At 45.2% G+C, this 72,089-nt stretch overlaps 2 protein-coding genes across 10 annotated transcripts in view; one reads left to right on the top strand and one right to left on the bottom strand.

Annotated features, from left to right (window-relative positions):
* Positions 1-6,218, bottom strand: part of LOC147242115 (homeodomain-interacting protein kinase 2-like) — a 6,814-nt gene extending 596 nt beyond the window's left edge. The window contains exons 1-10 of one of the 2 annotated variants that reach the window (XR_015111006.1): positions 6,067-6,218; positions 5,673-5,857; positions 5,388-5,579; positions 5,112-5,299; positions 4,733-4,853; positions 4,514-4,630; positions 4,335-4,397; positions 4,080-4,252; positions 3,256-3,973; positions 1-3,174 (exon numbers count right to left, since the gene is read on the bottom strand). The exon at positions 1-3,174 is cut by the window's left edge and continues 596 nt beyond it. Coding sequence is in view for 1 of the 2 variants with exons in the window: in XM_086191991.1 (XP_086048117.1) it covers positions 3,751-3,973; positions 4,080-4,252; positions 4,335-4,397; positions 4,514-4,630; positions 4,733-4,853; positions 5,112-5,299; positions 5,388-5,579; positions 5,673-5,857; positions 6,067-6,181 (1,377 nt within the window). In the remaining variant the exon portion in view is untranslated. Of the gene's footprint in view, positions 3,974-4,079; positions 4,253-4,334; positions 4,398-4,513; positions 4,631-4,732; positions 4,854-5,111; positions 5,300-5,387; positions 5,580-5,672; positions 5,858-6,066 lie in introns of both variants that reach the window. The other variant, XM_086191991.1, reaches the window with a different exon arrangement.
* A 17,843-nt stretch (positions 6,219-24,061) lies between these two features.
* LOC147242114 (homeodomain-interacting protein kinase 2-like) lies at positions 24,062-58,373 on the top strand. 8 transcript variants are annotated; one of them, XR_015111022.1, is made up of 22 exons: positions 24,062-24,583; positions 24,742-24,835; positions 26,364-26,551; positions 27,459-27,518; positions 27,740-27,811; positions 39,653-39,724; positions 40,048-40,145; positions 40,272-40,324; positions 40,454-42,547; positions 42,716-42,856; positions 43,740-43,784; positions 43,948-43,998; positions 44,411-44,458; positions 45,178-45,358; positions 55,595-55,786; positions 55,875-56,062; positions 56,321-56,441; positions 56,544-56,660; positions 56,777-56,839; positions 56,922-57,094; positions 57,201-57,917; positions 57,999-58,373. XR_015111022.1 is itself a non-coding variant. In XM_086192024.1 (21 exons), exons 14-21 carry the CDS (start codon positions 45,326-45,328, stop codon positions 57,322-57,324), a joined length of 1,011 nt encoding a protein of 336 aa, XP_086048150.1. In that variant the 5' UTR covers positions 24,062-24,583; positions 24,742-24,835; positions 26,364-26,551; positions 27,459-27,518; positions 27,740-27,811; positions 39,653-39,724; positions 40,048-40,145; positions 40,272-40,324; positions 40,454-42,547; positions 42,716-42,856; positions 43,740-43,784; positions 43,948-43,998; positions 44,411-44,458; positions 45,178-45,325; the 3' UTR covers positions 57,325-58,015. The 8 variants fall into 8 exon arrangements, 1 of the variants encoding a protein (XP_086048150.1); XR_015111023.1 differs by having other exon boundaries at positions 39,842-40,145; XR_015111025.1 differs by lacking the exon at positions 24,742-24,835.
* Positions 58,374-72,089: the final 13,716 nt, after the last annotated feature.

The raw sequence follows: 72,089 nt of genomic DNA, 5'->3' as shown, positions 1-72,089 counted from the left end.
CTTTTGTTTCAGCTGGGTGGTGGAGGGAGTCTCCTCAACCAGGGAGCTGGGGGCTGAGGGGGGCTCCTGGGGAGCAGTGGGGTGGTGGTGGGGCGGGGGGTCCTGTGGAGCAGTGGGGCTCCTGGGGAGCAGTGGGGTGAGGGGGGTGTCCTGTGGGGTGAGGGGGTCAAGGGGTTTTTTCTGCTTTAATCTGACTCTCCACGACCCGCTTGTCTGCCTTTTTCTTCTCCAGCTGGTTCATTGTCTTGTACAGGTTGTCGATGTCGGCCTGTTGCTCTCTGCTGTCGTTTTGCAGACGCTTGTTAATCTCATGTAGATTTTCCAACTGGGATTCAAGGTTGAAAGTATTGCTCTGTGAGTGATTCACTCGATCCAGGCAATAATATATATATATGCTCCTGTGGAGCAGTGGGGTGAGGGGAGCTCCTGGGGAGCAGTGGGTTGAAGGGGGTGTCCTGTGGGGTGACGGGGTAAAGGGGAGCAGTGGGGTGAGTTGGGCTCCTGGGGAGCAGTGGGGTGAGGGGGGTGTCCTGTGGGGCTCCTGGGGAGCAGTGGGGTGAGGGGGGTGTCCTGTGGGGTGAGGGGGGTGTCCTGTGGGGTGAGGGGGTCAAGGGAAGCAGTTGGGCTCCTGGGGCTCCTGGGGGGTGAGGGGGTCAAGGGGAGCAGTGGGCTGAGGGGGTCCTGGGGAGCTATGAGGTGATGGGGTCTGGGTGATGATTTTCTCAGGCTGCTTCATGCCAGTGTGCTGACCGGTCACAGCAGTCTGACTTTCTGTGCCTGTGTGTCAGGGACAGCCTGGCTTTGGGGTGTGGAGGGCACGGGAGTGGATGAGCTTGCACTGAAGCCTGTGTGGAGTACCAGGGGCAGGAGAGGTGATAGCCCTGATAGGGAATCCTGCATGGAGTACCAGGGGCACTGGGTTAGTTCCCTCAACCACTGGGAGCCTCTGGCCAGAGGGACTCCTCTGCCACACAATGGTCGTGTCCTGCACCCCCAGGTGTGACAGCAGGGCGTGGAACCGAAGCTTATCCTCATAGGGAAGCCTGCGTGGAGTACCGGGGGCACTGGTGGGGGGTCCCCTGGCTGAGGGGAGCTCTGAGGAGGGCTTGGGAACAGGCATGGTAACTGGTCAGTCGCCCGAGAGGCATTTGAACTGTTTTTTGTTCCTGGCAGAAATCCCTTTCTCTAAAAAAAAAAAAAAAAAACACTTTCTCTGGTGAGTCCAACTGACTCGTCAGCTCCGATGACAAATTGTCAATGACCTTGTGCATCTGCTGACCTCTGGTGGCCGCCTCAAGAGACATATTTTTGAGCTGCCCTGCCAAGGAGTCAAGCTCATGACTCACTTTCCCTTCCAACACCTGTTTTTCTGCTGGGATTCAAGGTCAAGGGCTCCATCCACCGTCGATTCTTTTCCCCTCCCATTAGGGTAACCTGTCTGTAGCAATGGACTTCAGAGAACGTTAGCAACCTCTGTGCACTGCGCCTCAGCGTGTGCTGACTCCACTCTGTGATTTTGGCCAACCACTTTGAGGCTGAGTTGCTGTTGTTCCCAGTTGCTTCCACTCGGTGATAAAACCAGTAACAGTTGAGCGGGGAATATTTAGAACGCCTGAATTCACTGAGCTCATGAGAGCATGGAAGTAGGCAGGAAGGTGGAGCAGATCCAGGATCCGTGGGGACGGACGTCTGCTTTGACCTGTGTATTCAGGAACCTTTGTAAATACGCCCGTCTGTTCCGAGGATGGCAACCTTTCCGTGTCTTTGGTGAACAGTCCCATTTTTCATTTTTCTAGACTGTATGGGCTGAGGCGAGGGTTCCATCTTCTTCTTGGCAGGCTGCTTCATGCCAGCGTGCTGACCGGTCACAGCACTCTTGATTTTGGGTGCCTTTGTGTCAGGGACGGCCTGGCTTTGATTGGGCTTTGGGGTGTGGAGGGCACGGGAGTGAATGAACTTGCACTGGGGGGGGGGGGGGGTCTACTGGCTGAGGGGAGCTCTGAGGGGGGCTTGGGAACAGGCATGGCAACTGGTCGGTCGCATGAAAGGCATTTCAGTTGTTTCTTGATCCCAGCGGCAACCACTTTCTCTGGTGCTTCCTGAGCCTGCAGCTTCTTCTGGATTGTCTTCCAACGATCCTCCTGCTGCTTCTTCACAGAGTCCAACTGACTCGTCAGCTCCGATGACAAATTGTCAATGACCTTGTGCATCTGCTGATCTCTGGTGGCAGCCTCAAGAGACACGTTTTTGAGCTGCTCTGCCAAGGAGTCAAGCTCATGACTCACTTTCCCTTCCAGCGCCTGTTTTTCTGCTTTAATCTGACTCTCCACGACCCGCTTGTCTGCCTTTTTCTTCTCCAGCTGGTTCATTGTCTTGTACAGGTTGTCGATGTCGGCCTGTTGCTCTCTGCTGTCGTTTTGCAGACGCTTGTTAGTCTCATGTAGATTTTCCCACTGGGATTCAAGGTTGAAAATGTTGCTCTTTGAGTGATTCGCTTGACCCACGTCCTCATCTTGATGGTGTTGCTGTCTCATTTTTTCTTCACTTAAAGCAATTTCAGCCATCAGCTGCTTTTCCAGTTCCTCCACAGAGTTGCAGAGGTTATTTATTTGTTCTGGAAGCTCTTTATAGGCTTTGGCTGAAGAAACTGCCTCAGACTTTTCCATGTGTTCACGGTCATGAATGAGCTCTCTGAGGTGTTCCAGCTGAGCCCGGTCCACCTTTCCCTCCTCCAGGGCTGCAACACGAACTTGCAGACTCTCGATCCCTTTTTCCAAGTTGAGTATGGCCGACTCTACAGCAGTCTGCCGGTCAGAGCAACTCAGTGGAATTAAAAAAATAATGAACATGATCAATTTTCCATTAAAAAACAAAAAAGGTGGAGAGAACATGAACACAAGTGTTGGCAGAGAGGCGCCACTACTTTGACACAAAGTTGTTTGATTGAGCTCAGTGGTTTCTGCCTCTCTGCCAAAAGGCTCAGTGTCTCCGCACTGGAACGAACTCCTGAGGATCTTCTTTGGCCAGCTACCAGGACAAGGGCTGGACAGGGTCTCTCACGCTCTGGTGGGACTCCCGCATCTCACTGCTGATGTCATGATCCCGCCAGTTACGCTGATCCTTATTCAGGCGGCCCCACAGAGCTTTGGCCCCTGGATGGTCCAAAGCCACAGGCTACAAAGAAAATACAATGTTTCAAGTTACAACCATAACATTTGGTCACCCAGATTTCAGTAAAAAAGATTTGGACTTTACCTTTGTGTTCTTACACGGGGTATTGATGTGTGTCCTCAGGGGAGGGGCACTGTCTCTGTCCTCTGAGAATGTCTGCTGTGCCAGGGAGGCTCATTAGCATGAGGGACATGGCCTCCAAAGGCTCCTCCTTGTTTTTGGCCTTCCTGCGGCCCCTGGAACGGTGCACTGGTGGGTGTCCTTTGGGGGAAGGTCAATGTCTCCGTCCTCTCTGAACAAGGACAGTTGCGCCAACTAGGTCCATTTGCATGAGGGCCACGGCCCCCAGTGGCTCTCCCTCATTTTTGGCTTTCCTGCAGCCCCTGGCAAGGTGCATAGGTGTGTCCTCAATGTTGCTTCCATGAGGGGGCATGCACGTACAGTGTATCTGGCAATGAAGTTGACATTAACTTTGACCTTGTATTCTCCATGAGCCACACACCAGGCTGATGAGGGCGCTAATGACATTCTGGCCAAGCCCTCAGGTGATCCCCCAACTAGTTAAATACCTGGCTTTCCTCACCTTCCTTTAGAACGGAAGAAGCCTCTCGGATAAGTGGGGAAACGTCTTCTACACCAGTGAAAGAAGAACTTTTGCCTACACCAGATTTTGTGTGTCAACAGAACAGCATGTCTGCATATTTTGCCGAAGAAAGATTTGACTCTTTGCAACAGCCCCTTCTTGGGCTCAGCGGGGGCATCCCCCTGGCTCATCCGCATTTTCTCTAGACTGTCTTTCGTACTGGAAAAAAACAAAAAACATGACGATGAATGACTCTGTCAGTCATTGAATTCACCTGTTCAGGTGTCTGCTCAACTCTACTGATACCAGAAACTCAGGTACTTACTACTGGCCCCCGTCTGGTTTCACCATCAGATGGACCATTTTTATAAATGGATGATGGAGAGCCTCCTGAGGTGTGATCCTCTTGTCTGGGTCCAATTCCAGGAGAGCCTTCAGGAGGTCGATGAAGGCAGCTCGATCCTCCAACTCCGCTTTGTTGTCTGTCTCTGAGGGGAACTGAGTTTGCAAAGATTGTGTTTGTCAGCATCCTTCTATCAGCAGGAGAGCAAACTTGTATTAATGCAAATGGACCACTTACTGTCATCAGCGCGTCCAGGTACTGGAGTAGCCCTTTCCAGTTTGTAGTCCCTAAAGTGTAATCCTACATGGTCGACAGCAACAAAACACGTTAGATACTTTCTCCTAAAGGTTTGAATCATTTCAAATAGTTCCTGCCTAAATGAACACATCTGGAAAGGACAGAAGAAGTTCAAATACCTTCAACCTCCATTTCGGTTGTAAGTGTTCACAGTACTCAAAGTACATCTGGGTGTGTTTCCCGGCGTTGAGTAGGTGGTCAGGTGGCTGGCCAAAGACGTCCACCATGGACCTGATCTGGAGAGAGAAATTTGTATCAGCCAATGTCCTACTTTACCTCCCTAAATGACTTGGGATATGTTTTCTGCAGTGGGATGTCATGAGGTCTTCGCTACTTACAATCTGGAACTTGTCCCTTGGAAACAGGCGACGGGCGGTGAACAGTTGAAACAACAGGCAGCCGAGAGACCACATATCTATGGCCTCGGACACAGGGAGTCCCAAAAGGACTTCAGGGGCACTGTTGGTAAAGAACAAGTTGAGGGCATTGTTTATTGTGTTTTGGGTTGTGTATTGCCTGCTACTATTTTTATGTTGGTTTATTGCCTGTTTGCACCGTGAAATTTCATCTGTGCTGTATGTCATGCACGTACAGTACACTTGACAGTAAAGTCGACTTTGACTTTTCACAAAGTCAGCATGTGTGTGGAACATTGGAACAACTTTTAATGGATTGTGAAGAGCATGTGACAAGAGGGGCCTTGCAGAGGGATCTTACCGTATTGCCAAGGGCTGGATGATCTGACCGTGTTTGCTATTAGCCTCGCTCGTAAAGAAGGACAGGCCAAAGTCAATGATCTTGACTTTGAAGGGTGTCTTTTCATGGTCCACTAACATGACGTTGTCCAGTTTTAAGTCAGAATGAATTATTCCCATTGACTTTAGTGTGTCTAAAGCTGTCAGGAGCTGCAGGAAAAAGGAGGAAACGTATGAGACCAAGGTGAAGGTCGGTATAATTCCTGGACCAGTCAATAGAAAAGCTTGACATTCTTACCTGCTGTGCTATCGGTCGTATCTCATGAAGGTTTAGTGGCTGGAAGTTTCTGTCTTCTAACAATTCATATAGGTTCCTATCCAGCCTCTCAGATGATAGATAGGCGTTTTCTCCAACTTCAAAATGCTCAATGTCCTTGACCAAATTTGTCCTGTCCTGGTCAAGGACACTCATTGCCTTTGCCATGGTTATCTAGAGAGAGGAGCAAAAAATGACATTGTTGAGAGACGCAGGGTCGTACAACCTATTTGTCTCATCATCATCAAGAGGGCTCGGATTGCTTACCTCTCTTGAAGCCAGCGACTTGTGTTTAAAAAGCTTTAGCGCCACCCTTTGTTCTGGTGCCAATGTTACACTTTTAAAAACGTGAGCGTAGGACCCTTCACCCATGAGGCCCAGAAGAAAGTACCTCCTGGTGGGGCTGTCAACAAAATCTTTTCCTCTCAGATTTTTGAATGATGGCGTCGGCTCTGTGAGGAAAGGAAAACATGAGTTTGAGGAACAATGCCACAGTTTCCAAACATTTGGTCTTCTGTCTGTAGTGAGGGGCGGGGCCATGAATTGTGTGAAGATGACCGACAGCATCAAAGCTCTCTCAAAGCTTTGATGGGTTGTGACATCGCACAACCTCCTCAACCACCCTTCATGTCCCATGATGACAATGACACGATTTACTTACCATCCATCTCTCTGTTTGTCTCAGGCAGCTTTCCTCCATTGTTGGTCATAACTCTGGTGTGTCGTGAGATATTTGGACGCACCACGTTCCAAATTCTGGATGAAATCCTGAACATCTTTGGTTTAGGTAGCTGTGTTGTTGATGTTGATGTTGTTGTGACAAGCCTTTAATTCTCATCTTAATTCGTTACTCTTATATTGACTCAGTCATCCTGATCACTGAACTTTGTCATCTGTGTCACATCATCAATGAATCTGCTGACAGAATCAGTGATGTCACAGAGAACTCACACACACACACACACACACACACACACACACACACACACAACACACACACACACACACACACACTGACGTGCAAACAGAAGGTCTTTGTGCAGAAGCTGAGCAGCTTTTAGGGTGAAACCATAAAGGCCAGTTCTGATCAGTGATTGACAACATGACAACATGACATGACAGCTTTAAAATGTTGCAGATGAACATGGAGCAGTGTGAACCATTACCTGGGGGCTCAAAACTCAAACTACTACGACTGAAACGCTCTCACATACACACACACTACTGAAACGCTCTCACATACACACACACACTACTGAAACGCTCTCACATACACACACACACACTACTGAAACGCTCTCTCATACACAAACACAAACTACTGAAACGCTCTCACATACACACACACACTACTGAAACGCTCTCTCTCATACACACACACAAACTACTGAAACGCTGTCACATACACACACACACTACTGAAACGCTCTCACATACACACACACTACTGAAACGCTCTCACATACACACACACATTACTGAAACGCTCTCACATACACACACACACACAACTGAAACGCTCTCACATACACACACACTACTGAAACGCTCTGAAATATACACACACACTACTGAAACGTTCTAACATACACACACACACACAACTGAAACGCTCTCACATACACACACACACACAACTGAAACGCTCTCAAATACACACACACACGACTGAAACGCTCTAAAATATAGACACACACTACTGAAACGCTCTCTCATACACACACACACACTACTGAAACGCTCTCACATACACACACACACTACTGAAACGCTCTCACATAAACACACACACACAACTGAAACGCTCTCTCACATACACACACACACAATTGAAACGCTCTCATATACACACACACACTCCTTAAATTCTCTCTCACAAACACACACACTATAAAAATGCTCTCAAATACACACAAACACTACTGAAACACTCTCACATACACACACTCTACTGAAACACTCTCAGTTACACACACACACGATTGAAACACTCTCGCATACACACACACTACTGAAACGCTCTCAGATACACACACACACACTACTGAAATGCTCTCACATACACACACACACACACTCCTTAAACGCTCTCACATACACACACACTACTGAAACGCTCTGACATACACACACACTACTGAAACGCTCTCATATACACACACAACACTGAAACACTCTCACATACACACAGACACTACTGAAACGCTCTCACATAAACACACAAAAACTGAAACCCTCTCACATACACACACACTACTACAACGTTCTCACATATACACACACACTACTGAAACGCTCTCAAATACACACACACACTACTGAAACGCTGTCTCATACACACACACACACTTCTGAAACGCTCTCACATACACACACACAACTGAAACGCTGTCTCATACAGACACTACTGAAACGCTCTCACATACACACACAACACTGAAACGCTCTCACATACACACACACATTACTGAAACGCTCTCACATATACACACACACACACTACTGAAACGCTCTCATACACACACACACTAGTGAAACGCTCTCAAATATACACACACACTACTGAAACGTTCTCTCATACACACACACACAACTGAAACGCTCTCTCACATACACACAAACACACTCCTGAAACGCTTTCACATACACACACACACAACTGAATCGCTCTCTCACATACACACAAACATACTACTGAAACGCTCTCACATACACACACACACAACTGAAACACTCTCACACACAAACACACTACTGAAACACTCTCACATACACACACACACACGCACAACTGAAACGCTCTCTCACATACACACACACTCCTGAAACGCTCTCACATACACACACACAAACAACTGAAACGCTCTCTCACATACACACTACTGAAACGCTCTCACATACACACACACACTACTGAAACGCTCTCTCATACACACACACACTACTGAAACGCTCTCACATACACACACACACTACTGAAACGCTCTCTCATACACACACACACTACTGAAACGCTCTCACATACACACACACACAACTGAAACGCTGTCTCATACACACACACACACACTACTGAAACGCTCTCACATAAACACACACACAAACAACTGAAACGCTGTCTCACATACACACTACTGAAACCCTCTCACATACACACACACACTACTGAAACGCTCTCTCATACACACACACACTACTGAAACGCTCTCACATACACACACACACTACTGAAACGCTCTCTCATACACACACACACTACTGAAACGCTGTCTCATACACACACACACACACTACTGAAACGCTCTCACATAAACACACACACACAACTGAAACGCTCTCACATAAACACACACACACAACTGAAACGCTCTCTCACATACACACACACACAATTGAAACACTCTCACATACACACACTCTACTGAAACACTCTCAGTTACACACACACACGATTGAAACACTCTCGCATAAACACAGACTATTGAAATGCTCTCAGATACACACACACACTACTGAAACGCTCTCAGATATACACACACACACACTACTGAAATGCTCTCACATACACACACACACACACGCCTTAAACGCTCTCACATCCACACACACTACTGAAACGCTCTGACATACACACACACTACTGAAACGCTCTCACATACACACACAACACTGAAACACTCTCACATACACACACACACTACTGAAACGCTCTCAAATAAACACACAAAAACTGAAACCCTCTCACATACACACACACTACTACAACGTTCTCACATATACACACACACTACTGAAACGCTCTCAAATACACACACACACTACTGAAACGCTGTCTCATACACACACACACACTTCTGAAACGCTCTCACATACACACACACAACTGAAACGCTGTCTCATACAGACACTACTGAAACGCTCTCACATACACACACAACACTGAAACACTCTCACATACACACACACACTACTGAAACGCTCTCACATAAACACAAAAAAACTGAAACCCTCTCACATACACACACACTACTACAACGTTCTCACATATACACACACACTATTGAAACGCTCTAACATACACACATACACAACTGAAACGCTCTCACATACACACACAACTGAAACGCTCTCAGTGACACACACACACGATTAAAACACTCTCGCATACACACACACTATTGAAATGCTCTCAGATACACACACACACACTACTGAAACGCTCTCAGATACACACACACACACACTACTGAAACGCTCTCACATACACACACAATACTGAAACACTCTCACATACACACACACACTCCTGAAACGCTCTCAAATATACACACACACTACTGAAACGTTCTCTCATACACACACAAACACACTACTGAAACGCTCTCACATACACACACACACAACTGAAACGCTCTCTCACATACACACAAACACACTCCTGAAACGCTTTCACATACACACACACACAACTGAATCGCTCTCTCACATACACACAAACATACTACTGAAACGCTCTCACATACACACACACACAACTGAAACACTCTCACACACAAACACACTACTGAAACACTCTCACATACACACACACACACGCACAACTGAAACGCTCTCTCACATACACACACACTCCTGAAACGCTCTCACATACACACACACAAACAACTGAAACGCTCTCTCACATACACACTACTGAAACGCTCTCACATACACACACACACTACTGAAACGCTCTCTCATACACACACACACTACTGAAACGCTCTCACATACACACACACACTACTGAAACGCTCTCTCATACACACACACACTACTGAAACGCTCTCACATACACACACACACAACTGAAACGCTGTCTCATACACACACACACACACTACTGAAACGCTCTCACATAAACACACACACAAACAACTGAAACGCTGTCTCACATACACACTACTGAAACCCTCTCACATACACACACACACTACTGAAACGCTCTCTCATACACACACACACTACTGAAACGCTCTCACATACACACACACACTACTGAAACGCTCTCTCATACACACACACACTACTGAAACGCTGTCTCATACACACACACACACACTACTGAAACGCTCTCACATAAACACACACACACAACTGAAACGCTCTCACATAAACACACACACACAACTGAAACGCTCTCTCACATACACACACACACAATTGAAACACTCTCACATACACACACTCTACTGAAACACTCTCAGTTACACACACACACGATTGAAACACTCTCGCATAAACACAGACTATTGAAATGCTCTCAGATACACACACACACTACTGAAACGCTCTCAGATATACACACACACACACTACTGAAATGCTCTCACATACACACACACACACACGCCTTAAACGCTCTCACATCCACACACACTACTGAAACGCTCTGACATACACACACACTACTGAAACGCTCTCACATACACACACAACACTGAAACACTCTCACATACACACACACACTACTGAAACGCTCTCAAATAAACACACAAAAACTGAAACCCTCTCACATACACACACACTACTACAACGTTCTCACATATACACACACACTACTGAAACGCTCTCAAATACACACACACACTACTGAAACGCTGTCTCATACACACACACACACTTCTGAAACGCTCTCACATACACACACACAACTGAAACGCTGTCTCATACAGACACTACTGAAACGCTCTCACATACACACACAACACTGAAACACTCTCACATACACACACACACTACTGAAACGCTCTCACATAAACACAAAAAAACTGAAACCCTCTCACATACACACACACTACTACAACGTTCTCACATATACACACACACTATTGAAACGCTCTAACATACACACATACACAACTGAAACGCTCTCAGTGACACACACACACGATTAAAACACTCTCGCATACACACACACTATTGAAATGCTCTCAGATACACACACACACACTACTGAAACGCTCTCAGATACACACACACACACACTACTGAAACGCTCTCACATACACACAATACTGAAACACTCTCACATACACACACACACTCCTGAAACGCTCTCAAATATACACACACACCACTGAAACGTTCTCTCATACACACACACACACAACTGAAACGCTCTCACATAAACACACACACACAACTGAAACGCTCTCTCACATACACACACACACAATTGAAACACTCACATACACACACTCTACTGAAACACTCTCAGTTACACACACACACGATTGAAACACTCTCGCATAAACACAGACTATTGAAATGCTGTCAGATACACACACACACTACTGAAACGCTCTCAGATATACACACACACACACTACTGAAATGCTCTCACATACACACACACACACACGCCTTAAACGCTCTCACATCCACACACACTACTGAAACGCTCTGACATACACACACACTACTGAAACGCTCTCACATACACACACAACACTGAAACACTCTCACATACACACACACACTACTGAAACGCTCTCAAATAAACACACAAAAACTGAAACCCTCTCACATACACACACACTACTACAACGTTCTCACATATACACACACACTACTGAAACGCTCTCAAATACACACACACACTACTGAAACGCTGTCTCATACACACACACACACTTCTGAAACGCTCTCACATACACACACACAACTGAAACGCTGTCTCATACAGACACTACTGAAACGCTCTCACATACACACACAACACTGAAACACTCTCACATACACACACACACTACTGAAACGCTCTCACATAAACACAAAAAAACTGAAACCCTCTCACATACACACACACTACTACAACGTTCTCACATATACACACACACTATTGAAACGCTCTAACATACACACATACACAACTGAAACGCTCTCACATACACACACAACTGAAACGCTCTCAGTGACACACACACACGATTAAAACACTCTCGCATACACACACACTATTGAAATGCTCTCAGATACACACACACACACTACTGAAACGCTCTCAGATACACACACACACACACTACTGAAACGCTCTCACATACACACACAATACTGAAACACTCTCACATACACACACACACTCCTGAAACGCTCTCAAATATACACACACACTACTGAAACGTTCTCTCATACACACACAAACACACTACTGAAACGCTCTCACATACACACACACACAACTGAAACGCTCTCTCACATACACACAAACACACTACTGAAATTCTCTCACATACTCACATACACACAACTGAAACGCTCTCATATACACACACACACTCCTGAAACGCTCTCACATAAACACATACAGCTTAAATTCTCTCTCACATACACACACATTCAACTGAAACGCTGTCTCATACAGACACAACTGAAACTCTCTCACATACACACACACTACTGAAACGCTCTCAAATACACACACACACTACTGAAACGCTGTCTCATACACACACACACACTTCTAGAACGCTCTCACATACACACACACAACTGAAAAGCTGTCTCATACAAACACTACTGAAACGCTCTCACATACACACACTCAACTGAAACGCTCTCACATACACACATACACAACTGAAACTCTCTCACATACACACATACACAACTGAAACGCTCTCGCATACACACACAAACACAACTGAAACACTCTATCACACACAAACACACGACTGAAACGCTCTCACATACACACAAACATAGGACTGAAACGCTCTCACATACACACACACACTACTGAAACGCTCACACATACACACACACTACTGAAACGCTCACACATACACACTACTGAAACGCTCTCACATACACATACACACACTAGTGAAATGCTCTCACACACACACACACAAGACTGAAATGCTCTCTCACATACACACACACTCCTGAAACGCTCTCACATGCACACACACACAACTGAAACGCTCTCTCACAGACACACTCCTGAAATTCTCTCACATACACACATACACACAACTGAAACGCTCTCATATACACACACACTACTGAAACGCTCTCTCATACACACATACAAATGAAATGCTCTCACACACACACACACACACACTACTGAAACCCTGTCACATACACACACAATACTGAAACGCTGTCTCATACACACACACACACACACACTACTGAAACGCTCTCACATAAACACACACACACAACTGAAACGCTCTCTCACATACACACACACACAATTGAAAAGCTCTCATATACACACACACACTCCTTAAATTCTCTCTCACATACACACACACTATTAAAATGCTCTCAAATACACACAAACACTACTGAAACACTCTCACATACACACACTCTACTTAAACACTCTCAGTTACACACACACACGATTGAAACACTCTCGCATACACACACACTATTGAAATGCTCTCAGACACACACACACACACACTCCTTCAACGCTCTCAAATACACACACACAACTGAAACGCTCTCACATAAACACACAAAAACTGAAACACTCTCACATACACACACACTACTACAACGTTCTCACAAATACACACACACTACTGAAACGCTCTAACATACAAACATACACAACTGAAACGCTCTCACACACACACACAACTGAAACGCTCTCACATACACACATACACAACTGAAACGCTCTCACATACACACACACACGACTGAAACGCTCTCACATACACACACAACACTGAAACGCTGTCTCATACAGACACAACTGAAACGCTGTCACATACACACATACACGACTGAAACGCTCACATACACACACACACGACTGAAACGCTCTCACATACACACATACACAACTGAAACGCTCTCACATACACACATACACAACTGAAACGCTCTCACATACACACACAATTGAAACGCTCTCACATACACACATACACAACTGAAACGCTCTCACATACACACACACACGACTGAAACGCTCTCACATACACACACACTACTGAAACGCTCTCAAATACACACACACACACTACTGAAACGCTCACACATACACACTACTGAAACGCTCTCACATACACATACACACACTAGTGAAATGCTCTCACACACACACACACAACTGAAACGCTGTCTCATACAGACACTACTGAAACGCTCTCACATACACACATACACAACTGAAACGCTCTCACATACACAATACTGAAACGCTCTCACATACACATACACACTAGTGAAACGCTCTCACACACACACACACACAAAACTGAAATGCTGTCTCACATACACACACACTCCTGAAACGCTCTCACACACACACAAACACAAAACTGAAATGCTCTCTCACATACACACACACTCCTGAAACGCTCTCACATACACACACACACAACTGAAACGCTCTCTCACATACACACTACTGAAATTCTCTCACATACACACATACACACAACTGAAACGCTCTCACATACACACACACACTCCTGAAACACTCTCACATACACACACACTCCTGAAACGCTCTCACATATACACACACTACTGAAACGCTCTCACATACACACATACACAACTGAAACGCTCTCACATACACAATACTGAAACGCTCTCACATACACATACACACTAGTGAAACGCTCTCACACACACACACACACAAAACTGAAATGCTGTCTCACATACACACACACTCCTGAAACGCTCTCACACACACACAAACACAAAACTGAAATGCTCTCTCACATACACACACACTCCTGAAACGCTCTCACATACACACACACACAACTGAAACGCTCTCTCACATACACACTACTGAAATTCTCTCACATACACACATACACACAACTGAAACGCTCTCACATACACACACACACTCCTGAAACACTCTCACATACACACACACTCCTGAAACGCTCTCACATATACACACACTACTGAAACGCTCTCACATACACACACACTACTACAACGTTCTCACAAATACACACACACTACTGAAACGCTCTAACATACACACATACAAAACTGAAACGCTCTCACATACACAAACACACAACTGAAACGCTCTCACATACACACACACTCCTGAAACGCTCTCACATATACACACACTACTGAAACGCTCTCACATACACACACACTACTACAACGTTCTCACAAATACACACACACTACTGAAACGCTCTAACATACACACACACACTACTGAAATGCTGTCTCATACACACACACACACACGACTGAAACGCTCTCACATACACACACACAACCGAAACGCTGTCTCATACACACACACACACTTCTGAAACCCTCTCACATACACACACAATACTGAAACGCTGTCTCATACACACACACACACACACTACTGAAACGCTCTCACATAAACACACACACACAACTGAAACGCTCTCTCATATACACACACACACAATTGAAACGCTCTCATATACACACACACACTCCTTAAATTCTCTCTCACACACACACACACACACACTCTACTGAAACGCTCTCACATAAACACACACACACAACTGAAACGTTCTCTCACATACACACACACACAATTAAAATGCTCTCAAATACACACACACACTACTGAAACACTCTCACATACACACTCTACTGAAACACTCTCAGTTACACACACACACGATTGAAACACTCTGGCATACACACACACTATTGAAATGCTCTCAGATACACACACACACTACTGAAACGCTCTCAGATACACACACACACACTACTGAAACGCTCTCACATACACACACACACTACTGAAACGCTCTCAAATACACACACACACTACTGAAACGTTCTCTCATACACACACAAACTACTGAAACGCTCTCACATACACACACACACACAACTGAAACGCTCTCTCACATACACACAAACACACTACAGAAACGCTCTCACACACACAAACACAACTTAAACACTCTCTCATTCACACACACACTCCTGAAACGCTCTCACATACACACACACACACAACTGAATCGCTCTCTCACATACACACAAACACACTACTGAAACGCTCTCACATACACACACACACAACTGAAACACTCTCTCACACACAAACACACTACTGAAACGCTCTCACATACACACACACACACACACACACACACAACTGAAACGCTCTCTCACATACACACACACTCCTGAAACGCTCTCTCACATACACACTACTGAAACGCTCTCACATACACACACACACAACTGAAACGCTCTCACATACACACACACTCCTGAAACGCTCTCACATACACACAAACATTCGACTGAAACGCTCTCACATACACAAACACACAACTGAAACGCTCTCACATACACACACACACACACAACTGAAACGCTCTCAAATACACACACACACACTACTGAAACGCTCTCACATACACACAAACATACGACTGAAACGCTCTCACATACACAAACACACAACTGAAACGCTCTCACATACACACACACACACAACTAATACGCTCTCAAATACAGACACACACAACTGAAACGCTCTCAAATACACACACACACTACTGAAACGCTCGCACATACACAATACTGAAACGCTGTCACATACACATACACACACAAGTGAAAAGCTCTCACACACACACACACACAACTGAAACGCTCTCTCACAAACACACTACTTAAATGCTCTCACATACACACATACACACAACTGAAACGCTCTCACATACACACACACTCTAATGAAAAACTCTAACATACACACACACACTCCTGAAACGCTCTCACATACACACACACTCCTGAAACGCTGTCTCATACAGACACAACTGAAACTCTCTCACATACAAACACACACTACTGAAACGCTCTCTCATACACACATACAAATGAAATGCTCTCACACACACACACACACTACTGAAACCCTCTCACATACACACACAATACTGAAACGCTCTCACATAGACACACACACACAACTGAAACGCTTTCTCACATATATACACACACAATATTGAAACGCTCTCACATACAAACACACAACTGAAACGCTCTCTCACATAAACACACACACACAACTGAAACGCTCTCACATACACACACACAAACAACTGAAACGCTCTCTCACGTACACACTACTGAAACGCTCTCACATACACACACACACAACTGAAACGCTCTCACATACACACACACACTACTGAAACGCTCTCACATACACACACACACAACTGAAATGCTCTCACATACACACACACATCTGAAACGATGTCTCATACAAACACAACTGAAACTCTCTCACATACACACACACTACTGAAACGCTCTCTCATACACACATACAAATGAAATGCTCTCACACACACACACACACACACTACTGAAACCCTCTCACATACACACACAATACTGAAACGCTGTCTCATACACACACACACACACTACTGAAACGCTCTCACATACACACACACACTCCTTAAATTCTCTCTCACATACACACACACTATTAAAATGCTCTCAAATACACACAAACACTACTGAAATACTCTCACATACACACACTCTACTGAAACACTCTAAGTTACACACACACACTATTGAAACACTCTCGCATACACACACACTATTGAAACGCTCTCAGATACACACACACACACGACTGAAATGCTCTCACATACACACACACTCCTTAAACGCTCTCACATACACACACACTACTGAAACGCTCTGACATACACACACACTACTGAAACGCTCTCACATACACACACAACACTGAAACACTCTCACATACACATACACTACTACAACGTTCTCACATATACACACACACTACTGAAACGCTCTAACATACACACATACACAACTGAAACGCTCTCACATACACACACAACTGAAACGCTCTCACATACACACATACACAACTGAAACGCTCTCACATACACACACAACTGAAACGCTCTCACATACACACATACACAACTGAAACGCTCTCACATACACACACACACAACTGAAACGCTCTCACATACACACACAACTGAAACGCTCTCACATACACACACACACAACTGAAACGCTCTCACATACACACACACACAACTGAAACGCTCTCACATACACACACAACTGAAACGCTCTCACATACACACACACACGACTGAAACGCTTTCTCATTGTTAAGGGAAAACAGGTCGAAACCTAAATTCCCGTTATTAGGAAAGACACAACACGAACTAATTCAGCTTTGTACAAAGGGCACCCTGTCTCAGTGGCTTCCCGAGAGAGAGTCCGCCGAGACAGTTCCTTGCTTCTTTATGATACTGATAATCCAGATACATGGGAGTGTGGATGGGTGCTCATATCAAGGCAGGTGCGTTCTCATGATGATAACAGTGTGACCTTGAATGAACTTCTATTTGAACATAGTGTGACAATAAAACATTAAAACATTATTTTCTTTTATCACTCATACACACACACACACGACTGAAACGCTCTCACATACACACACACACGACTGAAACGCTTTCTCATTGTTAAGGGAAAACAGGTCGAAACCTAAATTCCCGTTATTAGGAAAGACACAACACGAACTAATTCAGCTTTGTACAAAGGGCACCCTGTCTCAGTGGCTTCCCGAGAGAGAGTCCGCCGAGACAGTTCCTTGCTTCTTTATGATACTGATAATCCAGATACATGGGAGTGTGGATGGGTGCTCATATCAAGGCAGGTGCGTTCTCATGATGATCACAGTGTGACCTTGAATGAACTTCTATTTGAACATAGTGTGACAATAAAACATTAAAACATTATTTTCTTTTATCACTCATACACACACACACGACTGAAACGCTCTAACGTACACACACACACACTACTGAAACGCTGTCACATATATACACACGTACACACACTACTGATACGCTCTCACATACATAAACACACTACTTAAACGCTCTCACCTACACACACACTACTGAAACATTCTCACATAAACACACACTACTTAAACGCTGTCACATATACACACACGTACACACACAACTGAAACGCTCTCACATATATACACACACTACTGAAACGCTCACACATACACACAAACACTACTGAAACGCTCTCACATACACACAAACACTACTGAAACGCTCTCACATACACACACACTCCTGAAACGCTGTCACATACACACACACTACTGAAACACTCTCACATCCACACAAACACTGCTGACACTCTCTCACATACACACACACACAACTGAAACGCTCTCTCACATACACACACACTCCTGAAACGCTCTCACATACACACACACATACAAAAGAAATGCTCTCTCACATACACACACACTCCTGAAACGCTCAAACATACACACACACACACAACTGAAACGCTCTCTCACATACACACACACACTACTGAAACGCTCTCACATACACACACACACACTCCTTAAACGCTCTCACATACACACACACACTACTGAAACGCTCTCACATACACACACACACACACTCCTTAAACGCTCTCATATACACACACACACAATTGAAACGCTCTCTCACATACTCACACACTACTAAAACGCTCTCACATACAAACACACACACTCCTTAAACGCTCTCACATACACACACAAACAATTGAAACGCTCTCTCACATACACACACACAACTGAAACGCTCTCACATACACACACACACTACTGAAACGCTGTCACATATACACACACACTACTGAAACGCTCTCACATACACACACACACTCCTTAAACGCTCTCACATACACACACAGAGCTGAAACGCTCTCACATACACACACACACACTCCTTAAACGCTCTCACATACACACACACACACTACTGAAAAGCTCATACATACACACACACACACTCCTTAAACGCTCTCACATACACACACACACTACTGAACCGCTCTCACATACACACACACACACTCCTTAAACGCTCTCACATACACACACACACTACTGAAACGCTCTCACATACACACACACAACTGAAATGCTCTCTCACATACACACACACTACTGAAATGCTCTCTCACATACACACACAACTGAAATGCTCTCTCACACACACACACACTACTGAAACGCTCTCACACATACACACACACAACTGAAATGCTCTCACATCCACACAAACACACTTCTGAAATGCTCTCACATACACAAACAGAACTGAAACGCTCTCACATACACACACACACTACTGAAACGCTCTCACATACACACACACACACTCCTTAAACGCTCTCACATACACACACACAAAATTGAAATGCTCTCTCACATACTCACACACTACTGAAACGCTCTCACATACACACACAGAACTGAAACGCTCTCACATACACACACAAAGCTGAAACGCTCTCACACACACACACACACACTCCTTAAACGTCTCACATACACACACACACACAATTGAAATGCACTCTCACATACACACACAAAACTGAAACGCTCTCTCACACACACACAAAACTGAAACGCTCTCACATACACACACACACTACTGAAACAATCTCACATACACACACACAACTGAAACGCTCTCACATACACACACACACTACTGAAACGCTCTCACACACACACACACACTACTGAAACGCTGTCTCATAAACACACACACACAACTGAAATGCTCTCACATCCACACACACGACTGAAAGGCTCTCATATACACACACACTACTGAAACGCTCTCACATATACATACACACACAACTGAAACTCTCTCAGATAGACACACACACTACTGAAACGCTCTCACATACACACACACACTACTGTGACGCGCTAACATACAAACACACTACTGAAACGCTCTCACATACACACACAAACTACTGAAACGCTCTTACACACACACACACTACTGAAACGCTCTCACACACACACACACACTACTGAAATGCTCTGACATACACACACAAAAAAACTACTGAACACTCTCACATACACACACACAACTAAACACTCTCACATTCACAAACACTACTGAAACTCTCTCACACATACACACATACACTACTGAAACGCTTTCACATACACACACGCACTACTGAAACGCTCTCACATACACACACACAACTGAAACGCTCTCACATACACGCACACACACAACTGAAATGCTCTCTCATATACACACACACACTACTGAAACAATCTCACATACACACACACAACTGAAACGCTCTCACATACACACACACACTACTGAAACGCTCTCACATACACACACACACACTCCTTAAACGCTCTCACATACACACACACACTACTGAAACGCTCTCACATATACACACACACACTCCTTAAACGCTCTCAAATACACACACACACTACTGAAACGCTAACACATACACACACACAGACAATTGAAACGCTCTCACATACACACACACAACTGAAACGCTCTCACATGCACACACACACTACTGAAACACTGTCTCATACACACACACACTACTGAAACACTATCACATCCACACACACACTACTGAAACTCTCTCACATACACACACACTAATGAAACGCTCTCACGTACACAAACAACTGAAACGCTCTCACATGCACACACACACTCCTGAAATGCTCTCACATGCACACACACACTCCTGAAATGCTCTCAAATACACACACACAGAACTGAAACGCTCTCAAATACACACACACACAACTGAACTCTCACACACACACACTACTGAAACGCTGATGATGATGATGGTGATGATGATGATGATGGTGATGATGATGATGATGTTGATGATGGTGATGGTGATGGTGATGATGATGATGGTGATGGTGACGGTGACGGTTACGATGGTGATGATGATGATGATGACGATGATGGTGATGATGATGATGATGATGACGATGATGATGGTGATGATGACGATGATGGTGATGATGATGATGATGATGATGATGATGATGATGACGACGATGATGATGACGATGATGGTGATGATGATGATGATGATGATGATGGTGATGATGACGATGATGGTGATGATGATGATGGTGATGATGACGATGATGACGACGATGATGATGACGATGATGGTGATGATGATGATGATGATGATGATGATGATGGTGATGATGACGATGATGATGATGATGATGATGATGATGATGATGACGACGATGATGATGACGATGATGGTGATGATGATGATGATGTTGATGATGGTGATGATGATGATGATGATGATGATGATGATGATGATGATGATGATGACGATGATGGTGATGATGATGATGATGATGATGATGGTGATGATGACGGTGATGGTGATGATGATGATGGTGATGATGACGATGATGACGACGATGATGATGACGATGATGGTGATGATGATGATGATGATGATGATGATGATGATGGTGATGATGACGATGATGATGATGATGATGATGATGATGATGACGACGATGATGATGACGATGATGGTGATGATGACGATGATGGTGATGATGATGACGATGATGATGACGATGATGGTGATGATGATGATGATGATGATGTTGATGATGGTGATGATGATGATGATGATGACGACGATGATGATGACGATGATGGTGATGATGACGATGATGGTGATGATGATGATGATGATGATGATGATGATGATGATGACGATGATGGTGATGATGATGATGATGATGATGATGGTGATGATGACGATGATGGTGATGATGATGATGATGATGATGATGATGATGATGATGATGATGATGATGGTGATGATGATGATGGTGATGATGATGATGGTGATGACGATGATGGTGATGATGATGATGATGATGATGGTGATGATGATGATGGTGATGATGATGATGGTGATGATGATGATGGTGATGACGATGATGGTGATGATGATGATGATGGTGATGATGATGATGATGATGATGATGGTGATGATGATGATGGTGATGATGATGATGGTGATGACGATGATGGTGATGATGATGATGATGGTGATGATGATGATGATGATGATGATGGTGATGATGACGATGATGGTGATGATGATGATGAGCGGCTGGCTTGACCAAGCTGTAGCGAAAGACCGCTGACTTGACCGCGGTCGATGCGCATCGCGGGCTGCGGAGCGGAGCACCCGCGGAGCATCTCGAGCTGCTGCGCTTCAACAGGGCCGCTGTCAAGCTCGATAGAACAGAATGTAGCAGACAGGAAGTCAGGCACAGAAAAGACGAGAGAATCCGGCCAATTTTCAAAATAAAATAAAGAGAGCCTCTCGTTAGACTTCGTCCGATGACGTCTGTTCAGCACATCGGTGGTCTGGTTAACGCCAGAGCCTCTGTGTGCAAGGCTTCAGTCTGCAGATGTGTGTTTCTAAAAGCTCATTTTGGTGCTGTGCTTAGTTTTGCTGCACACTCGTAGCTGCCCAGCTGTGTTTCGCAACCCGTTAGCATAGCCGCACCGAACCTGTAGCCGGGGCAAGTCCAGGCAGCACCGCTTTGAGTGCTGCCGCTGAACGTTTTATTTTACCGACCGAGACGTCTCACTCTCAACTCGAGACTCCGACACTGAAGAGGAAACGTACCAGATAAGTTTTATCAGTCTGCACCGCGGTCAGTAGCCCAGTCAGGGAATAAGAAGTGTGTTTGATTGAGTGAATCGCCATGATGCACTATCTGCCAAATTGATGTATCCAGGTGTGTTTGCATCAGCCACATCAAGGACCAGGCATACCTGGATTCATCAGTTTGGCGAATATTGTAAGACAGGAGGTAAATGAGCTGCCTTGAATGCAGGATGTGGTGGAACTGTGCATATGTAAGATTCACATCTACAGTCGGAAACTGATTGCTGAAGAATTTACTCATTCTTCACGTCAGTTGCGCATCATTTTAATCCTGGAAACATGTTAAAGTTGGGACAGAACATCTAACAGGATTTAGCATGAAATGTAGCCGCCTCATCAGTTCCAGTGTTGAAAGGACAGCCATGTGACGTGACAGGCAGTTCGAAGTTGATGTTGTCTGGGCATTGTTCCAGCCAAAGTGACTGAGAGGAGGAGAAAGACTCCCGATCAGGATGCTGTGGACCACATTATTCCTGGAGAAGACAAATCCTGCCTGGAAGGAAGACTTATTAACCCTTATGAAGGTAAGTTCTTCATCCAATATATTCATGTCTGATTCTCTGAGTGTAGTCACCTCACAGTAGCTGTAGTTTAAGATGCTGGGAGTGATGTACTGCTCAGGGCCCCAGCATGCACTGCTAAGACCCTATTGTTTTTCCATCTCCATGTGAACAAACTTCAGGCCACTTGAGTCAGTTGAGTCAGACGTCCATTCCTGGATTATTGGGAGCTGACAGAGACAGAATACACCACTAAACACTGCAAGCTCCAACAAGGTAGGGAAGTGACTGCTGTCCATCTGAAGTTTCAGGAAGGGTTGGGAGAGCAAAGTGCTAAAAGTTACCCCTCAACTACATCAGGCGTGACAATGTCATGACACACATGTCGCAGCACAATGCATCCGTTAAAATCAACCCAGGCTGCTAAAGATTGTTTTCCATAATGCCTGTAATGTGTGTGTGCTTCCCATCCAGATAAAACCCACGTGGAGTTGATATAGTACACCGACTGGCTACCTAGATGCAATATTTTTCCTTGCATTGTCTTCCTTAAACGCTGGACCGAAGGGGATTTAAATTGTAAGATCATTTGATTGATGGGTTGCTATGTGGTTGCAGAGTTGAATTTCTGAAAGCCTGCATCAAATTCAGGAATCGAGTCTTATTTATCTAACCTGTTCATGCAGTCTTCATTGGTGGTTCAAAGCTACCAACCTACAGCCAGGACTGAGTTAGATGTGCAGGGATGGGCAATTACAGGCAAACAAACTCAGTTATAAAATGGATTGGTGAACTCTGCCTATCTGTGGTACAGTGAGCGTATACCACAGCTACGATTTTAAAAAGCCTTATCATAGCATATCACTCTGTTTCAGGGAAGCATCATGTTTCCATGACAACAACCACCAACCTGGGCCGTATTATTATCAGATGAGATGATAAAACTCTGCACTCTGCTTCAATGAATAATTAGGAGTCAGACAGCTGCCGTTTAGGGACCGTCGAGGATCAGCACACAGGGCTCTACAGGGTGGTCTGCCCTTGTCTGATTGAGCAGCCTCATGGAAAAGAGATTTTACAGTTCTTCCCTTTATTTACTCATCAAGTTTATTTTATGGCAACCAGGCTATTCAGTGCTTTGAACGTCATGATATTCAGACGGCGCTGCTGTGTCTCCATGTGTCTGCCGCGATGTCACCTACAGTCAGCTTAGTGAAGTCAGTGACCATTCAAAGCTGCAACAATCAAAAAACCTCCTTGGTTGAGGTTAGGGTGGATTCTTCTGGACCACTCACTCATAGTAACTGTGTTCCCACGTGTTTACGTCACTGGACTGATGGTCAGAGAAGCAAACATTCATCCATGAAAACAAACTGTAGGGAGCAAAAAGTTGCTGTTTCATTATAAACTTTGATCAAAAACTTTATGCACTACAAATTGTTTACAACGTATCCAAAATTCTTAGCTTTTCCTGTGTAATGTGAAGGTCATTAAAGCACACACAATGTTTAGCTTCCTGATGTCATCCCTCTGGTCTGTACACCAAGAATGCAAATGACTGATTCAACCTGAGGAGTAGTTGCTGGGATAAACTGGGATTCTCTGCTTATCCTGGATGAATTTAGCCTTGATTTGGGTTATTAATTAATAATTGGCTTTATTAATGCTGCTTCTCAGACAGCAGCCACTCTCATCTGAAGCCAGTTTGTTTCTTACAATGACAAGACATGTAAAAGTAAAAAAATTCAGACACGTTACAAAAGGATCATACATGTTTAAACATTCTTTTTGCCTCACCGCATAGATGCTTCAAAAGAAGACGGAACACTGGGACGGCTGGTGAATGATGATCACATACATCCCAACTGCAAAGCCAAGAGAATAATGGTCCACGGAAGGCCCCACCTTTGCCTTTTTGCTGTCAAGGAAATCTTTCCAGGCGAGGAGCTAACATATAACTATGGTGACTCCTCTTGGCCATGGCGCTCAATGGTGAGTTAAGGTTCTCATGTTCTTTTAATACAGCAGCTAGTTCTGACTGTAAACTGTAAAGAGGCACTCCAATGCTGATATTGAGTACGAAAGCAGTAGGATGTTTCCCAGTATGTCTCAGTCCATGTTACAGGTGTTCCAACAGTTGCTAATGAAAACAGTCATGGCTAACTTGCTGGCTAGTTTAACACAAACGGCATTGTAACAAATAGCACTGAAACTGGACTTTTTTCCAAAACTTACTTTTGAGATGAATCATGAATTGTTGTTAGCAGAGGATGAGGAGAAGATAAAGCAGAATACTTCAGTGCAAACCTCCAGCTATGCTGTTGTGACATCAGTGAGCGAGTGTGCAGGAATATGTTCATTATTTGTGTGGCTTAGTAACAGTCATTTTCTGGTTCAGTGACAGCACCATTTGTGTTGGTAGAGTCCAAAGAAATGATAAGATAAACAAATCATAGTCTGTTATTCTTATTACTGTCAACCAATAAATGCCATTTGTGGAACTGCTGTGGTCCTGAATAGCAGCACAGCTGTGATAGGGTTGTAGGCACAAGGCCGAAGGACAAGAGCAGAACCTTGAGTGTAATATTGCTTAATTAACAAATTAAACAAGTTCAAAACATGAGGTGGAGCTGGAGGTCAGCAGGGTCATCTAAGATTTTAGTTAATTTCATTATTTAATTGGTTTATACGGGACGGTGTGTGCTTAAATTATTAATTCATAAGAATGTGTACATGGGCACAACTGTGAAAATTTTGCGATCTGTAGAAATTGGTTGTAGACCTAGAAATTTTATGCTATATGACTCATTACAGCTGTATTCCTTTCTCAATGACCACAAGTGACAGCGCTACCAGACATGTGACCAGCCAACTGTAAACTTCCTCTGTATTATTTCAGGCACCCTGTGTAGAACCATCAGACCCGAAGTTGAAAGAAAACGAGGCAGCCTCAGAAAAGGCAAGTTGTGCTTTGCACCATCAGTCACGTGCTGCATTTGTGGCCTTCAGTACATTAGAATGCTTTTGGTCCTTCAAATTCCATACGACCTTCTCTGCTGACTTACTAACACTTCTGCCATACTTGCGGGCAGCGTTGCAACACAATGTTTGTGGAAGGAAAATGATTTAGTTCATGTTAAAATAATCTCAACGCTGTCCCTGTCATTGACTCACTCACAGGAAGTCTCTGGTTGCACTGAGGATACGGTGGCGGCGGTCAGTTGCAGTCCTACAACATCAAAGGATGATACTGTAAGTTGACAGTTTTCTGGTAACATCATGACTCTACATCCAGCCATAATACTGTTTAGTTTGACCCTATGACAATGCTCAGGCATCCACACACTCACACACACTGTGTCCTGACAGGATTGTGAGGACACAGCGTGTGTGAGGACAGGAGCAAACTTGTTGAACATGCTTCAAACTGAGACTTGTGTGTCGGATGGGCACCTGACACACCTGAATTATGAGGACACCTTTTTTTAATGAGGACCCTCGTTTATATCTTTACACAATGGGTTTCACAATTTGGTCGGAAAACCTGTAAAGGTTTTAGAATGTCAAGTAGTCTGTAGGTCTTGAATGTAATGAATTTTTTGAAATCTTATTTTGGAACTCGTAGAATTTTGTTGTTTGTAATGACATTGTAACAGTAATCTGTCACCTTTGAGTTTAATATGAGCAGAATCATCTCCTGACTAACTTTCTCAATGACCACCGAGTCACAGTGCTACCAGACAAGTGACTAGACGTAGATCTAGACTGTAAAGGTCTTAGAATGTTAAGTGTGCTACGGGTGGCAGCTTGATCCTCTTTAGGTCTGCAGCCTCCTCCAGCAGCACCCAGGATCTGGGATGAGGGGAGCCCGAAGGCTCCGGAGAAGAAGACGAGTTAGTAATACGTATGAGTATGATTTATGTATGACACATATAGGAGGACAGAGAGGGAAGAGAGGAGGAGAGCCCAATGCACCATGGGAGATCCCTCAGCAGTCTGAGCCTATAGCAGCAGATCTAAGGGCCAGCCTAAGCAGCCCTAAGTATAAGCCTGATCAAAAAGGAAGGTCTTAAGTCTGCTCTTTAAGGTCAAGAGGGTGCCTGCATCCCGGACTGAAACTGGGAGACGGTTCCACAGGAGGAGAGCCTGATAGCTGAAGGCTCTGGCACCATTCTACTTTTAGAAACTCTCAAAACCACAAGTAACCCTGCATCCTGGGAGTGAAGGGCTCTAGCTGGATCATAGGGGACTTGGAGCTCTGTCAGGGATGAAGGCAAGGCAAGGCAAGGCAATTTTATTTGTATAGCCCGTTTTCACAAACAGTTTGTCTCAAAGGGCTTCACATGGCATCATAACAACATCCTCTGCCCTTAGACCCTCACATCGACTGAGGAAAAACTCCATAGAAAACCTTTAACAGGGAAAAATCTGAGAAACCTCAGGGTGAGCAACAGAGGAGGGATCCCTCACCCAGGACGGACAGACGTGCAGTAGATGTTGTTACAGACAAGAAAAGAGTTTACAATGCAAAATGTGGGAAACATGGAAATGTTAATAACAGCTGAAGAAGGAAGCTTCTGGAAGGGGAGGCAGGGAGAGCAAGCCAGCTTGATGGGGGACTGGATGGCAGACTGGTTCATGGAAGGGGAGCGCAGGCCGGTGTAACAGTAGGGAATAAGGGGGGGGGGCGATGCAGGCGGCGGTTGGGGCTCTGGTGGATCTGTGGAAACACAGAGAGACTGCGAGACACCAAGGCCAAACTACAAAGTGCAACAAGTAATAGTGAGGAGAGGAGAGGAGAGGAGAGGAGGGGAGGGGAGGGGAGGGAAGGGCTCCATGTAACCTGATGTGTCCCCCAGCAGTCTAAGCCTGTAGCAGCATAGCTATCAATGGTTCAGAGCTACCTGAACCAGTCCTGACTGAAGGCTCTGTCATAGAGGAAGGTCTTAAGCCTGGACTTAAACGTAGTTAAAGTGTCTGCCTCTCTGACCCATGGAGAGATGCTGGTTCCACAGTAAAGGAGCCCGGTAACTAAAGGCTCTACCTCCCAGTCTGTTTTTAGAGATACTGGGAATCACTAAAAGACCTGCATTCTGGGAGCGGAGTGCTCTGGTCGGACAGTAGGGACTAATGAGCTCTTTCAAATAGGATGGAGCTTTATCATTGAGAGCCTTACAAGTTAGCAGAAGGACTTTGAAGTCGATTCTAGATCCTACAGGAAGCCAGTGGAGAGAAGCTAAAGTGGGAGAGATGTGTTCTCTCTTCTTAACTCCCGTCAAAACCCTCGCTGCAGCGTTCTGGACCAGCTGGAGACTCTTTAGAGAGTATTTAGGACATCCTGACAGGAGAGAGTTGCAGTAGTCCAGCGGAGAAGTGATAAATGCATGCACCAGTTTTTCAGCATCACTCTGGGAAAGGATATTCCTAATCTTAGCGATACTTCGCAGATGGAAGAAGGCGGTCCTAGTCACATGCTTTATGTGGGAGCTGAAGGAAAGGTCCTGGTCAAAAATGACCCCAAGGTTCCTTGCAGTTGTACTCGAAGTTAGGGTGATGCCATCTAGAGTAGAGATCTGATTCAAGAGTGTGTCCCTGTGGTGTTTAGGTCCAAAAATGATTACCTCAGTTTTATCTGAATTGAGCATTAAGAAGTTAGAAGACATCCAGGATTTAATGTCTTTCAGGCAGTCTTGCAGATGAGTAAGCTGGCTTGTGTCGTCTGGCTCCATCGACAAGTAAAGTTGTGTGTCATCTGCATAACAGTGGAAGTTGATCGAGTGCTTCTGGATTATGTCACCTAATGGGAGCATGTAAAGAGTGAAGAGAATCGGTCCTAAAACTGAACCCTGTGGTCCACCATATGTAACTCTGCTATACTCAGAATGGTCATTATTAACATTAACAAACTGAAACCTGTCAGATAAGTAGGACTTGAACCATTTTAGGGCAGTTCCTTTAATCCCAATGTCATGGTCTAGTCTCTGTAGCAGGATGCTGTGGTTGATGGTGTCAAATGCAGCACTGAGGTCCAAAAGGACAAGCACAGAGACAAGACCTCTGTCTGAAGCTATAAGAAGATCATTAGAGACTCTGACCAGTGCTGTTTCAGTGCTATGGTGTTCCCTGAATCCAGACTGGAAGGCTTCAAAGAGCTCGTTGCTGTGCAAATGTTCATGTAGCTGCTCCAGGACAACCTTCTCAAGGATCTTGGAGATGTAGGGAGGTTGGATATCGGCCTATAGTTGGCTAACACATCTGGGTCAAGAGAAGGTTTTTAAGTAAAGGGTTGATGACAGCCACCTTAAAGGCCTGTGGCTCATAACCTGTGACTAAGGAAAGATTCATTTGATTCAATATAGAAGTGTTGACTAGAGGGAAGGCATCCTTAAGGAGGCTTGTCGGGATGGGATCCAGCAGACAAGTGGCTGACTTGGAGGAAGTGACTGTAGAAGTTAATTCTGACAGGTCGATGGGGAGAAGCTGTCCAAGTGAGCACCAAGTCTGGGAGGTGCTTCTATGGGGACTGTAGTCTGTCCTCCATTACTGGCAATCTTTGTTCTAATATTCACAATCTTTTCAGTAAAGAAAGAAAGGAAGTCGTTACTGCTGAGAGTTGGGGGATGCATGGCTCAACAGCACTATGGTTCTTGGTGAGCCTGCCCACGGTGCTGAAGAGGAACCTGGGGTTGTTCTTTTTCTTTTCTATCAGGGACGAGTAGTAAGCGCTTCTAGCATTGCGGAGTTCTTTTTTATATATTAATAAACTCTCCTTCCAGGCTTGGCGGACTTCCTCGTGCTGGCTGGAATGTGTCTTCCTTTCCAGTTGTCTGGTCTTCTGTTTTAAGGCACGCAGCTCTGGGCTGTACCAGGGAACTATTCTTTTCTGGTTGATAACCTTCTTCTTCAGGGGAGCTACGGCATCAAGTGTCCCAAGGAGTGCTGCTTCAGTGCTGTCCACAAGATAGTCCACCTGGGTGGGGTGGAATCAGCATAACTGCCCTTTATATCACTACAAGGTGTGGCAGCAAGCTCTGCTGGAATAAGCTCCTAAATCTAGAAACAGCAGTGTCAGATAGACATCTACTGAAGCGGGACTTTTTCCCAGGTAGGATATAATTTGTTAAAGTAAATTCAAATGTAATTAAGGAGTGATCAGACAAGACAGGGTTCTGAGGAAGAACTATGATGCGGTCAGCTTCTATTCCATAAGTGAGCACTAAATCAAGGATGTGATTAAAAGTGTGAGTGGGTTTGTTTACCCTCTGACAGAAGCCAACAGAATCAAGAAGCGACTTAAACGCAGTGGCCAGACGATCATCATTGACGTCCGCGTGGATGGTAAAGTCACCCACTAGAATGACTTTGTCTGAGTTCAATGCCAAGTTAGACAGAAAGTCAGAGAGTTCTTCTAAGAACTCAGAATAAGGTGCAGGAGGACGGTACACCCCAGCAAGTAAGAGTGGTTTCTCTGCTTTCCAGTCTGGGAGGGAGAAGCTGACAGTCAGGCTCTCAAATGAGTTAATGAACAATTAGGTGGAGGGTTAATGAGCAAATTTGACCGATAGATTGCAGCCCCTCCTCCTCTGCCAGTGGTGCGAGGTACATGGTAGTTAATGTAACCAGGAGGGGAAGATTCATTTAAACTAACACACTCATCTTGCTGCACCCAGGTTTCAGTGAGTGCTAATACACCAATCTGATAATTAGTAATTAAGTCGTTCACTAGGAGAGACTTGGATGCAAGAGATTGAATATTTACCAAACCACATTTAATAGTTTTACTAGGTTGGTTTGCTGGAGCAGTGGTTTTAATTTGAACTAAGTTGCCATAAGTTACTCCTCCAGATTTGGGTGTAGCCTTATACAGCCTCGGGGCAGACACAGTTTCTATAGGCTGGGTGGGTGACAACACGAAGGAACCAGCAGAGGGGCGTGTTAAACTGCAGCTCTGCCTGCTGGTCTGAACTCTGGTTGCTTGTCAGGGATTAGTATGGCTAACAAACTGGCCTCTGTTCCTAGATAAGAGAGATGCACCATCCAAAGTAGGATGGACGCCATCTCTCCCAATCAGACCAGGCTTTCCCCAGAAGGAGCTCCAATTGTCTATGAGCCACGTTGTTATCTCAGCACCACCTGGACATCCAGCGATGGAATGAACGCATGCGGCTAAACATGTCGTCACTCGCTAAATTGGGTAGCAGGCCAGAGAAAACTACAGAGTCCGACATTGTTTTTGCGTAGTTGCACACCGAAGCCATGTTAACTTTAGTTAATTCCGACTGGCGAAGCTGGGTGTCATTAGCGCCGACATGTATTAAAATCTTACTGTATTTAACCGTACGTTTTGCCAGCAGCTTTAGATTTGCCTCAACGTCACCCGCTCTGGCCCCTGGGATGCACTTTATGCTCGCTGGAGTCTCCACCTTCACGTTGCGAAGAACAGAACTGCCAATAACTAATGTCGGCTTCACAGCGGGGCTGCGAGCAACAGAGCCGACATGCAGAGTTTCACTCTCAGCGGGTGTGTCGCTGAGTGGGGAAAAGCGGTTAGAAACATGAAGGGGTTGGTGGGCAAACACGGGCTTACTGCGTCTAGGTTTCCCTCGTGATGTCACCCAGCGGGACTGGCTAGTTCCCGGCTGCTCGGGAGCTGCAGGGGAGCTGCTAGCGGTGGCTAGGCTAGGTGGCTCCGCACCCGCTAAGGTGGACTGAGCAGCTCCTGAAGGTAAAGGACTAGCGCTAGCTTCCATGGTGCGGAGCCGAGTCTCTAACTCACTAAGCCTCGCCTCCAGGACTACAAACAAACTACACTTTTTACACGTACCATTATCACTAAAGGAGGCAGAGGAGTAACTAAACATCTGGCACATGGAGCAGGAGAGGGAGGGAGAGGTGGGGGGAGAGGCGGAAAGAGAGAGAGCAGCCATAGCTAGTGTGCTAAGGTGAGCTAGCGGACCTGTGGCAAATATAACAAATAGAACGAGGAATTTCAGAGCAAAGTCCTGCTAAAGAGTTAAGTGACAGAAACCTATGTATTACACCAAAACGTCGTATACAGTGGTGCTTAAAGCGATTAAGTTAGCAGTACACCTGAGGGAGGATTGAAAGAGTCGAACAACACAGCGACAGGATTACAGGCAGGAAATGACGTAACACGCTCACCGGTATCGGGTCAGCAGGCAGCAAAAGGGAGCCTGATTGTTGAGGACTTTGTATGTTAGAAGGAGAATTTTGAATTCTATTCTGAATCTGACAGGGAGCCATGCAGAGAAGCCAGTTCAGGAGAGACCTGGTCTCTGCTACCAGTTCTAGTCAACACGTGGGCAGCAGCGTTCTGGACCAGCTGGAGAGTCTTTAGGGACTTCTTAGTCCAGCCTGATAGGAGGGAATTGCAGTAATCCAGCCTGGAAGTGACAAAGGCATGGACTAGTTTTTCTGCATCTTTTTGAGCCAGGATGTTTCTGATCTTAGCGATGTTACGTGAATGAAAGAAAGCAGTCCTAGAAATTTGCTTCATGTGGGCATTAAAGGACAGATCCTGATCGAAGAGAACACTGAGGTTCCTTACGGTCGTGCTGGGGGCCAAGGTAATTCCTTCCAGGGTACCTATCTCATTAGATAGGGTGTCTCTAAGATGTTTTGGGCCCAGGACAATGACTTCAGTTTTATCAGAGTTTAATAAAAGGAAATGATTGGTCATCCAAGTTTTTATCTCCTTTAGACAGGCCTCCAGTTTAGTCAGCTGATTTATTTCATGTGGATCATTGATTAGTACAGCTGTGTGTAGTCAGCATAACACTGAAAATTAATTGAGTGTTTCCTCTTTTTTTTTTTTACCTGTCCTGTTCAGTAGCTGAGGCAAGCAGCATCAATGTTCCTGGTGCCTTGTTGTACTGAAGCAGTTTTATTCTGCATAGGAGGAATCTGATAAACTCCTCCTATTGCCATTTATGTTTAACTTTATTAGGAATGGTGTTGGTTCATTGATGAAGCGACCAGACTGAGGACAGGAGAGAGAACAGGGACAGGACAGCGAAGACAAGGGGGGGGGGGGGGGAGAGCCAAAAACAACAACAGCAATAGCAGAAAACAACAACAACAATAAAAAACACACAAAAAACAAAACAAACAAAAACAAACAAACAAAAAACAAATAAACAAAGAAAAAGTAACAACAAAAGAAAAAGAAAAAGAAAGGAAAAAAAACATTGGTTGCAGAATTTCCGGTGCAGGCTTACCATTTGGTTTAATATAATTTTAAGATAAATGTCTGAGTGTGTGTTTATGGTCAGTTGTGCGCTCCATGCGTGTATGTGTGTATACGTGTGTGTACGTGTATGTGTGTGTGCTACGGTTTGTCTTGGATGCCGTGCGTACCTGGCTGTAGCTGATGTGGGGGGCCAGGACATCGCACCCCCAGTCCAGGATAGCAGGTAGGTCAGGACCAGGTCACCAGAGCACCCCGAAACCCCCAGGACACGGGGAGCCCCAGGCCACCCCCCCAGGAAACAGCCACAGGACCAACCCATGCCAGGACCCATAGGAAAGCATAGGAGCAGCAACCCCCACCCATAAGCAACCCACAGAGAGACGGGGCAGAGATGACCCTGGTCCCGTCGGGCACCCCCCCCCCCCCCCCCACAGCATGAGCAGAGCCCAGGGGCACAGGGCCCCTCCGGCCCAAGACCCGACCAGAGCCCCCAGAGAGGTCCGCCAGCGGCGGGGTCGACACCCACCCACACCCCACACCCAGGCGGGGCAGCCACAGCCCACCACAATGACCAGGCCCACCGCCCCGAACAGAGCTATCCCCCCCCCCCAACCCTCGATCCCCATCCCCTCTACTCATCCCCTGTTCTCCCCCTCCCCCCAGAGCAGGAGGGCTTCAGGCTATAGGGCACCACCAGCCAGCCAGCCGGGACCCCCCACTCCCCGGAGAGGTCCAGCCATGCCGCCGGGTTGAGTCAAAGGCACGCACACCCAGGACCGCCACCCCCGAACAAAACCATCATACTCTCATCTTCTTCCATACAGGGGCTGAGAACACCATAGATGCTGATACGGTCCAGGGCACCTCAGACTTAGTGAAACCGCCAGCGAGCGATCCACCGCACAACAGCAGGGCCCGTGACCAACCCCAGCCCAACCACCATGCCGGGAAGAGGACCACCCCCCCCAAAGAGCCCCGGCCAGGCCCCCAGGCCTGCAATGGTGCAGTTACCAAAGGAGGCAGCACTGGACCCACTCCCTGCCCCAGCTGCCCCCCCATCCCAACATGGTGCAGGGTGCGTGTTGTGCATGGGAATGTAGATGTGATGATGTGGATGACTAGAATGTGGTTAAAATTGGCGGAGGCACCCAGGGCATGGGAGCCCCGCCGGTTGCAGACGGCAGAGTCTCCCAGTACATCCTCATGCACTCCCCCAAGCCCTAAATGTCTACGATGGGCCCACCACGGTGCAGTCAGAGGGCAAGGAGGGCCCAGGCCCCCAGTGCACAGCGGAACCCCCAGCCAGCAGCCTGTAGTCAGGGCCCCCAGTTCGATCAGCATCAAGGTGGTCAGCCCCCATCCCTCAGACGTCCCCCAGCATCCTCCCTTTGTCCAGAGTGGCGGCAGTCTAGGACACCGCGCCAGGGCCCAGCCCGCCCGAGGATGGGCTGAGGCTAGCAAACCCCTCCCAAATGTGGGTGCGACCCCCCCGGGGGAGCGGCAGGGCCCCAGGCCAGCAAGTCCCAGGCGCCAAGCAGTCCACCTCTACCTCACTCTCCAGCCCCTACCTCCCTCCCGACCCCCCTCCTCCTGACCCCCCTCCCTCTCTAACCCCACCTAACCTTCCTTCCCCACCCTCCTCCCATCGTCCGGGGGCAAATATGCCCCAGCCGCCACGGCAGGCCCCAGCACGCCCCGCCAGAGCCCGGGGACCGGGCGACCACAGCCCCCCACCGCAGGACCCCACCGGGGGACCGGCGCGAATCCCCGGCAGCAGAGCACAGGGCCCCCGACCCCCCCATGCCGGGTGGAGGCCCCGACCCAGCCCAAGGACCCCCAACCCCCAATCCCATAGGGTGCCGCCATGATAGGGGAAGCCGCCCCCACGCCCCCCATGTCGTCCCTCAACAGGTGAGACCCAAAGCCGCCCCAGAAGGCAGTAACCCCAGGCCCACCAGCCCAGCGAGCCACCGGACACCCAAGGCAGCCAGCGTCCATAGCCACCCGCCCCGGGGCCAGAGCCATGAAGCCCAGCCCCCCCCAATCAAAACTATGTGATGGATTTAATTATCGGGGACCAGATTTGTTCGAACTCTGACGATCGACTTTCCTCCCAAGCAGACATTCTCTCCATGGAAATGTGGTCTAATAAAAGGTTTCTATATTGAGTAATGCTTAGGTTGTTCTTGGATTTCCAATTCATCAGGATGGCCTTCTTTGCGATGCTTAGAGCAGTGACAAGCATGCAGGATTTGTTTACTTCCATATTAACATCAGTGAGGTCACCTAGCAGACAAAGTGAGGGGGAGATGGGGTTGGGGTACCCTAACCACCATGATAGGTCTTTACAAACCCTCTGCCAAAAATTGTTAACAGGTGTACAAAGCCATATAGCATGCAGATAGCAGTCTGGTGAGCCAGTCGCACAATATGGACAAATGTTTGTTTGTGTGAGGCCCATCTGGAACATCCTTTGTCCTGTGTAGTGTGTTCTGTGGAGAACCTTGTAATTTATTAATTGTAGGTTATCACAGCGAATCATTCTAAATGTGTTGGAGCAGATTTCTATCCAAAAGTTAGGGTTTGGGTTGATCGACAGATCTTCCTCCCATTTGGATGAAGGAATAGAGATTATAAGTTCTGTTGTTGAAACTATTGAGTTAATTTTAGACAGTAGCTTAGGGGGTGAAATTTGTAAAAAATCTGTTATTCTGGGTGGAAGCTCTAAGTCTAACTGGGTGAGGTCAAACCGTGCCTGTATTATAGATTTGAGCTGAAGATATTCCAGAACTTTTTTTTTGTTAATACCATAATTTGCTGTAATTTGGTTAAATTCTATGAATTCTTTGTCTTGGAAGATATGCTGTAGATTTTTAATCCCTTTATTGGCCCATGCAGCAAAATGTATTGTTTTTTTATTTTGCAGGATGTCAGGATTGTTCCAGATAGGCGTGAGCCTGCAAGGGGTGTTCGAGAGCCCATTGCTTTTGAGAAATTCCCACCAGGCTATGAGGGTGTTGCTGATGCTAATGTACTTAAAGCAGCTGTGACGCTTGATAACAGGGCTGATAAAAGGGAGATCAGAGATTTGGATTTCTTTGCAGAATGTTTGTTCAATATCGCGCCATGCTTGGTCTAATGAGTTTGGCTTTAACCATTTTAGTATGTATTGCAATCTATTGGCCAAGTAGTAATTATAAAAAATTTGGTAGTTCCAAGCCACCATAGTCTTTACTCTTTTGTAAAGTCTTAAAGCTTATACGTGGTGGCTTAGCTTTCCAGAGAAATTTGGAGATGTTAAAGGTCAAGTGTTTTGAACCAAGTCCGGGGAGGTTGGGTCGGAACCATCGAGAAAACATAGTTGATTTTTGGCAAGATCATCATTTTTACTGTTGCTATTCTTCCCATAAGTGATATGGATAGGGAGGTATGATTCAGCAGTGTCAAGTCAGACAATTTGGCAGAGATGTTGATGCCCAGGTATTTAATGTTTCCTGGCCGTAGTGGTGCGGCGAGCATACTCTGGAAACCTGAGAAGATGATTATTAGGAAACACTTGAGTATTTCCTAATAGTGTGACCGAGAGGAAGCAGATAAAGGGTGAATAGGATTGGTCCAAGCACAGAGCCTTGTGGTTTCTGAGGGGTTATCATTTGTTAGTACAAACTGAGATCGACCTAGTAAATATGACCTGAACCAGTTTAGTGTGGTTCCTTTGATGCCAGTGACAGGTTCCAGTCTCTGTAGAAGGATATGGTGGTCAATGGTATCAAAAGCTGCAATGAGATCTAATAAGACCAGCACAGAGACCAGTCCCTCATCTGGTACCAGTAGGAGGTCACTGGTACCTTTGACTAGTTCTGTTTCTGTGCTAGGATGAACCTGGAACCTGACTGAATCCTCCAATCAGCTGTTGCTGTGGAGAAGTCTCAGAGCTGTTTAGCAGCTGCTTTCTCCAGAACCTTGGAGAGAAAAGGAAGATGTGATGTTGGTCTGTAGTTGGTAGAACTTCTGGATCCAGGCTTGTTTTTTGAGAAGGGTTTAATTCCTGCCACTTTAAAGGACTGTGGGACGGAACCAGATACCAGCACCACATTGATCATATCTAAGAGGGAGGAGCTAATGGGGGTAGAGAGTCCTTTTCAGCTTGGTTGGGATGGGGTCTAAAAGACAGGTGGAGGTTTAGAGGAGGGAATTATTGAACTGAGGTCATGAAGGCTGATGGGAGAAAAACTATCAAAATGTACGTCTGGTTCTACAGCTGCCTCTGAGGCTGTCAGTGCCATGTTGTCAGCTGATGGCTGGAGGACGTGAAGTTTCTCTCTAATCAGGACAGTTTTGTCATTCAAGAAGTCCATGAAATCTCTGCTGCCCAGGGAAACAGGACTACTTGGTTCAGTAGAGCTGTGGCTCTCTGTCAGTCTGGCTCCAGGACTGAAGAGGAACCTGGGGTTTTTCAGCTGATTTGTGCAAATTCAAAAGTGATTGATTGATGGTCTGATAAAAGCGTTCTGTGGAAACACAACCAGATGTTCAGCTTCAGTTCCACATGTTAGGAGGAGGTGGAGGTGTGGTTGTGACAGTGAGTCGGTTTGTGAACAGACTGATGGACACCAGTTGAGTCTAGGAGAGAGAGAAATGCAGTACCAGACTGTCCTTATCAACATCCACATGAATATTGAAGTCTCCTACAATCATGACTTCATCTGATTTTAGAACTTGTGCTTTTGGTCCTTCAAATTCCATACGACCTTCTCTGCTGACTTACTAACACTTCTGCCATAATTGTGGGCAGCGTTGCAACACAATGTTTGTGGAAGGAAAATGATTTAGTTCATGTTAAAATAATCTCAACGCTGTCCCTGTCATTGACTCACTCACAGGAAGTCTCTGGTTGCACTGACGATACGGTGGCGGCGGTCAGTTGCAGTCCTACAACATCAAAGGATGATACTGTAAGTTGACAGTTTTCTAGTAACATCATGACTCTACATCCAGCCATAATACTGTTTAGTTTGACCCTATGACAATGCTCAGGCGTCCACACACTCACACACACTGTGTCCTGACAGGATTGTGAGGACACAGCGTGTGAGGACAGGAGCAAACTTGTTGAACATGCTTCAAACTGAGACTTGTGTGTCGGATGGGCACCTGACACACCTGAATTATGAGGACACCTTCATATAATCCAGTGCAGTTTGTGGCTGAATATTTATACTGTATTTTTACCATTTTCATCAATTTTATTTTCCTATGTACATTATTGTTTCCTCAGTGCCACCATCGAACTATAAGTGCAGTTGTCAGCGCTTTGGACCATTGTGAAGTTTGCGACGGACCTGTGTCTAAGATGGCTTGGTTTCACATGCGCATGTTTGTATTTACATCACTCAAACACAATTTTTATGGTTGTTGTTGTCTTCAGTGCATTTATTTATGTTAAATTAAAACAAAAGCGTGAGGATGAATCGGTAACCTTTCATTTCAATGTGCTTTCAGTGTGTTCAAAATCATGGCACAAATCGTGCTTTTTCAAGACAGATTTGCCGCTGGTATGTTGATTGTCTTCTATTTCATTTCAAATTTGAGTTTAAAAAGTTTCATTGTTGGATGGTAACTTACAGGAAAAGATTTTGGGGGTTTAATTTCGAATTTTTTTGTTGTTGTTTTTTGCTACATAGGATATTGATGATGAGCATGTTTCTGACTCTGCAAGTAATGATGGCTCTTCCTCCGTTGATGTCTATCAACCTCACACTGCATCAAGTGGTGATGAATCCCACTCTGATGAAGATGTTGCACCTGACACTGAACAAAATATTGATAGTGAGGATCCACAGTGGGTAAACCTCCCACACTGCAAGGGTGGACCAGTTAAATCACTTTCCTCTCAGGAAAGGACAAAGACAGTGCCGCAACCTACATCCTGCATGGAAAAAGAAGACAAGGATTGTTCCAAGTCTGGCAAATTTGGCATTGATGATGACCTCATACCTGATTGTGAACCCTGTTCTTATGATGATCCTACGACAAGCAAGACCCACACACTTCCAACAAGTACAAAGGAGTCTACTGAGACTGCAGCAGCCCCAGAAGTCTCTTCTTGCACTCCAAGAAACTACTGCTACGTTTGCAAAACACCTCAATCTAAAATATCCCGTCATCTTAAAAAGCATGAAAAAGCAGAGCCTGATATTGCTGAAGCATTCTCATTCCCTAAGAAATCAAGAGAGAGAAAAAGATTACTTGAGAGGTTGCGGAACAAAGGTAATTATGAACATAACCAAGAAGTTGTGAGAAATCATGGGGGACAGTTAAAAATAAAAAGAAGACAAGCACAATCAAAAGTCACTGTGAATACCAAAACGCATGTTCACTGTGCATATTGTAACGGCATGTTTATCCGTAAGGAGCTGTGGCGCCACCTGCGTAGATGCCCATCAAAGACGGTCTCAGAAACTGAAGCTGTTGGTAAGAGCAAGGTCTTAGTTCTGGCTGATATGGTGGAGGCAACATTCTGCCAAGCAATTTCTGCTGGATTTTGGAAAGTCCTTGGAAGTATGAGGCAAGATGAGGTAGCTTCTGTTGTACGAAACGACTTCCTCGTTCTGCAACCGGGCCAGTCTCTCTACAACAAGCATGGGAATGATCCAACAAAATTTGAGTATATCAGAACAAAGGTCCGCGAAATGGGCAGACTGTTGTTGACCTGAAGAGAGAAATATTCTGTATTTACCTTTGAAGATGCTGTGAAGCCAAAAAATTTCTACAAGATCATTGGAGCTGTCAGAGCAGTTGTAGGATATGTTGAAGAGAAGCATGCATATTGCACACCAAGTCTTGCCCTAAAAGTGGGACACTCGCTCAAGAAGATTGGTGGCATTATCCTTTGCAGGGCCACTGCAGCAGAGGATGAAAATCTGATTAAAGCAGCAGAACGATTCACACAACTCTGCACAAAAGAGTGGGCAGGACAGGTCTCCCACACTGCACTGGCTACTTTGAGCAAGTCAAAATTCAATAAACCATCCACCATACCATTCACAAGAGATGTGCAGCTTCTGCACAAGTACCTGGAGGAGAAATCGGCTCGCGCCATTGAAAACCTACAAGACCTTGAGTCTCCACAGGCGTATGCAGAACTTGCAAGGGTGACACTTGCTCAAATAATTGTCTTTAACAGGCGCCGTGCGGGAGAAGTCTCCAAAATGACACTTGAATCCTTCAAAAAAAAGGGACCAGACAGAGCTCCATAGTGACATAGCTGCTAGCCTGTCACCGTTTGAACAAAAGCTAGCCAAGCACTTCAGCAGGGTAGAAATTATGGGCAAAAGAGGGAGGAAAGTTGCTGTTTTATTAAACCCTGAGCTTGTCAGTGCAACAGCCCTTTTGTCAGATAAGAGAGACACATGTAATGTGCACAAGGATAATCCTTTCCTCTTTGGACGGCCACAGTCCCCCCGCAAGCCACTACAGGGGACAGGACTGCATAAGAGTTTTTGCACGCATGTGTGGTGCAAAGAATCCTGATCATCTCAGGTCAACACACCTTCGCAAGCACATTGCAACACTGTCCCAAATTCTCAACCTCAAGAATAATGAGCTGGACCAACTTGCCAACTTTTTGGGCCATGATATACGGGTCCACAGAGACTTTTATCGTCTGCCGGAGGCAACTAGAGAAATGGCAAAAATCACAAAGCTTCTACTTGCAATGGAGAAAGGAACTCTTGCAAAATTCCAGGGAAAGTCTCTTGACGAGATTGAGGTTGAAGGTAAGTGGTGGTAACAACACTCTTGATAGCTCTTCTCAAAGAATTACAAATTTTATTACAGGAACAGAATAGCCTTATTGTTCAAGTAAATAATACAAAAACATGTGAGGTGTACAAACTTGCAATAACAATGATTTTTATTTTTCCATCAATCATGCTTTTCTTTAGATGAATTGGACCCAGAGCTCGATGATGGAGATGGTGGAGACGACAAAGGTGGTGGAAATGACGGAGGCGATGGAGACAACAGTGGTGGAGATTACGAAGATGGAGGCAATGAAGAGTCAGATTGTCCCCTTGGACTAAGGGGTATGTATTGAATATCTTCCTGTATACATTCATGGTATATCATGGAATAAGGACCAAAATTTGGTTCCCTTTGCTTCAGCACTGTAAAGTTATCATGAGTTTATGTTTGTTTAGCTTCTCCTCAACAGAAAATGGTCTGGTCAACCATAAAGTGTGCAACGGACCTTTTTTCCTCTTTCTGATTTTTTATTAGGGAATACCAGGTTGAAAGCAGAAACAGAAATGCACTACGAACAAACATTATTGCTTTCAAAGAAAACTATTTCAAATCATTTAATGATAATAGTCATTTTAATGTTGACTTTAAATTTAATGTTTCAACTTAAATGTTTTTAAAGAGCAGCAGCAGTTACTGTTCGATATTTAAGCTTATATTAATGTTAAGGAGCGAAACCAATGTGTAAACCAATGTATAAACACGTTCAGCAACAAACTAGAGTCAAAAAAGGAAATCAAAGAAGGCCACTTGACGACTGCTCGACATGATCAAGCCTGATGGAGGCTGTTGATCAGCCTGGATATTTCCTCTCCTCAGCAGGGAGGCTATGTGATGCTCCACCCAGCCTTCATACGTCATTTTGTCTTTGTGCGATTAGACTTTAAATCAAGTCTAAAGTCACAGTCAGTCAAAGTCGGCAAGGTACATGGTCGTCACGATAAATAGCCCTAACAGTGAGCTAAATGTGGCCATCAGGGTTAAGTCCATGGTTTGGTTCCACATTCAAGAGGAGTCATGTGGTATATCTATGTACACATACAGGAAACAAGAACATATTCATAAAAGTTAGACCAGACACTCCTAATCACTACCACTACCAAAGTAGTTCATTGATCACTTAACTTCGATAGATGCTGAAAGCCTTTTTTGTATTCTTTTCACCAGAAAATCAAGAAATGACAATACCTGAAGAGCCCTCCAGCTCCTTTGGTAACGTATGGGAAATTCATAATTTGTCCTTGCTATATAGCAGGCAGTACTACTGTGCTAAATGGTGTCTGACAGAGGGGAGAACGCAGACAAATTGCAAAGCCGTTAAAACTTCAGAACTTCTAAAATCTGAACCTTCTTGTTATTTATTTATTTATTGTAGGGAAAAGAAAAAGTATGCAATTGACCCAGGGTGAGGCCAAGAGTTGCAAAGGTAAGGTTTTTGTTTTTGTCTAAAATGGCAGTAATGGTTCAGAGGGGTTTCCAGAAATCACATTGCCAGATTTTGTACAAAAAAAAACGTATAGTTCCTTGGAGATTTACATTTTGATACGGTGTCATTATGAAAGTTAATATTCACACAAAGTTTGTCATGGCACCCTGACTGAGGAGTGGCACTTCACATTAAAAAGGCTGCAGACCCCTGGTAAGGGAAAGTGAAAAATAACTTAAGCCAGTAAGATCTCTGACCAACTTACCCCACCGAGAAAAAAAATGAAGGTTCAACCCAGAAGTTCAAGCTGCTATTCAGTAAGTAGTATTGTTTGGTGTAGAAAGTGAACTTCTCCAGAGATGGATAGGATATTGTACTAGCTATTCAACAAAATAATTTCTTGCTTCTCCAGGGCAAACAAAACTGTGTGTGACCCAGAGTGTGGTATCCAGCTCCAAGGGTAGGACTAAATCCATTAATTACTTTATTTTTAGGTGCTTAAACTTGAATTGATCAACACATGTAAATGAATAGATAAATATTGACAGAATACTACAAGCACAGTTCAATGTAGTACATGGTGTCATCATGTATACATCACTAAGAGAAATACTACTGTATGTGACCTTTGTATATCATAAGGGTGTCCAAACTTTTTTCAAAGAGGGCCAGATTTTAAAATGTGCGAATATCCAAGAGCTGATGGCCCCATCCACATTTCTTTAACCATGAAAGGCAAAATGTTTGCCGTGTTAAGCAATTGACGTGAACACAGATTGTAATTTCCGTCTTCCCTGGAAGCATCAGCCCTCAAAATCGGTCGTCCTCTTTTCATCAAGAGTTGCCATGGAACAAAGTGGCCTGTATGGGGCACACAGTCAGGGGAAGTTCCAGAGTGCTGCTGTCACCATGAAGTGGAAAGAGAAACTGTGTTCTGGATCTGCAGGCGTTCTTAGTTCTGTTTGACAGTGGTGGTGGGCCAAAACTAACACATGATAAGACAGAGGCTGGAGGCCGTATAGTAGCTGACCTCATGCCATGATTGGCCCCTGGCCGGGACTTTGGACAAGCCTGAACCTTAATTTCAGCAGCTCAAAGGTCATTTAAAAAATATTGAACTAAATTTATAACAGCTATTGTCCTCACTATCTTAATTTAGATTTTTTTTTGGATTGACAGAGTTCAAATCAAGAAGATGTGTGGAAAGGCCCTGGACCAAGGATGAAATGAGCGCTGTCATGAAACACTTCAAAACTCCCATTTCAAAGGGACACCTTGACACAAAGTTGGAGTGTGGCAGTGCAGGCTTCCTGAGCACCCTGTTCTGATGAGCAGGACCATTCAAAACATCAGAGATTTTGTGAGGACCAGGGGCCTGATGTTTGAAGAAATATGGTCTGATAAAGACCACTTTGCTGTTACAGTGAATGTGTTGGGTCTGTGGTTGTGGGTTGTTTTTACCCCTTGATTCTTGTGCAGTGGACTTCCTGTTCCGCTCAATTTCTGTTGTTTAAATTTGAAATCAATATTTTGCAGTTCTCTCAGGGCAGTACTTGTGATGAAGTCATTTCCTTACTCAAGTGTTGCTGTGCACTTTATGGTGGGATATATGACTCTGCACTTCAGATTTTAGATGTTGATTTAAATTGTAAATCAACAGTTGATTTGAATTGAAAGATGTGAAAACACATGAATACATTATTCATTATTTATTAACTGATTCAAACACCATTTATTGTCATTTCAGGACATGAGGGTACATAAAAAGAACAAAATTTAGTTAAAAATAGCATTCAAGAGCGTTTCAGTTGTCTGTGTGTGTGTGTGTGTCTGTGTGTGTGTGTGTGTGTGTGTGAGAGCGTTTAAGTAGTGTGTGTGTATGTGAGAGCGTTTCAGTCGTGTGTCTGTGTATGTGAGAGCGTTTCAGTCGTGTGTGTGTATGTGAGAGCGTTTCAGTAGTGTGTGTATGTGAGAGCGTTTCAGGAATGTGTGTATGTGAGAGCGTTTTAGTTGTGTGTGTGTGTGTATGTGAGAGCATTTCAGTAGTGTGTATGTGAGAGAGCGTTTCAGTTGTGTGTGTGTATGTATGTGAGAGCGTTTCAGGAGTGTGTATGTGAGAGAGCGTTTCAGTTGTGTGTGTGTGTGTATGTGAGAGCGTTTCAGGAGTGTGTGTGTATGTGAGAGAGCGTTTCAGTTGTGTGTGTGTGGATGTGAGCGTTTCAGTTGTGTGTGTGTGTCTGTGTGTGTGTGTGTGTGAGAGCGTTTAAGTAGTGTGTGTGTATGTGAGAGCGTTTCAGTAGTGTGTCTGTGTATGTGAGAGCGTTTCATTCATGTGTGTGTATGTGAGAGCATTTCAGTTGTGTGTTTGTGTGAATGTGAGAGCGTTTCAGGAGTGTGTGTATGTGAGAACGTTTCAGTTGTGTGTGTGTGTGTGTATGTGAGAGCATTTCAGTAGTGTGTATGTGAGAGAGCGTTTCAGTTGTGTGTGTGTGTGTGTGTCTGTGTGTGTGTGTGTGTGTGTGTGTGAGAGCGTTTAAGTAGTGTGTGTGTATGTGAGAGCGTTTCAGTAGTGTGTCTGTGTATGTGAGAGAGCGTTTCATTTGTGTGTGTGTGTGAATGTGAGAGCGTTTCAGGAGTGTGTGTGTGGATGTGAGCGTTTCTGTTGTGTGTGTGTGTATGTGACAGCGTTTCAGTAGTGTGTGTGTGTATGTGACAGCGTTTCAGTAGTGTGTTTGAATGTGAGAGCGTTTCAGTTGTGTGTGTGTGGATGTGAGAGAGTTTCAGCAGTGTTTGTGTGGATGTGAGAGCGTTTCAGTAGTGTGTGTGTGTATGAGAGAGCGATCAATTGTGTGTGTACGTGTGTGTATATGTGACAGCGTTTCAGTTGTGTGTGTGTATGAAAGAGCGTTTCAGTTGTGTGTGTGTGTGTATGTGAGAGCGTTTCAGTAGTGTGTGTGTGTGTATGTGAGAGCGTTTCAGTAGTGTGTGTGTGTGTATGAAAGAGCGTTTCAGTTGTGTGTGTGTGTGTATGTGAGAGCGTTTCAGTAGTGTGTGTGTGTATGAGAGAGCGATCAATTGTGTGTGTACGTGTGTGTATATGTGACAGCGTTTCAGTTGTGTGTGTGTATGAAAGAGCGTTTCAGTTGTGTGTGTTTGTGTATGTTAGAGCGTTTCAGTAGTGTTTGTGTGTATGTGAGAGAGTTTCAGTAGTGTGTGTGTGTATGAGAGAGCGATCAATTGTGTGTGTACGTGTGTGTATATGTGACAGCGTTTCAGTTGTGTGTGTGTATGAAAGAGCGTTTCAGTTGTGTGTGTGTGTGTATGTGAGAGCGTTTCAGTAGTGTGTTTGTGTATGTTAGAGCGTTTCAGTAGTGTTTGTGTGTATGTGAGAGCGTTTCAGGAGTGTGTGTGTGTGTATGTGAGAGCATTTCAGTCGTGTGTATGTGAGAGAGCGTTTCAGTTGTGTGTGTGTGTGTGTGTGTGTGTGTGTGTGTGTGTGAGAGCATTTAAGTAGTGTGTGTGTATGTGAGAGCGTTTCAGTAGTGTGTGTGTGTGTGTGAGAGCGTTTAAGTAGTGTGTGTGTATGTGAGAGCGTTTCAGTAGTGTGTCTGTGTATGTGAGAGAGCGTTTCATTTGTGTGTGTGTGTGTGTATGTGAGAGCGTTTCAGTATGGTGTGTGTATGTGAGAGAGCGTTTCATTTGTGTGTGTGTGTGTATGTGAGAGCGTTTCAGTTGTGTTTGTGTGTATGTGAGAGAGTTTCAGCAGTGTTTGTGTGGATGTGAGAGTGTTTCAGTAGTGTGTGTGTGTATGAGAGAGCGATCAAGTTGTGTGTGTACGTGTGTGTATATGTGACAGCGTTTCAGTAGTGTGTGTGTATGAAAGAGCGTTTCAGTTGTGTGTGTGTGTGTGTATGTGAGAGCGTTTCAGTAGTGTTTGTGTGTGTATGTGAGAGCATTTCAGTAGTGTGTATGTGAGAGAGCGTTTCAGTTGTGTGTGTGTGTGTGTGAGAGCATTTCAGTAGTGTGTATGTGAGAGAGTGTTTCAGTTGTGTGTGTGTGTATGTGAGAGCGTTTCAGGAGTGTGTGTGTATGTGAGAGAGCGTTTCAGTTGTGTGTGTGTGGATGTGAGCGTTTCAGTTGTGTGTGTGTGTGTCTGTGTGTGTGTGTGTGAGAGCGTTTAAGTAGTGTGTGTGTATGTGAGAGCGTTACAGTAGTGTGTCTGTGTATGTGAGAGCGTTTCAGTCGTGTGTGTGTATGTGAGAGCGTTTCAGTAGTGTGTCTGTGTATGTGAGAGCGTTTCAGTTGTGTGTTTGTCTATGTTAGAGCGTTTCAGTAGTATGTTTGTGTGTATGTGAGAGCGTTTCAGGAGTGTGTGTGTGTGTATGTGAGAGCATTTCAGTAGTGTGTATGTGAGAGAGCGTTTCAGTTGTGTGTGTGTATGTGAGAGCGTTTCAGGAGTGTGTGTGTATGTGAGAGAGCGTTTCAGTTGTGTGTGTGTGGATGTGAGAGTGTTTCAGTAGTGTGTGTGTGTATGAGAGAGCGATCAAGTTGTGTGTGTACGTGTGTGTATATGTGACAGCGTTTCAGTAGTGTGTGTGTATGAAAGAGCGTTTCAGTTGTGTGTGTGTGTGTGTATGTGAGAGCGTTTCAGGAGTGTTTGTGTGTGTATGTGAGAGCATTTCAGTAGTGTGTATGTGAGAGAGCGTTTCAGTTGTGTGTGTGTGTGTGTGAGAGCATTTCAGTAGTGTGTATGTGAGAGAGTGTTTCAGTTGTGTGTGTGTGTGTATGTGAGAGCGTTTCAGGAGTGTGTGTGTATGTGAGAGAGCGTTTCAGTTGTGTGTGTGTGGATGTGAGCGTTTCAGTTGTGTGTGTGTGTGTGTGTCTGTGTGTGTGTGTGTGAGAGCGTTTCAGTTGTGTGTTTGTCTATGTTAGAGCGTTTCAGTAGTATGTTTGTGTGTATGTGAGAGCGTTTCAGGAGTGTGTGTGTGTGTATGTGAGAGCATTTCAGTAGTGTGTATGTGAGAGAGCGTTTCAGTTGTGTGTGTGTATGTGAGAGCGTTTCAGGAGTGTGTGTGTATGTGAGAGAGCGTTTCAGTTGTGTGTGTGTGGATGTGAGCGTTTCTGTTGTGTGTGTATGTATGTGACAGCGTTTCAGTAGTGTGTGTGTGTATGTGAGAGCATTTCAGTAGTGTGTATGTGAGAGAGCGTTTCATTTGTGTGTGTGTGTGTATGTGAGAGCGTTTCAGTTGTGTGTGTGTGGATGTGAGAGCGTTTCAGGAGTGTGTTTGTATGTGAGAGAGCGTTTCAGTTGTGTGTGTGTGGATGTGAGAGCGTTTCAGGAGTGTGTTTGTATGTGAGAGAGCGTTTCAGTTGTGTGTGTGTGGATGTGAGCGTTTCTGTTGTGTGTGTGTGTGTATGTGACAGCGTTTCAGTAGTGTGTGTGTGTATGTGACAGCGTTTCAGTAGTGTGTGTATATATGTGAGAGCGTTTCAGTTGTGTTTGTGTGTATGTGAGAGAGTTTCAGCAGTGTTTGTGTGGATGTGAGAGTGTTTCAGTAGTGTGTGTGTGTATGAGAGAGCGATCAAGTTGTGTGTGTACGTGTGTGTATATGTGACAGCGTTTCAGTAGTGTGTGTGTATGAAAGAGCGTTTCAGTTGTGTGTGTGTGTGTATGTGAGAGCGTTTCAGTAGTGTGTGTGTGTGTATGTGAGAGCGTTTCAGTTGTGTGTTTGTGTGTATGTGAGAGCGTTTCAGGAGTGTGTGTGTATGTGAGAGCGTTTCAGTAGTGTTTGTGTGTATGTGAGAGCGTTTCAGTGTGGTGTGTGTATGTGAGAGTGTTTCAGTAGTGTGTGTATATATGTGAGAGCGTTTCAGTAGTGTGTGTATATGTATGTGAGAGAGTGTCAGCAGTGTTTGTGTGGATGTGAGAGTGTTTCAGTAGTGTGTGTGTGTATGAGAGAGCCTTTCAGTAGTGTGTGTGTATGTGAGAGCGATCCAGTTGTGTGTGTACGTGTGTGTATATGTGACAGCGTTTAAGTAGTGTGTGTGTATGAGAGAGCGTTTCAGTAGTGTGTGTTTGTATGTGAGAGCGTTTCAGGAGTGTGTATGTGAGAGAGCGTTTCAGTTGTGTCTGTGTGACAGCATTTCAGTTGTGTGTTTGTGTATGTGAGAGCGTTTCAGTAGTGTGTGTGTATGTATGTGAGAGCGTTTCAGGAGTGTGTGTATGTGAGAGCGTTTCAGTAGTGTGTGTGTGTGTATGTGAGAGCATTTCAGTAGTGTGTATGTGAGAGAGCGTTTCAGTTGTGTGTGTGTGTGTGAGAGAGCGTTTCAGTTGTGTGTATGTGAGAGAGCGTTTCAGTTGTGTGTTTGTGTGTGTGTGAGAGCGTTTCAGGAGTGTGTATGTGAGAGAGCGTTTCAGTTGTGTCTGTGTGAGAGCATTTCAGTTGTGTGTTTGTGTATGTGAGAGCGTTTCAGTAGTGTGTGTGTATGTATGTGAGAGCGTTTCAGGAGTGTGTGTATGTGAGAGCGTTTCAGTAGTGTGTGTGTATGTATGTGAGAGCGTTTCAGGAGTGTGTGTATGTGAGAGCGTTTCAGTTGTGTTTGTGTGTGTATGTGAGAGAGCGTTTCAGTTGTGTGTGTGTGTGTATGTGAGAGCGTTTCAGGAGTGTGTGTGTATGTGAGAGAGCGTTTCAGTTGTGTGTGTGTGGATGTGAGCGTTTCAGTTGTGTGTTTGTGTGTGTGTGTGTGTCTGTGTGTGTGTGTGTGAGAGCGTTTCAGTTGTGTGTGTGTATGAAAGAGCGTTTCAGTTGTGTGTGTGTGTGTATGTGAGAGCGTTTCAGTAGTGTGTGTGTGTGTATGTGAGAGCGTTTCAGTTGTGTGTTTGTGTGTATGTGAGAGCGTTTCAGGAGTGTGTGTGTATGTGAGAGCGTTTCAGTAGTGTTTGTGTGTATGTGAGAGCGTTTCAGTGTGGTGTGTGTATGTGAGAGTGTTTCAGTAGTGTGTGTATATATGTGAGAGCGTTTCAGTAGTGTGTGTATATGTATGTGAGAGAGTGTCAGCAGTGTTTGTGTGGATGTGAGAGTGTTTCAGTAGTGTGTGTGTGTATGAGAGAGCCTTTCAGTAGTGTGTGTGTATGTGAGAGCGATCCAGTTGTGTGTGTACGTGTGTGTATATGTGACAGCGTTTAAGTAGTGTGTGTGTATGAGAGAGCGTTTCAGTAGTGTGTGTTTGTATGTGAGAGCGTTTCAGGAGTGTGTATGTGAGAGAGCGTTTCAGTTGTGTCTGTGTGACAGCATTTCAGTTGTGTGTTTGTGTATGTGAGAGCGTTTCAGTAGTGTGTGTGTATGTATGTGAGAGCGTTTCAGGAGTGTGTGTATGTGAGAGCGTTTCAGTAGTGTGTGTGTGTGTATGTGAGAGCATTTCAGTAGTGTGTATGTGAGAGAGCGTTTCAGTTGTGTGTGTGTGTGTGAGAGAGCGTTTCAGTTGTGTGTATGTGAGAGAGCGTTTCAGTTGTGTGTTTGTGTGTGTGTGAGAGCGTTTCAGGAGTGTGTATGTGAGAGAGCGTTTCAGTTGTGTCTGTGTGAGAGCATTTCAGTTGTGTGTTTGTGTATGTGAGAGCGTTTCAGTAGTGTGTGTGTATGTATGTGAGAGCGTTTCAGGAGTGTGTGTATGTGAGAGCGTTTCAGTAGTGTGTGTGTATGTATGTGAGAGCGTTTCAGGAGTGTGTGTATGTGAGAGCGTTTCAGTTGTGTTTGTGTGTGTATGTGAGAGCATTTCAGTAGTGTGTATGTGAGAGAGCGTTTCAGTTGTGTGTGTGTGTGTATGTGAGAGCGTTTCAGGAGTGTGTGTGTATGTGAGAGAGCGTTTCAGTTGTGTGTGTGTGGATGTGAGCGTTTCAGTTGTGTGTTTGTGTGTGTGTGTGTGTCTGTGTGTGTGTGTGTGAGAGCGTTTCAGTTGTGTGTTTGTGTGTATGTGAGAGCGTTTCAGGAGTGTGTGTGTATGTGAGAGCGTTTCAGTAGTGTGTGTGTGTATGTGAGAGTGTTTCAGTAGTGTGTGTATATATGTGAGAGCGTTTCAGTTGTGTGTGTATGTGAGAGAGTGTCAGCAGTGTTTTTGTGGATGTGAGAGTGTTTCAGTAGTGTGTGTGTGTATGAGAGAGCCTTTCAGTAGTGTGTGTGTGTGTATGAGAGAGCCTTTCAGTAGTGTGTGTGTGTGTATGTGAGAGCGATCCAGTTGTGCGTGTACGTGTGTGTATATATGACAGCGTTTAAGTAGTGTGTGTGTATGAGAGAGCGTTTCAGTAGTGTGTGTTTGTATGTGAGAGCTTTTCAGGAGTGTGTGTGTGTATGTGAGAGCGTTTCAGTAGTGTGTTCGTGTGTGTATGTGAGAGCGTTTCAGTAGTGTGTGTATTTGAGAGCATTTCAGTAGTGTGTGTGTAGGTGAGAGCGTTTAAGTAGTGTGTGTATTTGAGAGCATTTCAGGAGTGTGTGTGTATGTGAGAGCGTTTCAGTAGTGTGTTCGTGTGTGTATGTGAGAGCGTTTCAGTAGTGTGTGTATTTGAGAGCATTTCAGTAGTGTGTGTGTAGGTGAGAGCGTTTCAGTAGTGTGTGTATTTGAGAGCATTTCAGTAGTGTGTGTGTAGGTGAGAGCGTTTAAGTAGTGTGTGTATCTGAGAGCGTTTCAGTAGTGTGTGTGTGTATCTGAGAGCATTTCAATAGTGTGTGTGTATGCCAGAGTGTTTCAATCGTGTGTGTGTGTAACTGAGAGTGTTTCAGTAGAGTGTGTATGTGAGAGTGTTTCAATAGTGTGTGTGTGTAACTGAGAGTGTTTCAGTTGTGTGTGTCTGTGAGAGTGTTTCAATCGTGTGTGTGTGTAACTGAGAGTGTTTCAGTAGAGTGTGTATGTGAGAGTGTTTCAGTAGTGTGTGTGTGTATTTGAGAGCATTTTAATTGTGTGTTTGTGTATGTGAGAGAGCGTTTCAGTTGTGTGTGTGTGTTTATGTGAGAGCGTTTCAGTAGTGTGTGTGTGTGTGTGTAATAGACAGCGTTTCAGTATTGTGTGTATGTGAGAGCGTTTCAGTAGTGTGTGTGTGTGTGTGTGTGTGTGAGAGCATTTCATTTGTATGTGTGTATGAGAGAGCGTTTCAGTAGTGTGTGTGTATGTGAGAGCGTTTCAGTCGTGTGTTTGTATGTGAGAGCGTTTCAGAAGTGTGTGTGTGTGTGTGTATGAGACAGCGTTTCAGGAGTGTGTGTGTGTATTTGAGAGCGTTTCAGTAGTGTGTGTGTATGTGAGAGAGTTTCAGTTGTGTCTGTATGTGAGAGAGTTTCAGTTGTGTGTGTGTATGTGAGAGCGTTTCAGTAGTGTGTGTATATGTGAGAGCGTTTCAGGAGTGTGTGTGTGTGTATGTGAGAGCATACATTTAAAGCATTAGCATAGGTTGTACGACCCTGCGTCTCTCAACAATGTCATTTTTTGCTCCTCTCTCTAGATAAGAGAGATGTGAGAGTTTTTCAGGAGTGTGTGTGTGTATATGAGAGTGTTTCAGTTGTGTGTATGTGTGTATGTGAGAGAATTTTAGGAGTGTGTGTGTATGTGAGAGAGCATTTCAGTTTTGTGTGTGTGTGTGTGTGAGAGCGTTTCAGGAGTGTGTGTGTATGTGAGACAGCATTTCAGTTTTGTGTGTGTGTGTGTGTGAGAGCGTTTCACTAGTGTGTGTATGTGTATGTGAGAGCGTTTCAGTAGTGTGTGTATATGTGAGAGCGTTTCAGGAGTGTGTGTGTGAATAAGAGAGTGTTTAAGTTGTGTTTGTGTGTGTATGTGAGAGCGTTTCAGTAGTGTGTTTGTGTGTATGTGAGAGAGCGTTTCAGTTGTGTGTGTGTGTATGTGAGAGCGTTTCAGTAGTTTGTGTGTGTATGAGAGAACGTTTCAGTAGTGTGTGTGTATATTTGAGAGCGTTTCAGTAGTGTGTGTGTATGTGAGAGTGTTTCAGTATTGTGTGTGTATGTGAGAGCGTTTCAGTAGTGTGTGTGTATGTGTGAGCATTTCAGTAGTGTGTGTGTGTGTATCTGAGAGCGTTTCAGTAGTGTGTGTGTGTATCTGAGAGCATTTCAATAGTGTGTGTGTATGCCAGAGTGTTTCAATCGTGTGTGTGTAACTGAGAGTGTTTCAGTAGAGTGTGTATGTGAGAGTGTTTCAGTAGTGTGTGTGTGTATTTGAGAGCATTTTAATTGTGTGTGTGTGTATGAAAGAGAACGTTTCAGTTGTGTGTGTGTGTTTATGTGAGAGCGTTTCAGTAGTGTGTGTGTGTATGTGAGAGCGTTTCAGTTGTGTGTTTGTGTATGTGAGAGCGTTTCAGTCCTATGTTTGTGTGTGTGAGAGCGTTTCAGGAGTGTGTGTGTATGTGAAAGCGTTTCAGTTGTGTGTGTGTGTATGTGAGAGCGTTTCAGTAGTGTGTATGTGTTTATGTGAGAGAGCGTTTCAGTAGTGTGTGTGTATGTGAGAGCGTTTCAATATTGTGTGTGTGTATATGTGAGAGAGTGTTTCAGTTGTGTGTGTGTGTTTATGTGAGAGCGTTTCAGTCGTGTGTGTGTGTGTGTATGAGACAGCGTTTCAGTATTGTGTGTGTATGTGAGAGGGTTTCAGTAGTGTGTGTGTGTGTGTGTGTGTATGAGACAGCGTTTCAGTATTGTGTGTGTATGTGAGAGGGTTTCAGTAGTGTGTGTGTGTGTGTGTGTGTGAGAGCATTTCATTTGTATGTGTGTATGAGAGAGCGTTTCAGTAGTGTGTGTTTGTATGTGAGAGAGTTTCAGTTGTGTCTGTATGAGACAGCGTTTCAGGAGTGTGTGTGTATGTAAGAGAGTTTCAGTAGAGTGTGTGTGTATGTGAGAGCGTTTCAGTTGTGTGTATGTGTGTATGTGAGAGCATTTAAGTAGTGTGTATGTGAGAGAGCGTTTCAGTTGTGTGTGTGTGTATGTGAGAGCATTTCAGGAGTGTGTGTGTATGTGAGACAGCATTTCAGTTTTGTGTGTGTGTGTGTGTGTTAGAGCGTTTCACTAGTGTGTGTATGTGTATGTGAGAGCGTTTCAGTATTGTGTATGTGTGAGCGTTTTAGTATTGTGTGTGTGTATTTGAGAGCGTTTCAGTTGTGTGTGTGTGTATGTGAGAGCGTTTCAGTTGTGTGTTTGTGTATGTGAGAGCGTTTCAGTCGTATGTTTGTGTGTATGTGAGAGCGTTTCAGGAGTGTGTGAGTATGTGAGAGCGTTTCAGTTGTGTGTGTGTGTGTATGTGAGAGCGTTTCAGTTGTGTGTGTGTGTGTATGTGAGAGCGTTTCAGGAGTGTGTATGTGTGTATGTGAGAGCGTTTCAGTAGTGTGTGTGTGTATGTGAGAGCGTTTCAGTAGTGTGTATGTGAGAGCGTTTCAGTAGTGTGTATGTGAGAGCGTTTCAGGAGTGTGTGAGTGAGAGCGTTTCAGTAGTGTGTATGTGAGAGCGTTTCAATATTGTGTATGTGTGTATGTGAGAGCATACATTTAAAGCATTAGCATAGGTTGTACGACCCTGCGTCTCTCAACAATGTCATTTTTTGCTCCTCTCTCTAGATAACCATGGCAAAGGCAATGAGTGTCCTTGACCAGGACAGGACAAATTTGGTCAAGGACATTGAGCATTTTGAAGTTGGAGAAAACGCCTATCTATCATCTGAGAGGCTGGATAGGAACCTATATGAATTGTTAGAAGACAGAAACTTCCAGCCACTAAACCTTCATGAGATACGACCGATAGCACAGCAGGTAAGAATGTCAAGCTTTTCTATTGACTGGTCCAGGAATTATACCGACCTTCACCTTGGTCTCATACGTTTCCTCCTTTTTCCTGCAGCTCCTGACAGCTTTAGACACACTAAAGTCAATGGGAATAATTCATTCTGACTTAAAACTGGACAACGTCATGTTAGTGGACCATGAAAAGACACCCTTCAAAGTCAAGATCATTGACTCTGGCCTGTCCTTCTTTACGAGCGAGGCTAATAGCAAACACGGTCAGATCATCCAGCCCTTGGCAATACGGTAAGATCCCTCTGCAAGGCCCCTCTTGTCACATGCTCTTCACAATCCATTAAAAGTTGTTCCAATGTTCCACACACATGCTGACTTTGTGAAAAGTCAAAGTCGACTTTACTGTCAAGTGTACTGTACGTGCATGACATACAGCACAGATGAAATTTCACGGTGCAAACAGGCAATAAACCAACATAAAAATAGTAGCAGGCAATACACAACCCAAAACACAATAAACAATGCCCTCAACTTGTTCTTTACCAACAGTGCCCCTGAAGTCCTTTTGGGACTCCCTGTGTCCGAGGCCATAGATATGTGGTCTCTCGGCTGCCTGTTGTTTCAACTGTTCACCGCCCGTCGCCTGTTTCCAAGGGACAAGTTCCAGATTGTAAGTAGCGAAGACCTCATGACATCCCACTGCAGAAAACATATCCCAAGTCATTTAGGGAGGTAAAGTAGGACATTGGCTGATACAAATTTCTCTCTCCAGATCAGGTCCATGGTGGACGTCTTTGGCCAGCCACCTGACCACCTACTCAACGCCGGGAAACACACCCAGATGTACTTTGAGTACTGTGAACACTTACAACCGAAATGGAGGTTGAAGGTATTTGAACTTCTTCTGTCCTTTCCAGATGTGTTCATTTAGGCAGGAACTATTTGAAATGATTCAAACCTTTAGGAGAAAGTATCTAACGTGTTTTGTTGCTGTCGACCATGTAGGATTACACTTTAGGGACTACAAACTGGAAAGGGCTACTCCAGTACCTGGACGCGCTGATGACAGTAAGTGGTCCATTTGCATTAATACAAGTTTGCTCTCCTGCTGATAGAAGGATGCTGACAAACACAATCTTTGCAAACTCAGTTCCCCTCAGAGACAGACAACAAAGCGGAGTTGGAGGATCGAGCTGCCTTCATCGACCTCCTGAAGGCTCTCCTGGAATTGGACCCAGACAAGAGGATCACACCTCAGGAGGCTCTCCATCATCCATTTATAAAAATGGTCCATCTGATGGTGAAACCAGACGGGGGCCAGTAGTAAGTACCTGAGTTTCTGGTATCAGTAGAGTTGAGCAGACACCTGAACAGGTGAATTCAATGACTGACAGAGTCATTCATCGTCATGTTTTTTGTTTTTTTCCAGTACGAAAGACAGTCTAGAGAAAATGCAGATGAGCCAGGGGGATGCCCCCGCTGAGCCCAAGAAGGGGCTGTTGCAAAGAGTCCAATTTTCTTTGGCAAAATATGCAGACATGCTGTTCTGTTGACACACAAAATCTGGTGTAGGCAAAAGTTCTTCTTTCACTGGTGTAGAAGACGTTTCCCCACTTATCCGAGAGGCTTCTTCCGTTCTAAAGGAAGGTGAGGAAAGCCAGGTATTTAACCAGTTGGGGGATCACCTGGGGGCTTGGCCAGAATGTCATTAGCGCCCTCATCAGCCTGGTGTGTGGCTCATGGAGAATACAAGGTCAAAGTTAATGTCAACTTCATTGCCAGATACACTGTACGTGCATGCCCCCTCATGGAAGCAACATTGAGGACACACCTATGCACCTTGCCAGGGGCTGCAGGAAAGCCAAAAATGAGGGAGAGCCACTGGGGGCCGTGGCCCTCATGCAAATGGACCTAGTTGGCGCAACTGTCCTTGTTCAGAGAGGACGGAGACATTGACCTTCCCCCAAAGGACACCCACCAGGGCACCGTTCCAGGGGCCGCAGGAAGGCCAAAAACAAGGAGGAGCCTTTGGAGGCCATGTCCCTCATGCTAATGAGCCTCCCTGGCACAGGAGACATTCTCAGAGGACAGAGACAGTGCCCCTCCCCTGAGGACACACATCAATACCCCGTGTAAGAACACAAAGGTAAAGTCCAAATCTTTTTTACTGAAATCTGGGTGACCAAATGTTATGGTTGTAACTTGAAACATTGTATTTTCTTTGTAGCCTGTGGCTTTGGACCATCCAGGGGCCAAAGCTCTGTGGGGCCGCCTGAATAAGGATCAGCGTAACTAGCGGGATCATGACATCAGCAGTGAGATGCGGGAGTCCCACCAGAGCGTGAGAGACCCTGTCCAGCCCTTGTCCCTGGTAGCTGGCCAAAGAAGATCCTCAGGAGTTCGTTCCAGTGCGGAGACACTGAGCCTTTTGGCAGAGGGGCAGAAACCACTGAGCTCAATCAAACAACTTTGTGTCAAAGTAGTGGCGCCTCTCTGCCAACACTTGTGTTCATGTTCTCTCCACCTTTTTTGTTTTTTAATGGAAAATTGATCATGTTCATTATTTTTTTAATTCCCTGTGCAAATAAAAACTAATGATCAATGAAGACCAAAGGTTGTGTTTTTAATTTTCCAAATAAAAGAAATGACCCAAACCTGCTCAACTGAAATGATTGATAGTTATTGTTTGAATTGTGTGAGTTTATGTGTTCATCATCCAGCAGCTCCAGATAACGGACGCCTCAAAGTGCAGTAGCTGGCTCGTAATCCTTAAAAGGAATAAGCAGAAGACAATGGATGGTGTTTGTGTGTGTGTGTGTGTGTGTATACATATATACAGTATATTTATATATATATATATATACTGTATATATTTATCGTTTGTGTGTATATGTGTGTGTATATACAGATGTGTGTGCGTGACAGATTAATGTGTATCTGCTATGAAATATATTGATTCTCTATAAATGCTTTTCTATTGTTGTGTTTATATTCAGTGTTTGCAAAATACCTATCATACACCACATGTTTCTTGTATCAGAATATTCCATTAATTTATTGGTAATCCCACCTTGAATGCATATAAAATGTAATGGCGACCCCACGGCTCGTCGGCGCTAACAGGCAGTAGCGGTAGATGCAGGGTCTCCTCTTTACTATGTCTGTGATCGGCCCTGCCATGGACCGGTGACCCTCTGGTCAGAGGCTCCCAGTGGTTGAGGGAACTCCCTCCACCATCAAGCAGGAATCAGCAGATCAAGCAGCTGAGATCAAGTGTCTGGAGCAGGTCACCTCGGAGCAGCAACTCCAAATCCAGGAGCTCCACAACCTCAACAACAGCATGAGGAGTGAGATACAGGAGCTGGGGAAAACAGTTGAATCAGAATCGCTCCCGATGGTCGAGAAGTGCTGCCATCGTGTAGATGCCTTGGAGAAAACCGTGAACCGTCTGAGAGACAGGATGTGGAGGTACCCTAAACCGGAGGAACTGAGTTGCTCTGACCGGCAGACTGCTGTAGAGTCGGCCATACTCAACTTGGAAAAAGGGATCGAGTGTCTGCAAGTTCGTGTTGCAGCCCTGGAGGAGGGAAAGGTGGACCGGGCTCAGCTGGAACACCTCAGAGAGCTCATTCATGACCGTGAACACATGGAAAAGTCTGAGGCAGTTTCTTCAGCCAAAGCCTATAAAGAGCTTCAAGAACAAATAAATGACCTCTGCAACTCTGTGGAGGAACTGGAGAAGCAGCTGATGGCTGAAATTGCTTTAAGTGAAGAAAAAATGAGACAGCAACGCCATCAAGATGAGGACGTGGGTCAAGTGAATCACTCAAAGAGCAACATTTTCAACCTTGAATTCCAGTGGGAAAATCTACATGAGACTGACAAGCGTCTGCAAAACGACAGCAGAGAGCAACAGGCCGACATCGACAACCTGTACAAGACAATGAACCAGCTGGAGAAGAAAAAGGCAGACAAGCGGGTCGTGGAGAGTCAGATTAAAGCAGAAAAACAGGCGCTGGAAGGGAAAGTGAGTCATGAGCTTGACTCCTTGGCAGAGCAGCTCAAAAACGTGTCTCTTGAGGCGGCCACCAGAGATCAGCAGATGCACAAGGTCATTGACAATTTGTCATCGGAGCTGACGAGTCAGTTGGACTCTGTGAAGAAGCAGCAGGAGGATCGTTGGAAGACAATCCAGAAGAAGCTGCAGGCTCAGGAAGCACCAGAGAAAGTGGTTGCCGCTGGGATCAAGAAACAACTGAAATGCCTTTCATGCGACCGACCAGTTGCCATGCCTGTTCCCAAGCCCACCTCAGAGCTCCCCTCAGCCAGTAGACCCCCCCCCCCAGTGCAAGCTCATCCACTCCCGTGCCCTCCACACCCCAAAGCCCAATCAAAGCCAGGTCGTCCCTGACACACAGGCACCCAAAATCAAGAGTGCTGTGACCGGTCAGCACGCTGGCATGAAGCAGCCTGCCAAGAAGAAGATGGAACCCTCGCCTCAGCCCATACAGTCTAGAAAAGTGAGAAATGGGACTGTTCACCAAAGACACGGAAAGGTTGCCATCCTCGGAACAGACGGGCGTATTTACAAAGGTTCTTGAATACACAGGTCAAAGCAGACGTCTGTCCCCATGGATCCTGGATCTGCTCCACCTTCCTGCCTACTTCCATGCTCTCATGAGCTCAGTGAATTCAGGCGTTCTAAATATTCCCCGCTCAACTGTTACTGGTTTTATCACAGAGTGGAAGCAACTGGGAACAACAGCAACTCAGCCTCAAAGTGGTTGGCCAAAATCACAGAGTGAAGTCAGCACACGCTGAGGCGCAGTGCACAGAGGTTGCTAACGTTCTCTGAAGTCCATTGCTACAGACAGGTTACCCTAATGGGAGGGGAAAAGAATCGACGGTGGATGGAGCCCTTGACCTTGAATCCCAGCAGAAAAACAGGCGTTGGAAGGGAAAGTGAGTCATGAGCTTGACTCCTTGGCAGGGCAGCTCAAAAATGTGTCTCTTGAGAGGGCCACCAGAGGTCAGCAGATGCACAAGCAGTGCTGCACACTTGGTGACTTTCTCACTCAATCTGGCGACTTTCCAACTCTCCATGGCGACTTTTTTGTGTCAAAAGTGACTCGCGACAAATCCAGCGACTTTTCCTGGTGTTATTGGAGACTTCTCTGATATTTGGAGACTTACGTAAAATCACATATCTGTGTTCCGCAACTCATGTTCTCAGCGAGCAGTGGGCTCTTCCTGCTCCGCCCGAAAGTCGTCACACACAGGCGATCACCGCCTCCAGCGTTGCGGTAGTTGGCAGCTGTAGTCAGGAGAGGAGCAGAGACCCTCAACCCTCTTCGTCCAGGCAGCAAATGAATCGCGCATGCGCAAAGCCGCCGAGGAGTGGGCTTGGATGGCGGGATGTTAAATAAACGTAAAGGTTCATTCATTTCATTTTTTGTCACCAAATCACTGCATTATACAGTTTTATATACAGTATGTATATTATATATATTATATAAACATGTGATAAAACATATTTAGTTTCTTCAACACTTTTTGTCTCGACTGCGAAGTCTCTCCTGCAGCATCCAATGCGATCACGTGCACATTATGCAAATTAGGTGATGGCGTCATTTAGCGACGTCCTGCGACTTTCCTTCCTGAGGAGTTGGCAACAATGAAGCCAACTTTCCGAGGTGGCATTTTTCACCTCACATCTCGTGGCTGCGTGCTGCTGCCTCGGGCTGAAGTCTGCACAGGTAAGTTTTAAACAGCCTTTCAGTTTGCCTACCAGCCCGGCATCGGCGTGGAGGACGCCATCATCTACCTCCTCCACTCATCGCTGGAACACCCGGAGAAGGCTGGAAGCACTGTGAGGATCATGTTCTTTGATTTCTCCAGTGCCTTCAACACCATCCAGCCCATCCTGCTGGGGGACAAGCTGCAGCATGCTGGAGTGGACCACCACCTTACGACTTGGATTACGGACTACCTCACCAACCGACCACAGTATGTGAGGGCACAGGGCTGTGAGTTGGACATGCTTCTCTGCAGCACTGGGGCGCCGCAGGGGACTGTCCTGGCTCCGTTCCTGTTCACCCTCTACACCTCGGACTTCACCTACAGCTCTCCATCCTGCCACCTCCAGAAGTTCTCTGATGACTCTGCGATCGTCGGCCTCATTACTGACGGAGATGATCGGGAGTACAGGGGACTGATGGAGGACTTTGTGGACTGGTTCCTGCAAAACCACCTCCAGATCAACCCGGGGAAGACTAAGGAGCTGGTTGTGGATTTCTGCAGGAAACAACATTCTCCACCTGCACCAGTGAACATCCAGGGTTCAAACATAGAGAGGGTCACCTCCTACAAGTACCTTGGTGTTCACCTGAACAATAAACTGGACTGGTCACACAACACGGACGCCCTGATCAGGAAGGGGCAGAGCCGGCTCTTCCTGCTCAGAAAACTGAGGTCTTTTGGAGTGTAGGGGTCACTCCTTAAGACCTTTTATGACTCTGTAGTGGCCTCAGCCATCCACTTTGGCATCGCCTGCTGATCAGGCAGCATCTCAGCCCGGGACAGAGAGAGATTGGACCGGCTGGTCAAGAGGGCCAGCTCTGTCTTGGGCTGCTCCCTGGACACTCTGGAGGAGGTGGGCAACAGGAGGATGCTGGCTAAGATCACAGCAATGAAGGACAGACCCTCCCACCCCCTCCAGGCCACTCTGACAGAACTGAGCAGCTCCTTCAGCCAGAGACTGTTACACCCGCGCTGCAAGAAGGAGAGGTACCGCCGCTCATTCCTGCCCACTGCTGTCAGGCTGTTTAACAGTCACACCTGAACTCTGGACTCCATTAGGCCAGACATACCTTTTCACTACAGCTATATGAAGACTTCCATCAACTGCAAGATACAATTGTGAGCAACTGTAATAACTGCTTTTCAGTATACAGTGTTGCAGTACCACTGTACATAGACATACAGTATATTTGAGACTGTACATACTCCACTGCTGTACATACTTCTTCCTCTTTAACTTTGTTTATTATTTTTATATATTACTTATTTTTGTACATTTGCACATACCTCATATTTATCTTCACATACTATTTATGTTAAATTCTCCTTGTTCTTGCTGCTGTAACGATGTAAATTTCCCCACTGTGGGACGATTAAAGGTTGATCTTATCTTATCTTATCTTATCTTATTTAATTTCTTTGAACGTGAAATAATAGGGGAATTTTTACTTTGAGTTGAGTCATCATGGAGAAAGCGACCTGCACCTTTTAAACACAAAGCTTTTCAGTCCTCAGCAGTTCGCGGCTAACTGATGCTAGCAGGGCTGCAGCAGTTAAGCCAGTAACGTTAGCTTGTCTGGGCTTGTCTGTATAATTAGTGCAATTTAGCATATTTTCCTTTTTTTTACCGGCCAAACACACCTGTCCATTGCAACGTTGGGCTGGTGCAGGCCAGGCAGCACGTGTTCAGCAAAACACCGGTTAGCAGGTTGGCATCAGAGAGGCGACAGACAGCTCGTTGGGATTTCCACGCAACAGCTTTATTTCTACGAACTCAAACATTGACCATAGAATGCCAGGTCTCCACGGCGCTACATCTACAAATCATACGTGAAGAGCAGAATATACACAGCTTACGAACTGCACCAGCTCGTCGTTACTGATGAGAGTCCAGTCTTGAGGCAGTGACTGGAGCATAGCAGCGATCGGCATGCAGCACTGGCATACAACAGAAAGGAGGCGCCGCCCTGTGGCGCAATCTGGTACTGTAGTAATAGACTGGCTGTGACACCATGCACTCGCGTTTTTACTTATTAATTTTTACCCTTCCATCAGACTGAGTTCAATAAGTCAAGGCAGCATGGTGATTTTCAATTTTGTTTAATTTAAGTTGAATTTTGAATTTTGAATTTCCATTCCTCGTCCTGGTTATACTGAATCACAGTGTTTGAAAACGTTGAAATGCATGTATTTGGCTCAGTTTTTTACTGACTGCTGACTTATATGACTGTCCTGGTTTGTTGAGTCGTCTCCCTAATTACTGAGTTAAGTGAAATTCATCTTCACAACAGCAACATATATCTAAAATTAAAAATGGGACAGAATATTATATTGTTCGTCTTGTCAACTGTAGTTTCTCGTCTACTGTTCACTAGGGCTGCAACGATTAGTCGATGCTGTCGACAAAAATCGATAATAGAAATAGTCGACAATAAATTCCATCGTCGACTCTTGTCGCCAGACGCGTTTTTCCAACAGAGTGAGGCACCACTCTTGATTATGATCTCTGCCGAGAGTCGCTCATGCACTGTAGCGTCTCTGTCTCTGAGTGGTAACATAGAGAAATGGCGGCGTCAACATCACGTACGCGCACCAAAACTTCTAAAGTTTAGTGGCACTTTAGCCTGGATAAGGCGAATAAAAAGACTACTAGCAAAGGTTGCTAAGCAGACCTTGGTGTCATGGCGGTGTTGCAGGAACATTTAAAGAGAAAGCAGGTCGGACAGTTGAACGGAACGGAGTCTGACTCGCCTCGGTGAGGTTCAAGTAACATTCAAGCAGGACGGTTTTTAGGACACACATTGTACATTTTATAAGAGTGTTTTCGCTATAAAAGAGAGCTTCAGTGTTATGAGACTGTCACTGACAAACGTGTTTTAAATTAACGAATGTTCAATAAAAGATGTATATTTCATTGTACCATCTTTCTTGTTTATTATCATTTGCCACATAATTAAATTAACAAAATGCTAAATTTAAGAAAAAATTAATAATTATCCGATTAGTCGACTGATCGTTTCAATAGTCGGTGACTAGTCAGTCGACTGTTAAAATAGTTGTTAGTTGCAGCCCTATTAATTAGGCACAGCCTCGTCCAGCGCTGTCAGCTTTGTTTATGGTACGAGAGGTGAGAACACTGTTTATTTCTACACAGTAAACACGTTTCGAATGCTGTGAAAGTTTGTGTGTCTGAAACACGATGTGTCATGTGATACAGTACAGTTTACACAGCAGGTACAGGTTCCCTACTACTATTGGAAGTTATGCATATATGCAACTTGTTGTTTGTAGGAAATGTTAACAAATCGGAAGCTTCCCCAAACAGCATCTCTTTCCTGACCATCCCCTCTGTGCACGAACCTTACATGTGGTAATTAAACACTAAAACACCTGCGGCTTACAGTCCAGTGCGTATATATCCTTGTATATGTACACATTAGTTTTTTTACCTAAATTTCGCTGGTGCGGCTTGTAGTCAGGTGCGCCTTATAGTCCAGAAATTATGGATGTATTGTAGTATTTTAAATATAAAAAGTGTTTGCGGCTCCCAGTGTTGTCTTTTCCGTTGAAACCGGATCAAAATGGCTCTTTGAGGGTTAGAGGTTGCCGACCCCTGGCCGATGCTGATGATGTTGTTGTTGTTATAATGTTTAGCAGGACATTGATGCTGTTGCCAGTGTTACTAACAAGTTCTCTAAAGTGTCGGCTGCAAGGGTGAACTGGGGAAAGAGTGAAGCCTTTGCTGTTGGGGAGCGGCGTGGGGGCCTCCCGGGCCTCCCTCAAAGCATGACTTGGAAAAAAGATGGTCTACAATATCTTGGTATCTACCTGGGGAATGAAACTGTGGTTAAAAAAAGAACTGGGAGAATGTTATTAAAAAGGTGAAGGGGAAACTGTTGAAGTGGAGGTGGATTCACTCACACACGTCTTCTAGAGGAAGAGTGTTGGTTTGAAATAATCTTGTAGCCTCTCTGCTGTGGCACGGGCTGGCCTGTTTGGATCCACCATCAGGTTTGTGAGCCCAGATCCAGGCAAAGATGGTTCATTTCTTCAGGGATGGACTGCATTGGGAGTCACAGTCAGTTCTGGTTTTATCTAGAGAGGAGGGGGCCGGGGCCTTGTCCCCCTGGCCAGTAGAACAGCTGCTGTTAGGCTACGTTTTATCCAGAGGTACCTGACAGGGCCGTCTGATGTGGTGTGGAGGGATGAGGCCAGCTGCATGCTCAGGCGTGTTAGTAACTTGGGACTGGACGCTGCTCGGTTTTTAACTGGTTTAAACTTTTAAAGTTAAGTGGGTTCCCTCCATTTTACCATGGTGTTTTTCAATCCTGTGCTCCTTTTAACTGGACAAGGTTTCAGGAGTCTGACTCTCTGCACTGGTTGTTGGAAGAGCCTTTAGTCTGTGGTGGCAGACTGGATGTCTGCAGTAGCACCGTGCCTGGGCTGATGGGGGCGCTGTGCAATTCAAAGATCGTGACACTGAAGCAGCTGGTGGACACAGTGGGGCCAGCGCTCTCCCATGCCCAGGTTTTGAGCTCTTTGTTGGGGATGCGATCTGTCCGGCTGGTCCAGAGATGCTTGGAGCTCTGGAGGCAGAGGCTCTCTGTCCTGGAGAGGAGCTTCCTCCTGAGGTACGGCAGAGGGGAGGCTGAGCCTGACCTCACAGACCTTTTTCCCGATTGCCACCAGAGTCCTGCGACCACAGAGCTCAGTGGTCCTCTCCTGAAGGTCTGCTGTAAGGAGAAGCTGAGCCTGCACGAAGCACACAGACAGACTTTGTGCATGAACTGTGTGAAAGTAATTAACAAAAAGGGCCTGTGCAAGAGAGCAGCCAGTGTATGGACAAGCAGACTGGGGGACAGAGTCCTGGTGAAGACTCTCTACTGGCCCCTCTCAAAGAGCAGACTGTGGGACAGAGTCCTGGTGAAGACTCTACTAACCCCTTTCAAAGAGCAGACTGGGGGACAGAGTCCTGGTGAAGACTCTACTAGCCCCTCTCAAAGAGCAGACTGGGGGACAGAGTCCTGGTGAAGACTCTACTAGCCCCTCTCAAAGAGCAGACTGGTCTGTTTTAAATGGCGGTGTTTTAAATCAGCGCCCTTCCTGTAGTCTTTTCATGTTTTTCCTGAGTGCAGCAGATTGACAGAGTTCTTTAGGGTTTGAACTGGTGGTTTTAATCTTTTTGGTGCTGTGCTGTCTGCCCCTGTTTTTATTGGTGGAGTCAAAAACAACAAGAAGAACAAATCCAAGTGCCACATTTTAAACTGATCATTTTCTGCCAGTACATTGCCTGTTCTTCTCCAGACACCTTCCCTTGTAGCTGCTGACGGATCATTCTGTAGACTTACAGGTCACTCTCCAGAAAATCGACAGAACATTCATCATCATGGATCTGAATCCACAACAAAATGTACAAACTGTAGCATTTCTTCCTGGTCATTTATTCAGTGCATCTGAGGTAACAAGTCATTACAAATATAACAAAGTTTAACTTGTGCTGGAGTGTTTTCTCTAAAGGCAAATGTCAGGAATACACGTGTAAAGAACATGCAGTGGGTGTGTGTGGGTGAGACAAGTAACAACTCACTTCATGTCACTTCCACAAAAGACACCCCTCACCACCCCAAAACAGATCAGTCAATAGAACAGGTAGAACCTGAACCATGTCCATGTGGCTTTAGCACAGATACGAGTCCTCAGTGAATGTGTGTGGGACGGGTAACAGGTCACATGACCATCTAAGGAAGATTCTTTGATAAAAAGCTCAATTAAAATTAGGTGGAATTCACAGGAGCTGCCACATCGAGCAGAGAAGACGCCCCTCACCCCCCCAAAACAGATCCAAGAACATCTAGAGAACAGACAGATAACACAGATAAAATTCTATGAATCTGCTCTTGCTCCTGTCGCCCAGATGTGGCACGGCTGCAGGTTTACATGGCGGGGGAGGTGCCAACCCCCCCAAAATCTGTCCTGTCTGCTGAGGCCCATATAGTTTGGTTTATTTTGCTGATCGCCGGCCTCATTGAGACGCTGACTCAGCACCGCGTCTCAATGCAGGCTGTGGCAGGGAGACAATGGAATGAGATAAGATGGTTACAATTGGTTAAGACACGGAAAGGTTGCCATCCTCGGAACAGACAGGCGTATTTACAAAGGTTCCTGAATACACAGGTCAAAGCAGACGTCCGTCCCCACGGATCCTGGATCTGCTCCACCTTCCTGCCTACTTCCATGCTCTCATGAGCTCAGTGAATTTAGGCGTTCTAAATATTCCCCGCTCAACTGTTACTGGTTTTATCACCGAGTGGAAGCAACTGGGAACAACAGCAACTCAGCCTCAAAGTGGTTGGCCAAAATCACAGAGTGGAGTCAGCACACGCTGAGGCGCAGTGCACAGAGGTGGCTAACGTTCTCTGAAGTCCATTGCTACAGACAGGTTACCCTAATGGGAGGGGAAAAGAATCGACCGTGGATGGAGCCCTTGACCTTGAATCCCAGCAGAAAAACAGGCGCTGGAAGGGAAAGTGAGTCATGAGCTTGACTCCTTGGCAGGGCAGCTCAAAAATGTGTCTCTTGAGGCGGCCACCAGAGGTCAGCAGATGCACAAGGTCATTGACAATTTGTCATCGGAGCTGACGAGTCAGTTGGACTCACCAGAGAGTGTGTTTTTTTTTTTGTTTTATGTTTTTTTAGAGAAAGGGATTTCTGCCAGGAACAAAAAACAGTTCAAATGCCTCTTGGGCGACTGTCCAGTTGCCATGCCTGTTCCCAAGCCCTCCTCAGAGCTCCCCTCAGCCAGGGGACCCCCCACCAGTGCCCCTGGTACTCCACGCAGGCTTCCCTATGAGGATAAGCTTCGGTTCCACGCCCTGCTGTCACGCCTGGGGGTGCAGGACACGACCATTGTGTGGCAGAAGAATCAGCTCTACATGGAAAATTAAACCTCCGAGACCCATGGCTGGTGATGTACATAAGCTCCACGAAACCGCTTTCACACGACCTATAATGCCATCCTCATCATGGCTGTGGTGTCAGCAGAGCAAGTAGCTGAGATCAAGCGTCTGGAGCAGCCCAGTGCCCCTGGTACTCCATGCAGGATTCCCTATCAGGGCTATCACCTCTCCTGCCCCTGGTACTCCACACAGGCTTCAGTGCAAGCTCATCCACTCCCGTGCCCTCCACACCCCAAAGCCAGGCCGTCCCTGACACACAGGCACAGAAAGTCAGAGTGCTGTGACCGGTCAGCACACTGGCATGAAGCAGCCCGAGAAAATCATCACCCAGACCCCATCACCTCATAGCTCCACTTGACCCCCTCACCCCCCAGGAGCCCCCCTCACCCCACACACCCCACTGCTCCCCAGGAGCATATATATATATATATATATATATATATATATATATATATATATATATATATATATATATATATATTATTGCCTGGATCAAGTGAATCACTCAAAGACCAGTATTTTCAACCTTGAATCCCAGTGGGAAAATCTACATGAGATTAACAAGCGTCTGCAAAACGACAGCAGAGAGCAACAGGCTGACATTGACAACCTGTACAAGACAATGAACCAGCTGGAGAAGAAAAAGGCAGACAAGCGGGTCGTGGAGAGTCAGATTAAAGCAGAAAAACCCCCTTGACCCCCTCACCCCACAGGACACCCCCCTCACCCCACTGCTCCCCAGGAGACCCCCTCAGCCCCCAGCTCCCTGGTTGAGGAGACTCCCTCCACCACCCAGCTGAAACAAAAGGAAGGACAGCAGCTGATACAGGGGGACACCTCCACAGCAGAGCCAGCAGCTGAGCCTGGCACTCCAGGCGTCAGGAGCAGGCCGCCTAGGTTAAGGTTAGACAATTTTTTCCTTCGCAACAGTATGAATTGTAGATAGGGTTATGTGCAAGTTGACATTGCCACTTCACTCCCCAGATTCCACTTTCAGATAACGGTGAAGGAATATCTTCCCTGGAGGAATATCCAGGAGACATTCCCACAGCAACAAACAGGTGAAAACCCTTATCTTTATGCTTTATGCTTCCATTCTGAAACAAAATTAAGGGGTACGCAAAATACATACTACTTTCCTCTAAAGCTTTCATTCATCCAAAGTTGTTTTGGTAATGTTTATTCTCACCTAAATGTGAACAGTATGATAGTTAAATGAATCTACGTGCTGTCTGGTGATCAGAATGGTCCAGATGAGGGCCTCGTTGCAGAAGCAGCGAGTGGTCAAACATCTGTAGAACGTTTGAGAGGAAAGCATCTTGTTAGTCCAAGAAGAGAGCACCAGCTGCAGGACGGACCAAACAGGTTCATCAGAGGCCTAAAATAGCAGCAACTGAGATTGTTGGCATTCATTGCTGTGTTATACTGTATGGGTAGTTTTGGCATTCTTGTCATTTCAATTAAATTAGATGTGATGAAAATAATGGTTGTCCTAGTCCCTACAGTGTATTTTCTTAAAATGAGACACAAACATGTATGATTGTCATCAAACCTTCACTTGAGGGTTTCCATGTATTATATCTTCATTATTATGCAGCCTGCTGGAGAGGGGGTCTCCAGAAAGACCCACCCAGTGCTGGAATTGCTACCCTCCACCGACTCACACTGCACTTCTCAATTTTGTGGGGATCACCAAGATATGCACATCGGACCGGCAGCACAGGGACTGTCGTTACAAGTTACTGGTTTCATTTTTATGCTAAAAACAACCCCTTTAACCAATACAGAAAATGTAAATAAAGCAGTTTTTATTTTTTAAAACCGACGTCTTAAAATAGTAATATAGACCACTGATAAACATGTACTGAAAGTGAACACCAGCACGGTATCACTTGGTTAAAGAATTATAACCACATAGAACTATTCCAAAGCATGATTGTATTGTTCATTCATGTTTAATTTACATTGTAATTCAAGCCAATACGTGGTTCCACATGAGGCTGCATTGAGACTTGATGGCTGCGACGTGTAGCTTCCTTTAATTAATGCAGTTCTTAAGCATGTGAAACTCGTCACTGTTTTCCTGGTGATCATCCACAGTTGGACCTTCACTGCACACATTATGCAGATGTGGCTTAACTTGCTTGATCTGACTTAAATCTGGGGTTTTATTCTGCCAATCCAACAATTTTGTCTTTTATAAAGCATGAAGTAAGCATGAAGCATGAATAAGAATTCAGTTTGATCTTCATGTCTGAACTCACTGTCTTGATAGAAACGATGTCCTGTCTTGCAGCCACCCAAGGATTTGTGCTTTTCAGTCCTCTTGTTTCTGATTGGTTAATGGAGCTCATTTGTTTTCTAGCTTTGGGCAAGGAGTTGCACATTTTGTGTATTTACTGAATGTAGGCAGTAAACAGCAATGTATCAAGTGCTAATTCATCTAGCCTGAATGGACATGTCAGGGTTCTTGGTAATCCTTGTCATGGCAAACTGTCAGCCTGAGGAAAATTTGCTCTCAAAGCCTTGTTAGGTGTGACAGTCGAGCCCTGTGTTTGTCATCACCGTTTCATTATAAAAGGCATCCTGTGTCATTCCAGCAGGAACAAGTCTAAAAAAAGGGTCTATTCAACAGTGGAGCTACAAGATGGAAGATTATGTAGAATTCTCTGCATGTCAGTCTTCAGAGCAGGTTGGCAAAGGAGCTTGGGAAGACTGGTGGAGAACTCTGCAAGGATCGTCAACAGAACATTGCTTTCACGTTTACGTCTGAGGTGTCAGAACCCAGTCATGTTTAGGCGGTGCCCACTGACCTGCTCCACAGGAAATGTGTTTCGATCCGCTCAAAAGAGACAAAGAGTACGTTATTCCTCTACCCAGTAATGTAGAGAGATTCAGTCGTTACTGGGGAAGTTGCTTTAACCACTGCCGAATTGTAAGAAAGAGGGATTGCATGCGTGTGTATTCTTGGTGCGCCTCAAAACGAGTGGACAACGTCCAAAAACGTCAACTTCAGAGGATTCAATCTCCTGTAAAACGATAACGCCGACATGGACAAGCACACACAAAGACAGTGCTGGTGTAACAGTTGTGCTACAACGAAATACAAACAAAATCATGGGGTGAACACTTTTGCAAGACACTGCACCAGGCCTCCAGATGTTGAACTTTAGCAGACTGTTGTCCTGCAGAATCAAAGACTTTCAAAAGCTTCATTTTTCAGTCAAGCAGCAAAGCGAATGTCCTGTTAGCTCCACAGCTTCATGGGTTCTCAAGGGTCATGGAAGTGAAACAATCCTAACTTTGGAACATGTACTTTCTATGTGATGGTAAGAAATACACAAGGTTGTGCTGTTGTTGTCGTTCTTATTAGAAATACTGGTGACGACTGCATGACATGAAAGCCTGGGGTCAATTGAAAGGTGCTCTATGTTGGTGCTGTTCATGTTCGCTCAACATTTACCATTAAATTTGGAGAATGGATGGATGGATTTTTAAGGGTTGCCTAACAACAACGGTGGTGCTGAAGGAATCCAAATGTACTTTATAACATTCATAGCTAA

The sequence above is a fragment of the Aulostomus chinensis genome, chromosome 21 (assembly GCF_037954235.1).
Source record: "Aulostomus chinensis isolate RoL2024-O1b breed Wild chromosome 21, RoL_Achi_v1.0, whole genome shotgun sequence".
Taxonomy (NCBI): Eukaryota; Metazoa; Chordata; class Actinopteri; order Syngnathiformes; family Aulostomidae; genus Aulostomus; species Aulostomus chinensis.
This window is presented reverse-complemented; position numbering and strand designations above follow the sequence as displayed.

Coding starts and splice junctions, on each gene's coding strand:
- LOC147242114 (XM_086192024.1), top strand. CDS start 45,326: ATGAGCAGGACCATTCAAAACATCAGAGATTTT. Junction 45,359..55,594: donor TTCAAAACATCAGAGATTTT/GTGAGGACCAGG, acceptor TCCTCTCTCTAG/ATAACCATGGCAAAGGCAAT. Junction 56,063..56,320: donor ATCCAGCCCTTGGCAATACG/GTAAGATCCCTC, acceptor CTTTACCAACAG/TGCCCCTGAAGTCCTTTTGG.